Raw genomic sequence first — 72,089 nt, 5'->3', positions numbered from 1 at the left:
AAAGAAATAAAAAGCTAACCATTTCAAACAATAAGGCTTCTCTCTCACTTACCAACTTTACATCTCCCTGTATGGCCCCGGAAGATGACTGGTTAGCCAGAGACGGGTAAGACAGGCACAGTCTTGGACTAACAGTCCATGGCACAGTCGCAGGGGGGCCATCAGGTGAGAAATTGGGGATCAATAGAGGTGAGGCTTAGAACCTCACCCCCCCTGTTCTGAGAGAAATCTTCTGCATACGTGGATGTTTTATTGCCCTCGTCTAGCTTGGATTAACACATAGTCTACAGGCACACACCTGATCATCTACATTTGTTCTCTTACAACACTAAACTATGTTTTCTACCTTTTATCTTGTATCTACCTACCACTTCAGCATTTTATTAAAAATAATAATAATAATAATAAAGAGAGAAATGTGGTATCCACATATAAATCAAGTATAAAAATCAAATGAGTATTCATATTTGAACTGACTGTTTATAGTTCATAATGCATGAGCAAAACCGAAAGTTTCTGTGATGACTGCCCTTGTACTGTTCACCATGTAACTTATTCACTATGTAAGAATTTGTTCTCCATGTAAGAACTTGTTCGTTATGCTTCAGAAGATTGGAGACTGACAAAAATTAGGCTTGGGGTGGATTAATGATTGTGCATTGAGCACTGACTCCCCTATACAGAATTTTATTGTTGTTAACAACCATTTGATCAATAAATATGAGAGATGCCCTCACAAAAAGAACAAAAAAACAAACAAACAAACAAAAAAAAAAGTACACACGTCCAATTGTAAAATAAATAAGTAACTGGGATGTAATGTATAGCATAAGGAATATAGTCAAAATATTATAACAACATGGTATGGTGATAGCTGGTACCTAGATTTATCATGTATATAAATGTTTAATCACTGTGTTGTACACCTGAAACTAATGTAATACTGTGTGTCAACTACCCTTCAATAAAAAATAATTATCTAAAAATAAAAATATTTTCTCAGGCTCACCTTCTGTTCTTGAAATGGGGCCAGAATTAGGGACAGGGGTAGGAAGAGGTGCAGATATTATCACACTGTCCCCCCCTTTTACCCTAAGAAAAAGAATGGTTAATAGACAAACTGATATCTATGAGGTTCCATTCTAAAGATTTACGAAGGATCATGGTGTGTGTACAATGTATCTGTACTTTATTGAGCTCCCTCTATGTGTTAGATGCTTCGCCTTCTTAATTTCAATTCTGCAAACTGTATCCACATTTTATAAATGAGACTGAGAGACCATGTTCTCAAGGTCAGAGTTACCTTTCCCATTTCAATAGCAGAAAAATACACATCTAGTAACCTAAATTAAAGAGTAGCACATGCTCCCCGACTTCAAGTTCTACTACAAAGCCACAGTAATCAAGGCAATTTGGTACTGCAAGAACACACCATAGTCCAATGGAACAGACTAGGGAGCCCAGATATAAACCCAAGAATATATGCTCAATTAATATATGATTAAGAAGCCATGGGCACAGAATGGGGAAATGACAGCCTCTTCAACAACTGGTATTGGCAAAACTGGACAGCTACATGCAAGAGAACTGGATTCTTGTCTATCCCCATACACAAAAGTAGACTCAAAATGGATCAAAGACCTGAATCTAAGTCATGAACCGTAAAACTCTTAGAAGAAAACATACGCAAAAATCTCTTGAATATAAACATGAGCAACTTTTTCCTGAACGCATCTCCTTGGGCAAGGGAAACAAAATAAAAAATGAACAAATGGGACTACATTATGCTAAAAGTCTTCTGTATAGCAAAACACACCATCAGCAGAACAAAAAGGCATCCTATCAAAAATGAACAAATGGGACTGCATTATGCTAAAAAGCTTCTATACAGAAAAAGACACCATCAGCAGAACAAAAAGGCATCCTATAGTATGGGAGAATATATTTGTAAACAACATATCTGAAAAGGGTTTAACATCCAAAATATATAAAGAACTCATATACCTCAACACCCAAAAAGCAAATAACCCTATTAAAAAATGGGTGGAGGATATGAACAGACATTTCTCCAAAGAAAAACTTCAGATGGCCAACAGGCACATGAAAAGATGCTCCACATCCCTAATTATCAGGGAAATGCAAATTAAAACCACAATGAGACATCACCTTGCACGAGTTAGGATGGCCAACATAGAAAAGAATAGGAACAACAAATGCTGGCAAGGATACGGAGAAAGGGGACCCTCCTACACTGCTGGTGGGAATGTAAACGAGTTCAACCATTGGGGAAAGCAGTATGGAGGTTCCTCAAAAAGCTCAAAATAGAATATCGTTTGATCCAGGAATTCCATTCTTAGGAATTTACCCTAAGAATGTAGGATCCCAGTTTCAAAAAGACAGATGCACCCCTATGATTATCGCAGAACTATTTACAATAGCCAAGATATGGAAGCAACCTAAGTGTTCTTCAGTAGATGAATGGATAAAGAAGATGTGGCACATATACACAATGGAATATTATTCAGCCATAAGAAGAAAACAAATCCTACCATTTGCAACAACATGGATGGAGCTAGAGGGTATTATGCTCAGTGAAATAAGCCAGGCAGAGAAAGACAAGGACCAAATGATTTCACACATCTCTGGAGTATAAGAACAACAAAGCAAAAACCGAAGGAACAAAACAGCAGCAGACTCCCAGAACCCAAGAAAGGACTAACAGTTACCAAAGGCTAAGGGAGTGGGGAGGGTGGGTGGAAAGGGAGGTTGAAGGGAAATAAGGGGCATTATGATTGGCACACATTACGTGGGGTGGGGGGCACAGGGAAGGCAGTATAGCACAGAGAAGACAAGTAGTGACTCTATAGCATCTTACTACACTGGTGGACATGTGTAATGGGGTATGTGGTGGGGACTGGATATTGTGGGACTCTAGTAACCACAATATTGCTCATGTGATTTTATATTAATGATACCAAAATAAAAACAAAATTTAAAAACAAATAGAGTAGCACATGAATTCTGTCCTGAAAGGCCTTTAGCTGGATGGATAGATGTGCTCAAGTAAATGGAAAAATCCATCTCCAAAGTTATATACAATCAGAAATGATTATCAAACCTGGCATTGCTGATATAGATAAGTGCAGAGAAAACTTTACTCCCATCTTCACCCATATTTTAGCTGATATAGTTAGCTCCTCTACTTAACAACATTCTAAATGGCATAGAAAACCATCTCTGCCAGCCTTGGGCATAACTAGCCAGGATACACAGCGCATTCTTGGTTTGCTGATGAACTTAGGAAGCCAAAAAGAGTGATACCAGCCTCACCTGGAACTTGCCTCTTACACTGCATTTGTGATTTTTTTTCTTGCATTTTGCAGGTTTCCTAAAACTCTATTATCAGCAACATGAGGGGAAACATCTGTCTCAACTCATCCAGGTTCCAAGTCCTAATCTGATTCTTCCATTCAGGATGATTTTGTTGGTTTAGTTAGAATTATAAAGTGGAGAAAGGAGAAATACCAAACAATCAACCACTGGCCAGGATAGTGAAGGAAGATCCAGCTTGGGATGGTCACACCAAGAATCTGGCAAAATCAGATACAACTGTGAACATCTGTGCGACCCTCTTAGACATAGCAGCCTTCTTACACTGCTAAGCTGGAAAGTAAGCCCAGCAGATCTCTAATTACCTTTGTATTATATTCTAACAGTAGTGAACTTTTCAGATTTCCTCCTCTGGGTAATGTTTATTATATACATTCACATATTACCACATTACAGTCTTCAAAATTTATATTGTATTGTCATAAGATATTCTTAATTCTTTCATTTCTATCTCATTTCTTATTCTTATTAATTTCTAAAAACATTTTCCTCTCGTCATATTTTTTTTGCGAAGCAAATCAGAGTTTTATTTACTTCCTAGATGTTTTCAGAGATCCAAATTTTGGTTATAATTACCCTTCTATTAATTGTATTTTCAACTGTTACATGTATCCTCCTGTTACGACATTTTATGATAATTTATTTGTTGGAATTTCTGCTTTGGCATTTAGCCAGACTTCTATTTGTATCAAGATAAATGATGGACTTTTATAAATACCCTATGGACATAAATAATGTATATTCTCTTTTAAAGAGTACTATCTGCTACATCTTCATCAATTGGGACTTGCTGATTAAATGATTTGAATCCTTACCACGTATGCTTATTTTTTTCCTACTTAAGATATTTCTGAAAAAATGTATATTAACATTTCATGTTACAATTTTTGTCTCCAGACCTATTTGCACTTAAGTATTTGTGTATTTGCTAATTTGCTCCATTGTAAAGTTCATGATGTTTTGATGGATCTTCTCTGTTAATTATGCATCTTGTTATTATATGTCTCAGTTCTTCAGGCCAATCTATGAAATATTAACATTGTACACTCTACTTTCTTTTCATTTTCTGTTAAATAGTATGTGTTTATCTTTGTCCAATTTCAATGTTACTTTGTCTATTTAATGTGTGATTCTTATAAAGAGCATCTTACTCCACTATGCTTTTTTTATTTCCCTAAACAGGGCTGAATTATTTCTCTTTCAGTAAGGTAATTTAGGACGCAGTGGCCTTCTCAGGACCTCATATGGCAAGTATGCAAAGACTCCTCCTGGCAATGGCCTCCAAGCATTCAAAGTATCTGAGATCACTGGATAACAGCTTCCTTTTTGGTTGAGGGTCCGAAGCTCGTGCTGTGCCTCCGGAGGGAGCGAAGCCACAGCTCTCTCCACAGGATAGCTGTGGGGACGCACCCAGCACAGGGTCTGCAGGGCTTTGTGGCTCAGGAAGGAGATCCAGGCTTAGGACAGACACAAGAAACCTCAGATTATGTGTGATGATCAAAGCCATGCGAATAGAGGAAACAATCAAGGTGTGCTATGCGGAGTGCACAGGAAGACAACTCAAGATGGAAGTTTGTTGGACATCAACATTTCTGGACAGCTCAAAGAAGGGGAGTCTGAGAAAGGTGCCCAACGAGGTGACCTAGAGCTCACAGTGGCACCAATGGGATGTGGAATCAGAAGGAAGAGAGGATTACTAGAAGATAATGTTCAGAGCTATCAAATACTACCTAGAAGGCATAAAACAGCTTAAAATTATCTACTGGATTAAGCATCAGGGAGCAGGTTAATCACCCTGGGTAGAGCAGTTTCTGTGAAAAAGGAACAGAGAACAGATGGAAGTGCCCCAAGGTATGGGTGAAAGTGAAGAATTGAGGTAACACTGCTCACCTCTGCCAGTGTGGGACCTGATCTGAACTTGTGGGGCATGAAGTCAGCACTCCTCAGCTCAAGAAAATAAAAAGGCAACCTACTGATTGGAAGAAAAAAATGTGCCAATCATGTATCTCATAAGAGGTAATTATCCAAAATACATAAATAACTCACACAACTCAATAACTAAAACCTGCCAAACAATCCAATTACAAAATAGGCAGATCTGACAGACATTTTTTCAAAGAAGACATACAGATGGCCAGCAGATACATGAAAAGGTGCTCAACAGCGGTAATCATCAGGGGACTGTATCTCAAAACCATAAGGAGGTATCACCTCATACCTCACACCTGTTACAATGGTTATTATCAAAAAGACAAGAAATAACAAGTCTTGTGCACTGCTGGTGGGTGTGTAAATTGTACAGGCATATGGAAAACAGAATGGAGGTTCCTTCAAAAATTAAAAATAGCATTATTATATGATCCAGCAGTTCCACTTCTTGGTATTTATCGAAAAAAATCATTAACACTAGTTTGGAAAGATATTTGTATTCCCATGTTCAATGCAGTATTATTTACAATAACTAAGACAGGGAAACAACCTAACTGTCCATCTACGGATAAACAGATATAGAAGATGTGGTTCATAATACAATGGAATACTATTCAGACATAAAAAGAATGAAATCTTGCCATTTGTGACTACACGGATGAACACTGAGGGCATTATGCTGAGTGAAATGTCAGAGGAAGACAGATACTGCATATATCACTTATATGTGGAATCTACGAAACAAAACAAAACAAATTCACAGATACAGATTGATGGATACCTGTGAAGTTGTTTTGTTTTCACAAGGTGAAATGCATCAGGGGGGTGAAAAAGTACAAACTTTCAATTATAAAATAAATAAGTTATGGGGATATAATGTACAGAATGGTGACTGAGTTAATAATACTGTATTATATATTTCATATTTCAAAGTTGCTAAGAAAATAAGTATTAAAAGTTTCATATACTAAAAATGATTTTATAACTGTGTAGAGGGATGGGTGTTTAGACTTAATGTAGTTATCATTCCCTAGTATATCGAAATATCAAATCATTGAGTTGTACCCCTGAAACTAATATAGTGTTATATATCAGTTATACCTCAATTTGAAAAATTAGATAAAGAAACCTCCCCTTAGGTCACCTTAGGGAGGCCAGCACACTTTCATGAGTTTTACCTGGGGAGTCCTATCAGGGTAAAGGGAGGAGAAAAATGCCATCCTGTTCCCAGCAGGAAGAAGTAAAAAGCTACTCTTTTGAAATGAGCCTAGACCACTCTGTTCTTAAGAACATCCTGACCTGGAGGGAAATTTGTGTATTAAAGCCTAAACCACAGAGGGGAAGGGAAATACTGAATAACTTACCCTCATAGTCTTTCTATCTCCTTGAAGGGAGAGGAAGGAAGTTGCAAAGCACTCGTGAAGGTCACAGCCCAGGAAAAGAGGTTCGCTAAGAGACCATGACGTGATGTAGGAGTAAGGAGTGCTTCATGTATTCCTGCACCTTCCCAGCATGTCAACAGGACACTTGTAGAATAACAGGGGATTGCAGACAGAAGAACTGCAAGCCTCAGATGCTTCTTGAGGAGTCTCCGGGATACCCAAGTGCGAGACGGAGAGAAACTAAAATGACAGTAGGTGCAATTTTAGCCTGTGATACCACCAGGAGGTCGACTTTGTCTCGCAGTCTGGCAGTTTTCGGCAGAGAAGCAGCAAAGATTTGGCAGAGCTGTCCTGTCCACATTTGTGAGGGCATCTGGGCGTTGTCTGGTTTGGCATCCCGGTTTCCAAGCTGCGCCTCAATATACTGCCTCGCGCACAGCTGGGGACCCCAGGCTGAGGCCCAAGGCTGGGGCTCCGCGCCGCCTGAACGAGCGCTAGGGCGCTAGGGCGCTAGTAGCCGCCGCCGCCGCCGCCTCGCCTACTAGGGCCCCGGCGTTTCTACGGCAACGGGACGCGCATCCGGGCCACTGAAGCGGGAGCCAAAGGGAGCGCACGAGGGCGCCCACAGGCAAAGCCGCGAGGGGAGTGAGGGCCCCGCACCCGCCGCTCCTGACGGCCGCCCAGTTCGTCCCCGCGCCAGCCCCGGCGTTTCTACGGCAACGGGACGCGCATCCGCGCCGTCGAAGCGGGAGCCGGCGGGAGTGCGCGAGGGCGCCCGTAGGGCAAAGCCGCGAAGGGAGCGAGGGCCCCGCCGCCGCGCTCACTGCGCGTTCCTGCTGCCCGCTGTATCTATGCCTTATTTTTTTAAACACAACTCTTAGGCTGAGAGTGTGACCACAAAGCGCATTGTTTAAAAACAAGAAAGCCCCAAATGAAGTCTTTTGCCACCCACATCACAACAGCAAAGCAAGACAATTACTTACAACGTATTTCACTGATTCACAATCTGAAATTTCCTGACCAGTGCTAATGAGGTGACCTGCATGATAAAACCCGGTCATTCCTTTTCCACCAAAAACAGGTCCTCGCCTGCAACAAACCGCTCCTTTCTTTTGTTAATACCTTTACATCCCATCGTCCTTCCTATAAACACCTTCCATTTTGTACAACTCCTCAGATCTCCCCTCTACTAGCAAGATGGGCTGCTGCTCAATTCATCAATCACTTAATAAAGCCATTTAAATCTTCAGATTTACTTGGTTGAATTATTTTTTAGCCTTATGTTATTCATATTCTCTTTTGCAATTATCATAGTCTTCCATACTTTGTTGATAGGTTGATTTTGATCATGGAATCTCCAATGAATCTACAGCATGTTTGTTTGTTTGTTTGTTTGCTTTTTAACCACAGGTGCAGGTGGCATGATTCAGTTTTTATGAATACAAATTGTGTGAATACACCTAAGCTTCCAAAAAATCCAGGTTCTAAGAATTAAGAAGATAATTATCTTCTTTCCATTAACTGTTTGGAATCATGTCATTTTAAAATAACATACCATCAATCCTAAAATACACTTCTGAAAAGGGATGCAACTTACAATAGATATCATTTCAAATTCATAAAAATGTGGTAGTTCTCCTCAAATTTTGTACATAAAGGGTACATTATTTCTTACTCTCCAGTTTTACTTACCTTTATTTTTAATTATAAAAAGAAATATAACACATCTCTCATCATATCACCAACAAAACCTAATTCCTCTTATTCATATTGACAATGATTATTTTGGACAGATAGCTTGCTAGGCTGGCTGTCAGCTGTCAGCATTAATTCCTTGGAAGTTCCAAGTATAAACCATACTTGTTTCTAATAACTGTCTCCTTCATTTTTCTTTTTTCTTTTTTTTTCAGTGTGTGATACTTAATTTTCCTGCATACTTCAATGTCTCAAGAAGGTTTTAATTCCTTTCATACTGCATTGATATTTTGGTTAACTTTATAGTTGTAAAATGATTTATACACTGTCTTGTAACATCCTGATGAAATGATAAAACGTCAGATCATCCTTTAAAGAAAAATTGATTTTGATTGACATCTGGGTTTTCAACAGCAACACTGCAGATCAGAAGACAAGACAATAACATGTTTAAAAAATTGAAAGGAAAGAAGTTTTAAGCCTTTACATTCAGCCAAGGTCTTTTAAACATGAGGACACAGAAAAACATGTTATCAGAAAATAAGACCTCAAAAGTATTATCTCACAGAAATCAGTTTGAACATTTTCTTAGAGGAAATATTCCAGTAAGATAAAAAATAAACCTAAAAATATGCCATTAGGTTTGTGAAAATAAGGATTGATGTTAGTGATGTTTGTTGTATAATTTAAAAAATACATGAAAATGTAGCATATCCAAAATAGTTCACAAGTACAGCTTAACAAAATATCCCCTTGAAATAAGGGCCATGATGATGGATAGAGCAAAATCAGAGGAGGTGAGAGGAGGTGAGAGGAGGTAAGAATACTTTCTTGGTTTGCTGGGATGATGCTAAAATTGACACATGTAAGAAACTGTGGAGGAAATTCACATAATAATGATATAAAACCATTACAATACTAAAAGTTTCCAATTCAAACAGAAAAATAGTTGATCTGTAAAAGGGAACATGCAAAAGGTACAGGAAAAAAAGAATAAAGTTTGGAAAATAAAGCATCAAATAAGGTGATAGAAATAAATCATAATAGAACAAGTAAAAGGGAAAGATAGCTGGGCAAGATTTTTAAGTGGTATAAAAAAATCAGATAAAATATATTGAAAATAGAGTTAAGGAAAAAATAAAGAGGTCAAATATACATACAAAAAAGACCTAAGTCCAAATTTTGACAAAAGGTTAAATTCAAGATGAGAACGCCATAAAGGAGGAAATAAATGATCTATAGGCCACAGAAGAAACGGTAGGTGCAGAATGTCCTAATGACTGTGTACATTCATGACAATAAAACCAAATAAACTTGAATGCCATTCCCACCAGAGCTGTAGAAAAACATTATGACCACCGAGCTGGGGATACACATTAAGTCCACATGGAGCATCAAGACACATTCACCATGTGAATCCCTCAGTGACTCCTGACTTACTGCCGCAGAGGGGATGGAGGATGGTATCATAAGGGAACACACAGATGACTCGAAGCTCCCTCTCTCTGTGGTTCAGGTTGGCCTTGAGGCTCCAGTGGTATGGAGGGGAGGGGAAGGAAGCAAGGCTCACCCAGAAAAAAATATGCACACTAGGGATATCTGATGAGGCTGCTCAAGACCTGACTCAGCCCCAGGGTTTGACTCCTAGTCTCATCCTCTGCCCTGCAGACCTTAAGGGTCTGTACTTACTCATTACCCTTAGCTCACCCTCACTCATTCCTGGCTTCTGGGTGTAGCACATGTGCGTGTCTGAAGGTTTGTGTCCTCCCAGGATTCCCAGGTTGAAATTCTAACTCCTCAAGATGTTGAGATGTGGGGCCACAGGCAGGTGATTCTCAGCCCTTATTCAGGGGATGAGTGCCTCATAAAAGAGGCTCCAGGAGGTCCCTAACCCCCTCCCACTGGGAACACAGTGAGGGGCCTTTGGCTGTGAACCAGGAAGAGGGCCGTCACTAGAGATGGCCGTACTGGAGCCTTGATCTTGGACTTCCTGACTCAAAGCTGTGAAAAGTACGTGTCTGTTGTTTTTAATCGATCCAGTCTGTGGCGTGTTAGACAACATGCTTCAAACTTACACGGAAAGTGAGGACTATCTTTTGGCAGAATAAGAATAATAAGACCCATCAAGACAACATAGGAAAAAACATTTCTAAGTAGATAATTATGGATTCTTGGATTTGAAAATACCGGATTGGTTTGTGAAAAGACAAGTTTGTGTGTGTGAGTGTGTGTGTGTGTGTTTACAGCAAGTCTAAGAGTACACAATTTAAAGCTTTATTAACTCCATAATTTTAAATGCTACAAACTTACAAAAATATCATTTCAAGAATTAACTACTTATAATTCTTTCATACATAGATTTATGAATTTTGAATAATTATTTTAATTTTTTGTGTCAGTCCATGTGACTGAAAATGGGACAAAGCACTGTTCATAATTCAAAATCTAAACAAGTGTAAAATGAATTTAAGTTCCGTGCCTTGGTTTGGAGACAAACATTATGGGGGGAAGGTGGACAGAGGAAATCCTGAGTAAAATCCTTGGGAAATAGCTAAAATTCCAGGGTCAACTTTAGAATTTCAAGGTTTATGAAATTGGTGGGCCTCTAGTCAAGATCTCTAACAGACGTGAACCAGATGTCTGGATGAATGGAAAAACCAGCTCCCTGACAAGGTGAATAGGGTTGGAAAGAAGGACCCAGAAGGCCCATTAGGGTGCAGAGCCCTGTGGGACCGCATGGCGGGGGAGGGGCTGTGTTCCCGCCCGCTCCTCCCCTGTCCCCTCCCCCGCCCGCAGGAGCCCTTTGTGACCAGGCCACCCTCTGTGATGCGGGCCTGCTGTGCTGTGCCCAAGCACAGGCCCAGAGGTCAGTTGCCTGAGGGTAGCAGTGCGGATCAGACTATGGAGTATCCTCTCCTATCTCTGAAAAGCATTCTAGATACCTGGCTGAGCTTCAGCTCCACTTCCTGGGGGTCTGCCATCGTCACTGGCATCCTGTGTGGACTGGGGCTCTTCCTCCTGTCACTCCACTTCCACCCAAGTGATCTATACTCACCACCACCTAGAAACATCAGAAAGGTAAGGAGTCTTTGGCCCAGGCCTGACAGAATGTGAGCCTCTCTCTTCTTTGATTACTGCTGCTTTTTGGAGTCGGCTGTAGAGACTCCTGGGATGGGAAAGAATAGAACATTTATTCTCAGGAGAGAATACAAGATCCTCCTTCTAGGCATAAGCCAGGCCAGGCACAAGTTCTGGCAGGAGGATCTTTCTGAAGATCCCAGACAGGAGCCAGGTGGGCTAAAGGGCTCCAGGCTGAAATCCCAAACCTAGATGCCAGCGGCTGTGTACGGGATCCTAAGAAGTTGATGCCTGCGGGAGAACAGGCCCCTGAGCACTGATCCCTGGGCTGCCTTCCTGGGGCAGGGGTCTGGGGCGGGGCTTCGTCCAGGCCAACGTGAGGGCAGTGCTGAGCCCACAGCACCTCTGAGCAGGGGCTGCAGTGGGGCACAGGCCTCGGGAGGCAGCGTGCAGCCTGACGGAGCTCAGAGGGGCCTATGGGTCTGAGCACGTGTGTGTTTCCTGGGCAGAGAAATATACTGATGCAAGTAATCCAAGGCAGGTCTCACATAGAAAATCCTTTTTTACGTTCTCAAGGAAGGAAAACTGAAAATATTTTATCTACTTTAAAAGAGTACAAGAAAGGAAATCCCAAGACCCATTAGTTATATGTAGACAGTAATGCTCATGGACTCTGAGATCTGCAGCTCATCTAGTTGAGTGGGACTTGGCCCCACCCCGTCGTGATTTTGGGTTTTTGGTCCCTCAGCGTCACCTGCAGCCGAGGGAGAAGAACAGGAGGTGGAAGAGAGGGGCAGCTCTGAGAGGTGAGCGCCTGCCTGCTGGCCCTCTGCCCACTGCAGGCAGCCTCCCTCGCTCCCATCCGAGGGCCCAGGTCCACGACACCCCTGAGGGTGCCTATGGCAGGGCCTGTCCATCAGGAAACGGAGCCCGTGGGGAGGCTGCTGGGCAGGAGATCTGAGCCTGGAAGCTCCCCAGATTCTGGGCTGGAACAAAGCTGGGAGGGGCCAGAAGTGGGTGTCACCCAGCACGGACGGGGTGGGCTGGAGTGGCCCAAGAGTGCCCGGATTGGGACGGGGGACTCCAGGTCCACGTGTGGACGATGTGTTAAACTTCCCTCAGGAGCCTGTCGAAGTGGCCCTTGCCCTGTCCCCCACAAAGGATGGTCATGAGGGTGGCTGTGAGGGCCGCAGAGGGTAATGGATGTGGAAGCCCCTTCCAAATGAGAAAGCGTTCCCCGTCATGAGTCTTGCTATTGCCATCAGGGGTCCTGTGGCCTTGGGCACCGAGGCTTGAGCTCCAGACTCTAAGCTCCCCAAAGTCTCCCCTAAAGTGGCATGGCACTCAGGCTCCTGTTAGACCCCTAGGTCCCGGCTTTCACTACCATGATCCTGTCTTCCACTTCCCAGCTTGCAGAGGTCGCCTGCAAGAACAGGAGGTGGCAAGCAGCCTGCTATCACACGTAGAATGGTAATGAAGCTCACCCTTCTCTCTCGGGTTCTTCCTCCCAGACCCTGTAATGGGACTCCAGGGCTGCCGCAGCCTGGGGCTGACCTGGGAGGGGCAGCCATGGGGACAGGGGTAGGTACAGTCCTGGGGGGTAGGACAGCAGGAGCACCATGAAGTCAGTGTGGGGGCTGCGGAGGGCCATGGGCCCCAGATGCACACCCCTGCCTGGCCTCCTTGGCGCTCTTAGCCCCGGCTGCTCCTGGCTGCAGCTTGGGCCTTCTGTCTTCTTCAGCCACCTGAGCAAGACCCCTGACAGGAGCGGCGATCATCGGTCACGTCAGGACCCCCCTGGTGAGGTATGCAAAGCACAGACTACTGGAGCCCATTTGCCATGCAGGGAGCTTGTAGGCAGTGTTCCTCCCACCATGAACCCTTCAGCCTGCAGACCCCCCTGCTGAAGCAACCTCTGCCCCTGGCCTCCACTGCTTCACCAGGCCCACCAGGCTCCACATGTTCTGTTCATCCACACCCCTCCCTCAGTGCCTCTCCACCATCAGAGCTCTTCCTTCCCCTGGACAGCCTTTCACCCCAGCCCCTTGCTTCTTCCCCTGCACCCTCATGTCCCTCTGATTTGGAATCTCACCCTCCATCTCTGACAGCCTCCTCTGCCCCACCCAACAACCAGACACCTCCCTGATGCTTCCTCAGTGGGACCCGATGGCACACCCACTGGGCGCTGTCCCACAGAGCCCGTCCCCACACACCCCTGGAGCAGCTTCTCCTGCCACAGCCACCTTGGACCTTCATCACCCCATTTTGGCCCTGTCCTGGTGGCAGGTGGCTGCCAAAGCCTGAAGCCCCTCCACCTCCTCACAGGGTGGGTCCCAGACAGTGGCCTCATTCTGGGGAGACCCAGGCATACAGGTAGTGGCTGGTACCCCCTCTTTGCTAAGATGTGATGACCAGAATCTCCTGGAAATAGAAATTACAAAGAGAGTCAAGATCAAGATCTGCAAGGAGAAAGAAAAAGACATGTCACATCCAAAACAAATGGGCTCAGCCTACAACCTGAATTCTTTGGGGAGCACATTGAAACCACTGGGTGCTGAGCATGACACCACAGCCCCCAGCTCTCCTGAAGCACAAAAGGCCAATCAGAACAGCTGCCTGGTCCTCAGTAGCTCTCAGGTCCCAAAGTCGTGGAGGGCCACCTACAGCACACATCTAACCAGGTTTTCTGGGGTCTCCCTTCCCTATATAGTGAATGCCTTGGGGCCACTGCCTGGACCTCTGAGAGCCCTTCAGCATTACAGTCTCCATCTTTTTTATTCAATGTAATCTCAAAACGTTACCCAGTTCAAATGCAGGCTAAAATTTCTCCACCGTCTTTCCAGTCCCAGCCTCTGTCCCAACTGGAGTTCCAGTCTCAACACTTGATTCCAAGCTAACCTCAATTTGAGCCACCAGTTCTGGTTCATGTCCATATCCCAGCCTATCTCCAATCCCCTCTCCCAAACATACCACCTTGTCCACACCACATTAGGGCCTGTCGAGTAACTTGTTCTACTTTGCAGAATAAGCCACAATCTCTCATCCGGACTGAGATTCGACACCCAGAATGGCCCACATTGCAGAAGCAACTAGAAAGACAGCGGGCTCTATCCTCTGGAGTCAAAAGGCCTCAGGAAGTCTGCAGTGTCCCTATTTCCACCCATCCTGAGGACAGCAGGGTGGCTGCTATGCTTCCTGAGAATTTTCCCATCAGTTCTGAGATGCGGAAGGTACTGGAGCAGCACCTCCAAGAGCGGTTCATTCACCCCCTGTGGGAGCTGCCTGGCAAGATCCGGAAGACTCTGGAACGAGTGCGGCTCCAGGGTGAGTTACCAGCCAAAAGTCAGACACAGAAGCCTCACCGACCCTCACGGACCATCAGGTTCCCCCATGAAAGCAGCCCAGATGCCCAGAAGGTGGAACTGTGGTGCAGCCAACACCTGGGCAGGGGCCCAAGGGGCTTCATGGGGCGTGTCCCAGAAGATCTCTCCAGGGGCTCAGGAAGCCCCCTAATGAGGTTGCAAGCGGTGAGCTCAGAGGAGTCAGAAAGAAACTTGAGGCTGCCGCGTCACAATTTACTAGGGGAATTAGATAAGAGTGTAGAAAACATCCCAAAAAGACACCCAAGAAGGACACCGAGGAAGACCGGTGAAGGTCTGAGCTCGGTGAGTGAGCACACATCCCGGCTTGCTGACAGCTTTGCATTTCCGAAGTTGGACACCCACCCAGAAACCGGGAATCGAGGAGACTTAAAGGGCTGGAAACCCCGTGTGAACACCTGCCACGGGACCCCCTTCCTTGAGCTGGACACGCGAGAGATGCTGGAAGCACATACTACAAGGTTCTGGGCGAAGCACAGGTGGCGGGCACTCTTTAAGGTCCTGAAGGCCGTAAATATCTTCAACCTCAAAAAGGCTCTACCCCTGCCCATTCTGCACTTGACCTCACCACCCCCAGTCACCTGTGTGTCTGGCATCCCTGCGATAGTCAAGTTTCCTGACTATGTAGGAAAACCCCTTCAGGCCTTTCCCGGAGAGACGGTGGAAACAGAGGAGTCATCTTCCACTGTGGGGAGGCCTCCCCTCGCTCCCCCACTTGTGTGTGCGGACAAGGTCTGGGGAGGAAGCCCATTCAGTGATGACCACAGGCGGCCCAAATCCTGTCCGACTGGGCAGGAGGGCAGGCAGCCTATTCATCACCCCACGCTCAACACCACTGGCAGAACCTGGCAGAATGGGACTGGGGAGCAGGACCAGAGGGGCGCCCCGGAGCTGGGTCCCTGTTCAGCAAAGGCCAGGGATGAGCTGAGAAAGGACGGTGGGGGCCGGGCCTCACAGGACCCCTGCAGGAAGGTGACAGCGCTGGAGGTGTGCTCAACATCACGGTCTTTGAGGGCCACAAAGGCTTCGGAGGCCACGGGATTCCCAGCTCTCCAGCCACCGTCTACAGTCAGCTTGCAAACAAAACCGCAGACCTTAAACGTGCAAACAAGTATTTCAGAAGCTCCAGGGACCAGACAAAGTCCCCCACTCCATAGAAAGTCTGTTACCCTGCGCCCAGGACAACCATTTCCCAACACAGAGGCTGTGAGTGAGCTGAAGCCCAAGGTGAAGGTACAGTCGGGGAACTATCCCCCAGACTGTCCCGCACACACGCGGATCATCAGAGGCCACGTGGCTTCTCGGGCGCCCCCGTGCCATCCCCAGAGAGGGCCTACAGGAAAGCACGGAGAGGGGTCTAGAGCACTGGGCCCACGTCAGGCTGTGACTACAGGCCAGCCTGCCCAGGACTGGGGAGCAGTACACTCTGCTGGGAAGAGATGCCCCCAGTGCCCATCAGGGGAGGAACGGAGGCCCCCAGAAAGCTCCTTCGGAGGAAGGTTGAGGCTCTTCTTCCATAAGAAGTTTCACCATAAAAACAATGAACATCAGGATACTCTGCCCAAATCTAAACTCTCATCAGCCACCGCCCGGAGCCAGGGATCACTCCCAAGATCAATTTTGAAGAACGCGGATCCTGAGGCTAAGGCGCTGATGAGAGCTGTAGGACAGACTTTAGAGGAGAAAAGGGCAGTTCTCCGGGGACTTCACTCCACAAAGTTAAGTAAACATCAACAGGAATGTCAAGCCCCAGTACGTGGGTGTTACCACTCCCATGGGCAATTCCAAGCCCCAGTATGTGGGTGTTGTCACTGCCATGGGCAATTCCAAGCCCGAATCTGTGGGTTTTGCTACTCCTGTGGGCAATTTCAAGCCCCAGTCTGTGCGTGTTGCCACTCCCATGGGCAATTCTAAGCCCCAGTACGTGGGTGTTGCCACTACCATGGGCAATGCCAAGCTCCAGTACATAGGTATTACTACTTCCATGGATAGCCTGGCCACCGAGAGCCACGAAAATGAGTCATACACCCTGTGGTCACCAAGCCACAAAGTAAGACCAGACTTGTTCTGTTAAGGGAAGTCAATTCAAACACCAAGAGTCCTTGAAAAGAGTCAGATTCAACAAGCAGCTGGACCTGAGGAGCTCTGCATCCTTGTCCCACAAGAAGACTCTGCCTTCTCCAGTCAGTCACTGCCAGGGTGGATCGGCTGTGCCACACATCCCAGGCTAACAGCCACACTGCCTGCGGCACTGTCCTCTTCCCAGAGGTGTCTAGTCTGGGCAACCACAAGGTGCTCTAACCTTTCCTCATTCATGTCTCCCAGAAAAAATGCAAACCTTTATCTCATTAGCACATCCAACATATTTAAGCTCCCCAATAAACATGTTTTTTTCCCTCATAAAAGGATAGTGTATTGGCTCCTGTGCTCATGAGGTGCTTTGGCTTCCAGAAGGGAGGGCAGGGAGGGAGGGGTGTGTGGTTCTGCAGGAACCCCAAGTTTCTTCCTTGCCCATGTTTTCATACCACTGTTATTACACAAACAACAAGTAACTGAAAATGAGGAAACTACCCTATGAAGGTCTCATTCTCTGCAGGGTCTATTTCACTGTGTTTCTTCTGCTTCCATGCCACTTTGAACTCCAGGCGGCTGTGGAGAGCAGGTGTGCGGAGGTATTACAGAGCTGGGCATCCCTCTCAGGCTCCGGGAAGTATTAGAGCCACAAGAGTGCACGTCTGGAAGGGGGTGCTGGGTCCTGAGGTCAGAAGTAGGAGAAATCTGGCACCTGGATCTCTTGGATGGAACAGATGACACCAGCCCCCTGGAGCCCCTTTTCTCTCTGATGAAGCCTGGATTGGGAGGGGCCCTGTGAACCCGACTTGGCATAGCCTTAAAGAAATGGACGTGCACCCTACCCCACCTCTCTTTCCCACACTTTGGAGCAGCCACAGCAAGGATGGCACCGTCAGCTGGTGCACGTTGGGGGCTGGGGCATCAGGAAGGCTGCAGGGCCCTGGTCACCCCTGTACCAAATGAACAAACGGCCATGCTCAGGGGTCACCCACCTTCCCTTGTTAGTCCTAGAGAAGGAGTTCTGGAATGAATTAAAGAGGGCCTTGAGTGTGGTGTGGGGTAAAATTGCAGTATTTCAAGAATCTCTCCCCTGGCCTTAGTCTCTTTACATACACCGCTGCAGCTTCTCCAGACTCTGGGGGAAGGCATGGAGAGAGGCTGTTCTCTCCTCCTGTTGTGTAATTGGTCTGGCACCTGTCAGTTGCTTGGGATCTGTCCTCAGAGTTTCTCCTGAAAGGGGAGGGTAGGGAGGAGAGCCCACCGAGGAGGAGAGTGAGAGCGGCAGCCCGAGGGGACAAATGAAACCGGCCTCACTGTGAGCGATAAACGGGTTTCTCCAGTTGACGCTGAGATTCTAGCCTTTCATTCACACTGGTTTATTCAACCCGGTTCAAGAACACTGTCCCCCCACAGCTTCACCATGTAGTGATTATCTGACAGCTGTACACTGTGAATCTCTGGGAGTGAAGATTTGAAAAGGTGGGATTCGAGGAAGGAGGTGCCCATGAATGTGCAGAGAACAAGGAGCCCCCTGGGGTCCTACCACCATCTGCAGAAGGAAAAGTTAAGAGCTCAGTGGCTCATCCCGGCCCCATCCTGGGGTCTCCACCCTGCTCCAGCTCTGAGATCACAGGCCTACCTAAGCCACCATTAGCTCACAGGCAGAGGACCAAACTTCCAGGAGGAAAGCAAATCAGAGCAATTTCATCCCTTCACAAAGTATTCCAAGCCTGCCCATCAATTCTTGAATTCTCTTGATTCTAGAAAAGATGAGTTACACATAGTTGGGGGCACTTCACATGGATCCAGGAGGGAGATGTAGCACAGATGGTGATGCTGATAGAGCAGCAACAGGAAGGGGAAGCACCTTTGCCCTCTCAGCTCAGGCTTCCACACCATGCGGTACAGCCAGAAGTGGAGAGGCGGGATGCACACAGGGACTGCACAGACCACTCAGAGACAGTTCTCCACAGAGACCTCTCACACAGACACCTTCCACAGAGGCCATGTGTCTCCCAGAGACCTTAAACCTCACACAGGGCCCTCACGGTGCATCACAGATCCTTAGACAGAAACCTCATGCAGATTTCCCACAGAGATCTGTCAGCAAACCTCTCAAACCTTCTCAGAAGGGCTTCAGTAACACCTCATCCAGAGAGCTCCCCCAGATACCTCACATGGCTTCACAGAAACCTCATCCAGGGGTGGAATACAGAGATGCACTATCGCACAGAAACTCAGAACACAATGTGCATGGAGACTTGCGTCCATTATTTGGAATCCACTGCCAAGACCTGCTTCATAAATGGGAACCTCCCCAGCAAACTGCAGATCCCTGAGATGCTCCGTCGTCAGCACGGCACTCAGCATGGCTCTCTGCTTGGGAGAAATGGCTGGGAATTTCTGTTCTTCTGTAATGTCATTGCATCTGAACAAAACTGCAGATTCCACATGTAGATTTGCAAAATGAATTGTTTCATAGGTCTTCATTCACTTGCAAAGCACAACTTTTAAACACAACTAAAACACTCAGTTGCCAATGAGAAAAATTATCTTGTCCAGTTTTAGTTATTCTGCCCAATGGCAACACTGTCACATTTTTCATTTTTGGGGGGTCAGGGCTTGAGACACATTTATTATATTAGTTACTAATATAAAATTGTTTACTTTGGAAGCTTAAAAAAGATGCACAACTAATGGACTCTAAGAATGAAATGAACCAGGAAAGAAGCATCTGGACTCACACTGGCCTCCCAGAGGCTACATAACTATCATGTTGTTCAGCTCAGAACACCTGGCATCAGACTTGTGGGGTTTATTTTGGAACAAGTGAACAATTGTGAGGATTTTTCATGATTAAGACAAATTCCTGATAATATTCCTATTGGATCATTTGGCAAAATTATATTATTATTATTCCTTAAAATGTAGTCATGAGTGCAAATGACACTACCATCCATATTTCCAGGATATGACACAGTCCTAATGCTCAACTAACATACGTAAAGTGGCAGGCTGGTAAGAAGGGTTCATTTTTTAATCACTCTATGAAATGTACGTTTTCTAACAAAAGCAGTCATCCCTTTTATGTTATTACATGGCTATTAAGGACACACTGTTTTAAAATAGTTTTGAAATAGTACAAAACATATCAGTTAATATATGCTTGAGATATTAATATGGCCTAATAAAATTATTGAGGAAGGGATATCATATTATCTTAATTGAAGACAGCAGACATTTAATCAACGTATGTGTTATAATAATGAATGTATGGCCCCACTTCTATGTCTGGCACTTTCCAAAGGGTGCACTTTGACAAAACTACATATTTCTCACTGCTCATCAGCAGCCTGCTATCCTTGCCATCATAAAATCTCCACTAATGATGACTGGCCGTCAAACCTGGGTCACACATAGGTCTCTCAGGTTACCCACTGGTATGACAGCATCACAGTCCTTTCCCTAAGAAAAACAGTGCTAACTGAGCTCTTTTGGCCTATTCAACAATAAATTCAATTTTTCTATTTCCCCATCACTTAAAAAAATTATAACTATTCATTTTACTACTTTACTGTTTTATGATTCCGTGACATCATAAGGGAATAAAAGTATGGTCATGGATCCATCTAATATTCTACCAGATGTTTTCTTTAGAGTGCTACTAATGCAGGTAGACTGATCAGAACAAAAAGGAAAAAGGAAAAAGTTCATGCAGAAATATCCTTTGCAAGGTGAGTATTTTAACAGGATTTTAAAAAATGATTCTTCTTCAGTCTTTTGAGGTAAAGTCACTTAAGGTGGCCAGAAAGTCTGGAAACATGAAAATGTCCATAATTAACTTATTGCTATACCACATTGAATGTGCTGTTCCTCACTAGCAAGTGATACTTCCGTAAGCAGTGCAAAACTACACTGAACCGTGTGCATTAAAGCAGTATTCCCATCAGTTGTAACACATTCGTCAGTCATACATTGCCTCAGATGATTTGTGCATTTAATTTTTATGGAATAAGCTTGCACCTTTAGAGGGATCAATCTATTAAAAAGATACTACTAATATTTCCAGACTCTGTGGGCATCTGTATTTTATTCTTAGTAAAATTCACAAGTGCAAATCTTATAAATATTTTTACCATTTATATATACTCAGACAAAATGCATATCAAAAGCTAGATCTCTCTCATCTTAAAAAATGTTTACATCAAAATATTTTGCTGAAAAGGAAATGATTTTTAATCTATAGATAAAATACTCTCTACATGATATTTGGGATATATAACAAATTTGTATTTAAAGTAGATTTTTACTTAAAACAGGTCTCACGCTGATTTTAACAAACTAGGGGCTCTGGAACCCAGTCCGGAGGGGATGATGCAGTTACTTTCTAGCATGGAAGTTGTCCAACACTATATTTGAGGACAAAATATGTATCTGGAAGAATTTTCACAGAAGAGCAGTAATGGGAGGAAAATGATGCCTCTGGGCCTGGCTAATAATACTCTTCCTTCACAACTTTGTTGTGGGCACCCAGGCCTTGTGGCTGTTCCTAGGTCCCCAGGCTGTGGCCTTTGGTGTCAGGCTCAGGGCAGCCAGGAGGGACCTTGAAAGGAAACTCTAACATCTAAGCTCCCCGTGTAGCAAATATGTACTGTGTTGTTCTCATGACAATAAATATGGCAAATAGCTTATATATGGAATTATTGTGAAGGTAGGTAGGCTTATTTATTTAAAAGTTACATAACCTTAAAAATGTGTAGAATCTAAAAAGTAAACATTTGTCTACTTTCATTCTCTTTACACAGATGTGAATCTTCATTTTATGATCTTCTAGCTAACAGGTGACAGTGACTTGGTGATGCTGGACCGTGATCTATGTAGAGTGACATCAAATTGCGCAATAAAGAACACTGTCTTCCCAAAAGATTCTGAGGTCAAAGAGCTTTGACAAACTTTGGGTTAAGCCGAATAAATAACATCTTATTCACCTTTGCTAGCTAGGCATCGTCGGAGGCTTCATGATATATAAGATGGACATATGTGTCATAATACTCCTTAATCCTGTTTGAATCACAAGACCTTGTTTTGCTTTATGTAGAAACTGTGAAACTTTTCGGAAACGCCTTTTTTGAGCTTCACGGTCCTGGCACAGGCTTTCTCCTGGCTGTCTGGGAGGGCAGCTCAGTGCTAAGGACTGGCTCACGTGTATATTCTCTGTTTCTGGCCACACCGTTCTCCTCCCTGGCTTCTAGGATCACTTTACTGTTCAGCGGAGAGCCCGCAGGGAGAGTGAGTGCAGGCCCAGCTCCAGGGTAGACCGTGCCCTGGTCACACGGTCCTCAGCAGGCACCTGAGGCCAAGACAGTCATGTGTTCCCTGACTCCCCTGGGAGAGGGATTTTTTCTATTTTTTCTAGTTCACCCTACAGGGAGGAAGCCTGAAGTAGCTTCTGAATGGCTAGGGGCTATGCTGCAGGTCAGGGTCAAGTCTCTCTCCCATGGGCCTTCAAGCCAGGGAGGCAGCCTGCCACAAGGGCCAGGGACCCTGCCCCTGGAGTCCTGGAGTTGAGGGCTGGAGGGAGGGCTGCAGCTCTGGCTCAGGGGAATTCAAGGCCAGCAGACCCCAGCTTCTCCAAGGGTCTTTGGTAATCTTCTGCAATGGATGCCAGTTAAAACAGTATTTCTTTACCCTATTCATTCATTCTTGTCATTTCTCATTTTACTTCATGACCTGATTATTATTTTTGATGATTATGGAAATCCAATGCTTTCAAATATTCACCCTCAAGCACTGTCCCATTAACATTTTCCATGAACAGAAATGCTGTCTGTTCCAATCTTTGTCCTCCATCATTTCCTGTTCTTCTCCAGGTCTTGACCTTGCTGCCTGGGACACTGTCAGGGATGTTTCCAAGAGTGTGTGACTATTTGACTCACGGGTTCTTCTGAATGAAGTATAATCTCTGATGTCTTTTTCTGTTCAAATAATTTAGGAACAAAATGAAAATATAGGCAATATAAAATCAAACTATATTTTAATTTCCCATTCTATTAACACTCCATTTATATTTCCACAGAGCTAAATTAGTGTTCCCTGATGACTACATGTTGCTTTTATGGGTAAGGTACAAGAGTAAATCACCTTAAGAAAAATGCTCATGTATTTCTCTAGTGTGAGGGAACAATCTTCCATCCTTCCATTGCCAAGGACAGTTCACAGGGAGCACGACAAAGGAATTTCTCACCATATACTTGTTCTTATGCATAATCAAGGAATGATGCTATCACAGGGATCCAGTGTAGCTTCACTATAAAAGAGCACAGCCACCAGGATACAGCACTCAGCCAGGATACAGGAGGGAGGGAGATGGAGCACTATTACAGAGATCACCTCAGTATAATCATCTCTCAAATTAAAACTACACTAGGCTAAGAGCTCTGTGTTCATTTCTGGATTCTCACCAACTAGTCCAATTTCTGGCTTATGAAAGCCCTTTAGTAAATATTTTCTTACTTACTAAATTGAATGGGTGATAATCTAATGATTCTGACAATAACCTCACGATTCCAGTGTATTATATTTTTACTAATATCATGAAGTAAATATTGAGGAATCTGAAAGGCTTGGAGTTCTTTAAAAGAACCAAACAACGGTCTCTGTGACAAGATTGGTATGAAATTACAAATCAATTACAAAAATACCTGAAAATTTACAAATATTTGGAAATTAAACAATTATAAACAACTAGTGGGACAAAAAAATTAAAAGAAAATTAAAAAATACCTTGGAGAAAATTTAAATGGAAACACAACATACGAAAATTTGTGAAATGCAGCAAAAGCAGTTCTATGAGGGAAGTTCATAAACACCTACATTAAGAAAAAAGAAAGATTGCAAATAAGAGATCTAACTGTATATGTTAAGGAACTAGATAAACTGAGACTGTTGGCTAGTCTAATACTAAGCTAGATGGTATATACAGAGGGTATATCAACCCAATGTACTTAATCTATTTAGTTTGTTCATTACTTTAAATCGTAGAATAATTTTTGGGAGTAAGAAAGCTTTTCAAGTCTGTCTCCTTTTCTTGAAAGTGAAATTTATATTACTGAAAAATTAAAATAGCAGGTCACCAGATAAAGGTCTGAGTTTTCAGAAACACATCTGATGAAAAGAGCTGGGATTCTTTTGTCTGTAAATGGAAAAGACACAAATCAAACCTGCTTTCACTCATATAATGGAAATGATCAAGCACAGGTGTCAGTCACAGCTGAACCCCGGGAACAAACCATAGCTCTGGGATGGGTCTGTGGGTAAAATTGTAACATTTCCAGAATATCTCGCTTGGCTTTGATATTTTGCATATCCTCAGGGGTGGAGAGAAGTTCATCTCCAGGTCAATGGGAAATAACCAGGGCAACTGAGAGTATTTACCCTGAGAGGTTAAGGGGAAGGGCTTGCTTGCTTGCTTGCTTCTTCTGGAGTAGGGGAGAGAGATGCGCTGGACTGCAGTTTGTAAGCAATAAATGGGTTTTAAACTTTATTCCTCCCTTTGACTGTTTTTAGAGGTATTTTGCCACAGGATTTCCTGTCCCCAGACTTACAGGTCTTATCCCTTCCATCCCTGCCTCCTCTGGCTTGGTTCCATTTTGTTTGTTTCTTACAGTGATTCACATCTTCTGATAAAAGGAAGGAATCCTGGTGGACACTGACTTGTGCAGAAACACTCAGGGGGCTCTATCCCTAGAGATCGCCTCTGGGTATGGGTTTGCCCCTCTAGACACTGAGAATCACATATTCCCAAAGCATTTTTGTTTCTGAATCTCATCAAAGATGGTCCATTTTTTTCTGATCCGAGTTGTTGCTCAATGAAGAGTTACAGAAACATACAGGGTCTGGTGGTATAATTGAAAAAGATTTTCTATGGTGTCCATATTTTCTACGCGATAGTACAGGCATTAGTCAATGTTCCTCCATTCACCTACCTACAGAGTGGAGATACCCTAATTTTTAAAGACTGTGGTTTACTTCTTTCTCACATAATAGACATTTTTACTGCTTGCAAAAGATGAGTATCGTAGCCATGTTGCATCCACCCAGCTGTTCAAAGAAAATAGTGACTTTAAAAAAATGTTTCATATAAAACAACTGCACTAAATTCCAAATGTATATGGGAGACCATTAGAGTTTCTGAAGGAGCTGGGGTAGGCCCGTCTCAGACGGCAAGGTGGCACGGCTCCCATGGGCTCCATGCCTGGGCGGCGCGGGTGCTGGAAGCGCTGTCCAGCACCCTCCGCTCCCCTCAGTCCGATCCTGGGAAGGACCACCGCCCGGGGAGGTGAATTCTCTCTGGATATGGAGACTGTCCAAACACTGGGAGCTCATTTCTGCTGGGCGGGAACACGCGGGTAAGTCTCCCATCCTTTACGGACTCTCTGTGAATGAAGCTGTACGTACATCTCCTAGGACAGGAAGTGATGCAGAAGAGCCAATTTCCCAGTGTGCGGTACTGGTGGCAGAGAACCTCTTCGTTCTTCAGAGCACTTTCTAAACTATTTTGTGATAGTTGTGTGGGTGGTGCTGACAGAAAATGATTTCTGTAACTAGGTGTAATTCTGGGGAGAGGAAATCCCAGGGCAAAATAACTCTGAAAACTGAAATCAGTCAAAGGGAGAAATAAAGTTAAAATCCATTTATTGTTTACAAATTGCAGTCCAGTGCTGTCTCTCTCTCCTGCTCCAGAAGAAGCAACCAAGCATGTCCCTCCCCTTAATTCTCAGGTTCAGACATGCCCTTAGTTGCCCAAGTAATTACGCATTGACATGTAGATGAACTTCTCTCCACCCCTGAGGATATGCAAATGCACCAACCAAAACCAGGAGAGATATTCTGGAAATACTGCAATTTTACCCACAGGGCACCCCTCCAGAAATCTCACCTTATAATCTACTTGTTCCCCTTTTTCTGCAATAGTCCCTGGGCAAGAAAACTGGAGCACTGTGACCAGACTAATGACACAACAATAGCAACAGCAATAAAATCCTGACAGTCCTCAAGCTGGAGGATTCAGCTAGGTTCAAAGTCTTATGCAGATTCAGTCCATAGCTGGTCCATTCCATAGGCAGGCAGTAGCCGAGGGTTCAGAGCAATCATCATGCAGCAGCTGCACAGGGGAAACCATTCAGGCCAAGAGGACTATAGGAGAAAATAACATTAAGGGTGATAAGATACATGTTTTAATGACACCAGCATAGGCAAATCCTGTCCATCAGGTAGGATACATGCAAGAGAGTGGTCTTGTGATAAAACAGTGGCAGGAATGGGATCTCGTCCTGGTCTAGTATATGACACGTTCACTCCCCTCTCTGTGGGAGTTACAGATGGGTCGATATATAGGGCTAGTGGAGGTACATGCGCTGGCCATAAAGATAAAACTTCCCCGCAAGATGCTCTTACCTCCTGGATGTTTGGGTACACTACCGTGACCTTTGGGGCCATTCAGCTGTTATTCCAGGAATACACAGGAGGCCAGCTTCCAGGCCTTTCCCCCAAGGTGCCAGAAGGGCCAGCCATCACTGCTCCATGTGTGGAAATGTCCAGGGCCAGGTCCATTCAACAGTGTCTAGAGGACTTAATGAAGTTGGGGCTGGCAACAGGATGTTGCTCCGCTGGCAATATCTTGGTTTCAATAACTTCTTTGGTTTGGACGTACAATTGTATAGGAGAGGCAGCAAGGTGTGTGAGCATATCCACAGGGCTCAAAGTTCCTCTACGTGGCTTCTCATTCAAACGCTGCGGCACTGTCCATAGGCGAACTGACCAACCCCGAAGGCTATTGCTGTCTGACTTCAGGCCAGATTTCAACAAACCATTGTACCTCTCGATCGCCTGCCCCGGCAAGATTATATGGTACATGAAATTTCCACTTTATTACTAATTGCTGCAACCATTCTTGTAATGCATGTCCAGCAAAATGGGTGCCCTGATCAATTTCAATCAACTCCGTCTGGCCATTGGCTGCAAAGAGAAGCTCTAGACCTCTCTTGGTGGTTTGCTGATATGCACAATGTGCAGGAAAAGCAACCAATAGTCTAGTAGTCATGTCCACACAACATATGGCATACTGATATCCTTCTGATATGGGCAGAGGCCCAATATAGTCTATTTGCCACCTGACAAGGGATATTGGCCCCCTTACTATTGCCCCATGTTGTTGTGGGACTTGGTGTAAGTCCCTCTCAGAGCACACAAGGCACTCCTTCCGGGCACTGCTGACTTCTTCAAAGGTCAGTGGCAAATCCCACTGATGGGCTACAGCCCACATTGTCTTTTGCCCCGCGTACAACAAACGCTGGTGTAGCCATTGGGCCACATTAGATGGAGGCTTTCCTTCTAGCCAGAGAGCTGGCCAGAGGCTAGAGTTCCAAATCTTGTAAACAATGGTAGTATTAGAGTACCCCTAACAACAGCCTTTATTTCTTTACCCAAATTGATACTCACTGTTCCTGGCTTACACTCTTTGTTCCTGGCTCACATCTTTTACTGCAAAGTAGAATGGAACCAAAGGGAATTAAATTTATTGGACCTTAGATTTATTCAAAGTCTGTACAAAACAGCGATTAAGAACACGGGGATTGCAGTCAGATATATCAGGGTGTAAATTCCTGCTTAGCACTTAACTGCTGCAGTTTGGTAAATAACTTAATCTCACTGTCCTCTTCTGCAAAGTGGGGGTAATAATACCACCTTTCAATTTTTCTGACAATTAAATAACAAATCTTAATGTCTGGAACAGACTAAGAAGGAAGTTTATACAGTAGTTAATATTATCAAGTCTCTTCCCATTTCCTGGGGCCAAGTGCTTTACACACTTATCAACCCTACACAATGGATTTAGGACTGAAAAATGTAGTCAGTGTACAATAGCAGAAATTTATGTAGCAGTGGGAGTGTGTTCATAGCAGTATATTTCCCAACAATAATGTGAGACACAATTTTCTTGGTTGAAATTTGATAAAAGCTAGGTAGGAATTTAAAAGAAAATTCCACACAACAGGCTCTGATGAGCACCTTAAGCTGATACTCCTCGTTTCTGGATGAGGGAGGAGCACACCTCAGCATACGGTTTGGCCCAGGAGCCCCTTTGGCAGGACGCTGGCGCCTTTCTGGGACACTTGGCTGGGAAGGGCCATCCCACCTGCTGGAGCTGGAGGGCTGAGGACCCTTTATTGGCTGCTGCCCTCTTGCTGAACTCCGTGCAGTAAGCACCGCATACGTTCGTAGGTACTTTAGCGGATCACCCGTGGCGCCTCTGTACGAGAGGAAAGCGGGTTCCCACGCACAGGTGCTACTGTCAGTCCAACCTGATACCTCACATTCTCGTTCAGCTTTGTAGGTAACGCTGGACCCGAGGACACAACATCCGGTAAGGGGAGGTGCCTCCCTCTGGGGATTCTTGCAGAACCGAAGCCATTCCACAGCCTTGGAGGACTGCTTTCTCCTGCCTTTGCTGGACAGCCAATAGATACCTTGCCAGGTAAGGGCCGCCGGGGCCTGGGAACCTGCAGCTCAAGCCACAGGGCCTGGAGGAGAGAGAGGGGGAGGGGAGCGGGGGCCGGTGCCCTGTGTGCTGTGTTGGGGTGGCTCCGGGGGGCTCCGGGGGCGGGACCTAGAGCGACCGAGAGGCCCGGGGGGTGGAGCTGGGCGAGCGCGCGGTGGCGCGCACGAGACGAGGGCGGGGCAATAACCGCAGGCTCAGCCCGTAAACAGAGAACGTGGCGGCGAGTGCCGCCGTTCCTTGGTAGCCGCTTTTCTGTGCGCGGCTCGGCCCCGGGTGGAGGCTGCCGGGCTCCTGGACGAGTCCGCGCGCGATGTGGGCCCGGCGCTGTGCGCCTGCGGCCAGGGGTTGGCGGCTCCGCGGGGGAGCTACAGCCCTGAGGTGAAGACCGCAGACGAGCTGCGGGTGCAGCACCTGGAGGAGACCCGAAGTGAGGGACACGGCGCTGGCGGCCGCCAGTCCTAGGAAGGGGTCGCGAGGTCGAGTGTCGGGCTGCCGTCAGTGTCCGCCCGGCTGCCAGGTGGAGGCTGCTCCCCTCCCCTAGTCGCGTCGCGCCCGTGTAGCGCTTTCTGTGCCTAAAGGGGTGCTACTGGGCAGCCCGCCTGCCTGCCGGTGCGGCCTCACTCCGCGCCGTGGACAGAAATGCGCTTTACGCCCTCACCTCTAGACGGCCAAGGTCAGTCAACCGGTGTGTGATATTTGCTTCCAGACTTTGTTCTTCCTGTCATTGTTTTCTGTCAACTCGTATCAGGGCGAGAGTTTTAGAAGCCGCAGAGAGAATGCACTTTATGATTCCGTACAATCGTACACTGAAAGCTGTTCAGCTTGTTTAACGGGAAGAAGTTTTTCCCTTGTTCATTTTATATTAGAAAGTTAGTTTTGGGAGAATATTCCACTTATTAAAAAATTTCGAAACTTTTTTTCTGTTTGAGTTTCCTCTCTGAGCCCTGAAGATGTTATTGTTGATATTGATCTTGCCTTTGAGCAACCTACATTGGGAGAGACCGATGAATTAGCAACACAATACAGGAGAAAAACATGGGAGGGAGGGTGCTTGCCCTTTGGGAAAGATCATTGACGTTCATTCCTTTTCACTTGCAGTGTTGGGAAAAGCTAAAGGGATCTTGAAAGGAGAAGTAGCATTTTGCCGTTAGACCAGTCATTTAAGTTTGACATGCAGTTAATTGAGCACCTAGGATCTGTTAGGCAGAAGGGCGAAATGCGTTACGTCATGATTGCTGTCCTTAAGCAGCTGTGAGTATAGTGAAGCATATAATGGTCATCAAAAGGCTATGCTAACTTTAAAGATTCGTTGAGAGCACGTGGTCATTTATATTTGGGGAGATTGGAAGAGGAAAGGAGATGCTGAGGGTCAGGTTAGGGTTTTGCCAGATGAAATGGGTTCCAAGGCACTGCTTACTTAGGCACTGGAATTTGACATCAGTGAGGGTTTTTAAACTAGTTTTGCCTCACTTTCTCATGTGTAAAATAGGAAAAATATCACCAACTTTGTATGGTTGCTGTGACGATTAGATGAGAACATTACTATGAATTGCTCTCTAAGTATTTAGATCATAGTGGGTACTCCAGAGTATGTTACTTCATTTTTTATTTGTTTATTTCAGACAGAGACCAGAGCATGGTCAAAGGCATGGGATGTGAACATGAGTAGTGTTTTTGTAAAATAACATAAGGCAAGTGTAGCTGTAGTGCGGCATGACAGGCAGAATAGTGAGAAATGCAGGCAGAAAGCAGGTGGGCACTGGGGTGATTACAGATGTGAATGCCATCCTCTTGGCTAAGCTTGGTCTTGCTGGGATTTCAATTATATTAGGTGTATCAACAGTACATTAGATGCAAAGGGAACGCAAGTACAGTTGGTAATGTGCACATACTCAATTTTGTTGTCGTTATGATCTAAGTACAGATTGAAAGAAAATTTTCAAAAATATCTGGAAAGTCCTTAAGTTAGGGTCCAAATGGAAAGAGAAGAAATCAGAGCATACAAAACAGTTTAATTAAATTCAGATGTTTTCAGTTACCTGAAATGTAAAAATCAGCTATTAGGACATCCTCCATTTCATAAGGAAATTGACCCAGCTTCCTCTGAGGATCATCAAGAATGACAGCTGAGGCTTGGCTAACATTATGAATGTGCTCTGCTTTGTTATCTAACCAGCAGTAAGCAGTGCAAAGAAAAACATGAGGTGTCAAGGAAACCGCAGGTGGAGGCGTCTCCCTGAGCCTTTGCTTCTCACACAGGCGAGTCCAAACTTCAGTGCTCTCAGCAGCCTGCTGAGAAGATGAGAACTCTCCCGGGTCAGAGGAGCCCCAAACTGCCCTCTGCTCCCTAGGCCTCTTTAGGCTGGTGGATGTAGGTGAGTGCAGAACACATCAGCCCTCATCCACTGCCTGGGTTCCATATTTGTAATTTGTTGTGGAGGCAACAAAGTAATTTAGTTATATAATCACTAAAGTTTATTTAGTGGTTATTCTTGCAGTGTTACCCAGCCTAGTTGGAGTTTCATGGCCACAGTCCTGGGCATGGTTTAAAGGTTTTTCCTGGTGTCCTACAGTGAATGAGTGGCCTCCTTGATAGGTCAACTGCTCTCTGATCACTGTCCTTCCTGCTTTAATCTTCACGCAGTGCTGGGGTTACCTTTTTTCAAGGCCTAGACTTCCCTGCTCTGTGGAAAACCTCTAGTGGCTCCCTGTTTCCTGTAAGCCTCCCGTACAGCTGGCAGGCCTTCACAGTCTGTCCGTCTTCCTGCAGTCGCACCTCTCCCTTCCCTACCAACCTTCTCCCAAGTCTGGTAAGATTCTACCCATAATTGTGACCCACTGCAAAGATCATCTTTGTGAACCAGGTCAGAAGACCAGGCAGAAATAGAACACAGAAGCAAATGCATAGTAGGGCAGATCATCCTCGATACCTGCTGCTTCTTAGCATTCACATCTAGATTAGTAAGTCTTCCTGAGTGTCTCTGAAATCGTTTAACTCTCCTTCATTTTCTTTACCAGCACCACTCTTGTCCAAGCCAGCATCATGTCTAAAGTGGGCTGCTGTAGAGGCCTACTCGCTGGACTTACTACATATCCTCGCTTTTCTTTTTGGGCAGGTTGATTTCTTTCATTTTTTTTCCCTCATGTTTTAAAAATAAATTTTCATATATTTTATGGCAGTGAATTATATCTTGATAAAGATATGTTTATTGAGATAGATATATTTATTTTTAAATCGTTATTGAGGTATCATCCACATACCCTAAAATACAAAATGTACAGTTGTTTTTAGCATATTTGCAAAGTTGTGCAACCGTCACCACACTCCAATTTTAGAGCATTTTTATCAATCCACTCTTTAGCAGTGACTTCCCATTCTCACACTTTCCCTTCGTTCAAAATAAGACCGATTTTTCTACTTAATAGATTTGTATACTGTGGACGTTTCATATAAAGAAATCATATAGTGGCATTTGTGACTTCCTTCACTTAGCATGATGTTTTCAGGATTAATCTATATTGTAGCATGTATCAGTACTTCATTTCTTTTATGGCTGAATCATTCCATTGTATGGATATTCCACATTTTGTTTATCTGTTCATTGTTGTTTCCACAACATTTGGGTTGTTTCCATTTTTTGGATACTGTGAACAGTGCTGCTTAGAACATTCCTGTGTAAATTTTTGTGGACATCTCTTTGCATTTCCACTTAGTAGTGGGATTGCTGGATGATATGGTAATTCTGTGATTTAACATTTTGAGCAACTACCAAACTTTCCCAAAGTGGCTTTAGCATTTTACATTCCCACCAGCAAGGTATTGAGGACTTCAGTGACTTAACATCCTGACCTGTATTTGGGATGGTGTTTCTGATTATAGTCATCCTGGTGCATGTGAAATGGTAACTCACTGTGGCTTTGATTTGGATTTCCGGAATGGTTAATAATGTCGAATATATTTTCATGTACTTATTGGTCATGTGTGTATCTTTTCTAGAGAAATGTGTTTTCAGCACCTTATCCATTTCTGAATTGGGTGTCTTTTTATTGTTGAATTGCAAGAGTTCTTTACTTATTCCAGATACAACTCCCTTGTGAGGTACATGATTTGAATGTATTTTCTGCTATTCTCTGGGTTGTGTTTTCTTTCTTAGTGGTGTATTTGGAAGAGCCTAGGTTTTTAATTTTGAAGTAGTCCAGTGTATCTGTATGTTTCTTTTGTTGCGGTGCTTTTGGATCATATCTAAGTACTGTTGACTAGTCCCAATATCACACAGATTTATACCTGTTTTCTCCTAAGAGCTTTAGGGTTTTAGCTCTTCATTTGTGTCTGTGATCCATTTTGACTTAGTTTGTGTACACAGTGTGTGTGAAGATACTAACCTTCATTCTTTTGCTTGTGGCAACCCACAAGTTGAAAACTAATTGGTCATAAACATAGAAGTTCTGGACTTTGAGTTCTGTTCCATTTATCTACATGTCTCTCTTTATGTCAGGGCCATGCTATTTGATCACTGGAGCTTTGTAGTAAAATGTGATTTGGATAGTGTGAGTCTTCCAATTTCTGTCCTTTTTTAGGAGTGTTTTGTCTATTCTGGACTCTTGCATTACCACATGAGTTTTAGGATCAATTTTTTTTTTTGGTAAGAAAAAAACAATATGAAATACCAGCTGTCAATGACCAGTTTCTCAGATGAGAACAAAATCTACTTGTGAATGAAGACATAATTATTCTGTTTGTGGATAACATATAGCTTGTGACTAACAAGAAAGTTATCTGAGATTTGTCTGAGATATGACAGGGATTGCACCGAATAGGTAGATCAGTTTGGGGAGTATTGCCATTTTAACTGTTAAGTTTTACAGTCTGTGAACATGTAATATTTTTCTATTGAACAATGTTTTGTAGTTTTCACTGTACCAGTCTTGTGGGAGTTTTTATTATTGTTGTTAAATTTATTCCTATTTCATTCTTTTTAGATGCTATTGTTTTCTTAGTTTCATTTTTAGATTGTTCATTGCTAATGTATCGTAATACCTTGTTCTTGTATACTAATCTTATAGCTTGCAACTTTGCCCAAGTTCGTCATTTCCTCTTAATAACCTTTCAGTGGGTTTCTTATTATTTTCTATGTACAAGATCATAGCATCTGCAAACAGTGGTAATTTTACTTCTTTTTCAGTCTGGATGCCTCTCCTTTCTTTCTCTTGCCTAATCTCCCTGGTTGGAGCCTCCAGTACAGTGTCAGGAGGAAAACATGGCAGGTTTTGGGACTTTAACATCAGCCCCTAGACAGCTATGTTCTGCTATCTTCAACAAATAAGGCTAGTTTTTCTCAAATCATCGTCTACCACCACACCCATTCGCATGACAATTATCAAAAATAAGCAACAAAAAACAGAATAAGAAGTGTTGTAAGGATGTAGAGAGATTTAAAAACTTGTGCAGTGTTGGTGGGAATGTAAAATGGTACAGCCACTATGGAAAATAGTATGGCAGTTCCTCAAAAAATTAAACATAGAATTACCATATGATCCAGCAATTTCACGTCTGGGTATATACCCAAAGGAAGTGAAAGCAGGTACCCAACAGGTATGTACACACCAGTGCTTGTAACAGTGCTATTCAAACTAGCCAAAAGGTGCGAGAAACCCAAGGGTCCATTGAGGGATGAATGGATATAAATAAAAATGTGGTCAATAAAACAATGGAGTATTATTCAGCCTTTAAAAGGAAGGAAATTCTGACACATGCTGCAACATGAATGAACCCTAGAAACATTATGGCTAAATGAAGTAAGCCAGTCACAAAGGACAGATGTCATGTGATTCCAATTACACAAGGCACAGAGAGCAGTCAGACTCCCAGAGACAGAAGGTAGAATGGTGGTGGCAGGGGCTGGAGAGGGAGAATGTGGCGTTGGTGTTTAAAGGGAACAGAGTTTCCGTTGTATAAGATGAAAAAAATTCTAGAGATGGATAGTGGTGATGGTTGCACAACAATGTGAATGTACTAAATGCCACTCAACTGTACACTAAAAAATGGTTACGATGGCAAATTTTGTGTTATGCCTATTTTGACCAAGATTTAAAGAAAGAAAACAAAAACATGGAGGGAGAGCAGAACCTAGGTGATAAGCCTGATTAAAAGGCTGAAATATCCCAAGGTCATGTGAGCAAACTCCCTTTGCTCTTTGATTTTCTGATGGTGGGGAATACATGTCACAGATAACTCAAAACTAAGTGCAGTGGAACTAATGAGCTCTCAGGAAGGGAGAGATGAGGGGGCAGAAACACAAGGAAACCACTCCGATTTTTAATTTGGAGAAAGGTTGCCTCCGTGGCCTTAAAGTTGATTGTGGGGCACGTGGACTGCATTAAAGAGGAGAAAAAAGCAAACTTCTTGACCAGCGAACAATCTGAGAAGGAACACAGTAAACTGTGGAAGCTATTTATTTGTTCAGATACGTATATTCTTAAAAAGTCCATGTTCCTCAAAATACATCCCACAAGTTTGAAAGATCCAAAGAAATACAAAAGAAGGTATAAAAGAGAAAAGAGGAGTTATCCTGAGATTTTTGCAAAACAATATTTAAAAGATTATAGCAGATGGAATCAGTCATGGCAATTAAACATTATGAAAAAATGATTAAACCATTATTAAAATGGACCTTATTCTCTCTATATATAATATATATGTATCTGAAAGGAAATACATTCTCAGAAGTATCAGAAATTGTCTTTAGGAGTTAAGATTATAGAAATTATTTCCTGGTTCTACATACACACTCTTCCTCCTCGTATTGCTTGAGTTTCTAGTACTGATAATGCATTACTTTCAAAATCGGGAAAGCTGTAATGTTACTTCAAAGAAAGGAGAAAAGGCTCCCCACCGCGGTGCTTTCCTAGGAAAGCCGCGGAGAAAAATGATATTCACAAACGGCACACCTGCCTCCCGGGCGCGGCGATGAGCGCAGCCCTGGCAGGAGTCCCGCGCGCCCCGGGCCCTTCCCGCCGCCGGGCCACGACAGCGGTGCCGCCGCAGGTTTACAAGCGGGGCGCCGGTCGCGGGACGCTGACTCGTCACGGTGAGGGGTGAGCCAGCCCTGGGGACCGGGTGGCTGTGCGCCCCCTCCCGGGTCGGGCTTCCAAGACCCGGCAGCCGGCGGGGCGGCGGCGACGGGGTCGGTGCAAGGGGAGGACCGGGAGGCGCGGGGCGCTCGGGGAAGAGCCGCCGGGGCTGCGGGGCCGCTGTGCGGCGGCGCGAAGCTGACGTCGCGCAGCGCAGCGGCTGCGCTTGCGGGTGGTCCGCGAGACCTGCCAGGTCGCCTGAGTTCAGCCGCAGGTTGACCCGCGTGCTCTGTGGGATCAAGGTGGTCAGCGCCGGGGAGCGGCTGCCTGGGTTTCCCGGAAGCTCCTGGTTTGGCGACGCTGCTGACCCTGAGAACTTCTTTGCTGCAAAGCGTGGGCTTTATTTGTCCTCAGCCCTGGGCTGAGCCCGCGGAGATTTCTGGGCGTACAGGCCGGGCCGAGGGGCAGTCGGCAGGCATTTCTAAGCAAAGGCTCAGCACACGCCCAGGGGCCTCTCCCCAGAGGGCCGTTTCTTGTGGCTGAGGCAGCGGGGGACTCGGACCCTGCGCGGCCACCAGGTAATGTTTATCACAGATGGAAGTTACGGAAGTTTACGCTGTACTTAGGAGATTTCTTTGCCCCTTTACTAGACCTTAAGCCCCAAGGGGCGTGACTGTGCCTCTGCTTGCCTTTCACACCCAGCATCAACAGAGTTGGTCCTCAAAAAGAGGTGCGGAATGAAATTTGCACAAGGCACTAAGCAAGACTCTTTGCCTAAAAGTATTTTTTTTTATCTGAAATATCATTGAACCTTTTTTCTTTTGTTTTAATTCATTTTATTACCATTAATCTACAATTACATGAAGAGCATTATGGTTACTAGACTCCCCCCGTCACCAAGTCCCCCCCAACAAACCCCATTACAGTCATTGTCCGTCAGCGTAGTAAGATGCTGTAGACTCACTACTTGTATTCTCTGTGTTGCACATCCCTCCCTATGCCCCCCCCCCCCACATTATACATGCTAATCGTAAGGCCCCCATTCTTTTTCCCTGCCCTTATCCCTCCCTTCCCACCCCTCCTGCCCAGTCCCTTTCCCTTTGGTAACCGTTAGTCCATTCTTGGGTTCTGTGATTCGGCTGCTGTTTTGTTCCTACAGTTTTCCTTTGTTCTTATACTCCACATATGAGTGAAATCACTTGGTACTTGTCTTTCTCCTTCTGGCTTATTTCACTGAGCATAATACCCTCTAGCTCCATCCATGTTGTTGCAAATGGTAGGATCTGTTTTTGTCTTATGGCTGAGTAATATTCCATTGTGTATATGTACCACATCTTCTTTATCCATTCATCTACTAATGGACATTTAGGTTGCTTCCATATCTTGGCTATTGTAAATAGCCAAGCGATAAACATAGGGGTGCATCTGCTTTTTCAAACTAGAGTGCCGCATTCTTAGGGTAAATTCCTAGAAGTGGAATTCCTGGGTCAAATGGTATTTCTATTTTGATCATTCTAAGGAACCTCCACACTGCTTTCCATAATGGTTGAACTAATTTACATTCCCACCAGCAGTGTAGGAGGGTTCCCCTTTCTCCATAACCTGGCCAACATTTGTTGTTGTTTGTCTTTTGGATGGTAGCGATCCTTACTGGTGTGAGGTGATATTTCATTGTGGTTTTAATTTGCATTTCTCTGATGACTAGCGATGTGGAGCATCTTTTCATGTGTCTGTTGGCCATCTGAATTTCTTCTTTGGAGAACTGTCTGTTCAGCTCCTTTGCCCAATTTTTAATTGGATTATTTGCTTTTTGTTTGTTGAGGTGTGTGAGCTCTTTATATATTTTGGATGTCAACCCTTTATTGGATCTGTCTGTAGGGTACCTTTTTGTTTTACTGATGCTGTCCTTTGCTGTACAGAAGCTTTTCAGATTGATATAGTCCCACTTGTTCATTTTTGCTTTTGTTTCTCTTGCCTGGGGAGATATCTTCATGAAGAAGTTGCTCATGTTTATGTCCAAGAGATTTTTGCCTATGTTTTTTTCTAAGAGTTATATGGTTTCATGACTTACATTCCGGTATTTGATCCATTTTGAATTTAATTTGTGTATGGGGTTAGACAGTGATCCAGTTTCATTCTCTTACATGTAGCTGTCCAGTTTTACCAGCACCATCTGTTGAAGAGACTCATTTCCCCATAGTATGTCCATGGCTCCTTTATCATATATTAATTGACCATATATGTTTGGGTTAATGTCTGGGTTCTCTATTCTGTTCCACTGGTCTGTGGCTCTGTTCTTGTGCCACTACCAAACTGTCTTGATTACTGTGGCTTTGTAGTAGAGCTTGAAGTTAGGGAGCGAGATCTCCCCCACTTTATTCTTCCTTCTCAGGATTGCTTTGCCTATTTGGGGTCTTTGGTGTTTCCATATGAATTTTTGAACTATTTGTTCCAGTTCATTGAAGAAAGCTGTTGGTAATTTGATAGGGATTGCATCAAATCTGTATATTGCTTTGGGCAGGATGGCCATTTTGATGGTATTAATTCTTCCTAGCCAAGAGCATGGGATGAGTTTCCATTTGTTAGTGTCCTCTTTAATTTCTCTTAAGAGTCTTGTAGTTTTCAGTGTATAGGTCTTTCACTTCCTTGGTAAGGCTTATTCCTAAGTATTTTATTCTTTTTGATGCAATTGTGAATGGAATTGTTTTCCTGATTTCTCTATTAGTTCATTGTTAGTGTATAGGAAAGCCACAGATTTCTGTGTGTTAATTTTGTATCCTGCAACTTTGCTGTATTCCTATATCAGTTCTAGTAGTTTTGGAGTGGAGTCTTTAGGGTTTTTAATGTACAATATCATGTCATCTGCAAATAGTGACAGTTTAACTTCTTCTTTACCTATTTGGATTCCTTGTATTTCTTTGTTTTGTCTAATTGCCATAGCTAGGACCTGCAATACTATGTTGAATAATAGTGGGGAGAGTGGGCATCCCTGTCTTGTTCCCAATCTCAGAGGAAAAGCTTTCTTCCTTGGTCAGTCTTGGAAGGTTGTATTTTTCTAGGAAGTTGTCCATTTCTTCTAGGTTTTCCAGCTTGTTGGCATATAGATTTTCATAGTATTCTCTGATAATTCTTTGTATTTCTGTGGGGTCTGTCATGATGTTTCCTTTCTCGTTTTTGATTCTGTTGATGTGTGCTGATTCTCTTTTTCTCTTAATAAGTCTGGCTAGAGGCTTATCTATTTTGTTTATTTTCTCAAAGAACCAGCTCTTGGTTTCCTTGATTTTTTTCTAGTGTTCTATTCTTCTCAATTTTGTTTATTTCTTCTCTGATCTTTATTTTGTCCCTCTTTCTGCTGACTTTAGGCCTCATTTGTTCTTCTTTTTCCAATTTTGATAATTGTGTCGTTAGACTATTCATTTGGGTTTGTTCTTCCTTCTTTGAATATGCCTGGATTGCTATATACTTTCCTCCTAAGACTGCTTTCACTGCGTCCCACAGAAGTTGGGGCTTTGTGTTGTTGTTGTCATTTATTTCTATATATTGCTGGATCTCCATTTTAATTTGGTTGATCCATTGACTATTTAGGAGCTTGTAGTTAAGCCTCCATGTGTTTGTGAGCCTTTTTGCTTTCTTTGTAGAATTTATTTCTAGTTTTATACCTTTGTGGTCTGGAAAGTTGGTTGGTAGAATTTCAATCTTTTTGAATTTACTGAGGCTCTTTTTGTGGCCTAGTATGTGGTCTATTCTGGAGAATGTTCCATATGCACTTGAGAAGAATGTGCATCCTGCTGCTTTTGGATATTGAGTTCTATAGATGTCTATTAGGTCCATCTGTTCTAGTGTGTTGTTCAGTGCCTCTGTGTCCTTACTTATTTTCTGTCTGGTGACTCTGTCCTTTGGAGTGAATGGTGTGTTGAAGTCTCCTAAAATGAATGCATTGCATTCTGTTTCCTCCTTTAGTTCTGTTAGGATTTGTTTCACATATGCTGGTGCTCCTGTGTTGGGTGCATATATATTTATAATGGTTATATCCTCTTGTTGGACTGAGCCCTTTATCATTGTGTAATGTACTTCTTTATCTCTTATTACTTTCTTTGTTTTGAAGTCTATTTTGTCTGATACTAGTACTGCAACCTGCTTTTTTCTCCCTATTGTTTGCATGAAATATCTTTTCCTTCCCTTGACTTTTAGTCTGTGCATGTCTTTGGGTTTGAGGTGAGTCTCTTGTAAGCAGCATATAGATGGGTCTTGTTTTTTTATCCATTCAGTGACTCTGTGTCTTTTGATTGGTGCATTCAGTCCATTTACATTTAGGGTGATGATCAATAGGTATGTATTTATTGCCATTTCAGGCTTTAGATTTGTGGTTACCTAAGGTTCCAGGTTACTTTCCTTACTATCTAAGAGTCTAACTTAACTCACTTAGTATGCTGTTACAAACACAATCTAAAGGTTCTTTTCTATTTCTCCTCCTTTTTCTTCTTCCTTCATTCTTTATATATTAGGTATCAAATCCTGTACTTTTTGTCTATCCCTTGATTGACTGTGGGGATAGTTAATTTAATTTTGCATTTGCTTCATAATTAGCTGTTCTACTTTCTTTACTGTGGTTTTATTACCTTTGGTGACAGCTATTCAACCTTAGAAACACTTCCCTCTATAGCAGTCCCTCCAAAATAGACTGTAGAGATGGTTCGTGGGAGGTAAATTCTCTCAGCTATTGCTTATCTGGAAATTGTTTAATCCCTCAAACTTAAATGATAATCTTGCTGGATAAAGTAATCTTCGTTCCAGGCCCTTCTGCTTCATGGCATTAAATACATCATGCCACTCCCTTCTGGCCTGTAAGGTTTCTGCTGAGAAGTCTGATGTTAGTTAGCCTGATGAGCTTTCCTTTGTATGCGATCTTATGTCTGTCTCTGGCTGCTTTTAACAGTCTGTCCTTATCCTTGATCTTTCCCATTTTAATTACTATGTGTCTTGCTGTTGTCTTCCTTGGGTCCCTTGTGTTGGGAGATCTGTGGATCTCCAGGGCCTGAGAGACTATCTCCTTCCCCAGATTGGGGAAGTTTTCAGCAACTACCTCCTCAAAGACACTCTCTATCCCTTTCTCTCTCTTCTTCTTCTTCTGGTATCCCTATAATGTGAATATTGTTCCATTTGGATTGGTCACACAGTTCTCTCAATATTCTTTCATTCTTAGAGATCCTTTTTTCCCTCTGTGCCTCAGCTTCTTTGTATTCCTCTTCTCTAGTTTCTATTTCATTTATTGTCTCCTCCACCGTATCCAACCTACTTTTAATACCCTCCATCATGCTCTTCAATGATTGGATCTCCGACCTGAATTCATTCCTGAGTTCTTGGATGTCTTTCCATACCTTCATTAGAATGTTGATGATTTTTATTTTGAACTCACTTTCAGGAAGAGTCACGAGGTCCATATCATTTAAATCTTTCTCGGGAGTTGTATTAATAATTTTACTCTGTACAAGGTTCCTTTGGCGTTTCATATTTGTATATGGTGCCCTCTATTGTCCAGAAGCTCTATTCTGGAGCTGCTGAGCCCCTGAAGTAATGTCGGGGGTCACAGGGGAGCGGTGCTGGTGCCTGGGGGGAGGAAAAAGCTGTTCCCCACCTCCCAGCTGCTGTGCCTGTCTCCACTGCCTGAGCCAGTGGGCCGAGCACACAGGCATGTTTTTGTCCCAGAGCAGCCGGATATGGATCCCTGCTTTCCACAAGCGGCTGGAATCCCAGTCTCCCCAGGAACTCTGCCTGTATTAACTTTCCAACACGGTATTCATGCGAGTCTCACAAAAGCACCATGAAATGTAGGTTTGTGCTCCCAGCGCAGATCTCCGGAGCTAGGTATTCAGCAGTCCCAAGCCTTCCACTCCCTCCCTGCTCCGTTTGTCTTCCTCCCGCTGGTGAGCTGGGGTGGGGGAAGGGCTCAGGTTCCGTGGAGCCACAGCTCCGGTACGTTACCCCGTTCACTGAGGTCTGCTCTTTTCTCCAGGTGTGTGCAGTCTGACGCGTCCTCTTTCCTGTTGCTCTCTCAGTATTAGTTGCGCCAACTATATTTTCTAATTGTATCCAGTTTTAGGAGGAAGCCTCTGGCTCTCCTCTCACACCACTATCTTTAATCTCAAAAGTATTTTTTTTTAAAGGCCACAGAGTTTCTTCTTCACTAGACCCCAATCTCCGTGAGAAAAAGGATCTTCACCTTTGTCTACTGATGACGCACAATACCAAGGGCAGTGGGTCACAGAGTCAACATGCCCAGGATCATGCCTTTTAATGGGGCAGCTGGCTTTTCAAGCCTGCCTGGGAGTGTTGATTTGGCCCAGGGAACTATATTAGAGATAACCCCAAATGCATTTATGGCAGTCTGTCCTAGGAACATCACTGTGTGGGACTCCCACAATAGCAACAATCAATGGAAATTTTGAAATATTTCTCAGGAAATTGCCTCTGGCAAGGGAACTCCAATTCAGGAGCTTTACCCAACTTTTCTAAGCACAGATGAATTTTACATTTCTACTATCAAATGTGGGAGCAGCTTAGAGTTATGAGGTCTGACTTGCTTTAGTTGTTTTCTTTGCCTTTTTTATAATGCTAAGGAACAAAACCAGCCAACTATTCTGGCAATGGAACAAATCTCTATGTTTCAAAACAAAAAACATACATACTTATTTTTTGCCAGATGGAGTGAGCTTGTCCATCCTTGCCTAAAGACTGCCTCCCAGCAAACAGCCCTGCCCTGCTTTCCTCTTTATGGAGTGGGTGTTAGAGATCCTGAGAGATTGGAAAAGCATCCTTGCCAAGTTGAAATGCATGTTTCCAACAACAAGCTGAATCGTTGGTGTGGAGTAGAGTTTCCTGAGTTAGACGAGGGTTTTAGGGAGGGAAGAGCTGCTGCCCCAGCATCCAGTGTGTCCCTGATGTCACACTGAAGTTACTACAGACCTCGGAGATTTGGGATGAGGCTAACTGAACCCACTCACACATTGGGTCCAGGTGCCTGTCCTTGGTCAACACCGACATCCTGGGAATACAGTACAAATTAAGATGCCAGGAACCATTGCAAATTATCCCTGAACACTCAAACATGGCTCTCCTACCAAAACAACCAATATAATGCCAGGCATCTCCAGGAGGGTTTTATTTTATTTTATTTTTAAGAAAAATGCAGACTGAATTAGCCCACAATTGTACAGAAACCATTGCACATCTGCCCTTGGATAGAACAAGATAATGCATGTAAAACACTTTTCAGTGCCAAGCGCTATATAATCTTAGTTATGATTATGATCAGCAGAATTCTGGTCTTTAGGCATAAGAACTGCATTTCATTCTTTTATTCTACAGAATAAACACTTACCACATACCAGACAGTGTTGCCAGCCCCACACATAGAACAGTGAACAGAGACAAAATTCCTAACCTCTTGGATCTTCTAATGAGAGAGCAAGAGACTAGTAAGGTGAACAGGAAAAAAGCATTTCGTATTAGGTGGTAAGACGTTGAAGGAGAAAAATAAAGCCCAAAAGAGGAGCCAACAGTATGGGAGGACTGGAATTTTAGGTAGGGTAGCAGAGAAGGCCTTCCACAGGCAATGACAGCTGAGTAAAGTGGAGGGGCCAGTGTAGTGCAACCGTCTAAGTGTGCGTGTTCTGTGAGAGTGGGAGGGCAACAGGTCAAATTAGGTAAGGATATGGCTATAGATGATCTTTTAAGGGCTTTGGCCTTTATTCTTACTAGGATGGGCAATCACTGCAGGATTCTGAACAGAAGAATGGCATGAATTTTAGGTTTCTCACTTTGTCTGCTGTTTGGAGCCCTTTCTTGGCCTGAGTTGTCGTGAAAAGAGAAAGCCAGTTAATGTGATAGTGTGCCTATCTCATGCCAGGCCTACCAGCGCAGCATCCCGCTTAATTCTGGCAATGGATTTTATGATCTGTTTTATTCTAGAGACCAACAAGAATAAACAACTTGTCCACAGAGTCCTGTAGAAAGTAAACTGGTGGAGGGTTGAACCCACCTTTGATCTAATAACCATACCACCTTTCACAAAATAAATGAGTCTTTCAGAGGATGATCCAATCATGGGGATCTAGGTACACAAAACTAGTCACTGGAGCCCTCATAAAAACAGCAGATCACATTTATATAGTGCACACAGTTTGCAAAGGGTTTCCACATCCCCTAACATCATTTGATAAGCACAACAGTAGTGAAAGCAGTAGAGAACTCAGAAGACTGACTTGCTAAAATATAGAATGCCAAATTTCAGATCACCATTACTCTTTATTCTTTATAACCTTTACAAATCTAAGTGTTGATACAGTAAGGGACAAGTAAAGGACTCAGGGACAAAGATCAGGAGACGGAAGTACAGGAAACCCTGCTCCAATATTACTGTCAACTTAAGAATTGGAAATACAAGTCCCACAGGTGGGCTTATGAGCCTCTCTGGGTGACAGCTGAGAAAAAATCTCTGGCAGATCCAACGTGGGTCCCAGATGCATCCTCCCAGCTTTACCACGCTTTGCTTGATTAGCTGACTTCTATGTCAAATTTGGTTTCCTTTCAGCTCATCTTTCGTTCAGTCCTTCCACAGTCCACCCACACCCTATGTCCCCAGCTTGCCCCAGCATGAGTAACTTGGGCTTCCTCCACCGTGGGGGTCAACTCCTCTGTAAGCTGCCTCTGCACTTGGCCTGGGATGTCATTGGCCAGAGCCTGCTGGGTGTTCCCTTTCCACTCGCCGGCCTCTGCCCTTTACTCCCTCTGGTGGCAAGGGGTACATCTCCCCCAGCTGGGCCTGGCAGGGCCCCAAGCAGACCTGCTGAGTCAGACTTCCTAGCACCTAAGGTGGATCAGAATCAGCTGTGGGGCTTGTTAAACTGTAGATGGCCAACCTCACCCCCAGAGTTTTTGTGGCAAGCAGTCGGGGGTGCCACCTGAACATCTGCCTTTCTAACAAGTTTCCGGATGCAGCCACTGCTGGGTAGAGACCACGCTTTGAAAACACCCACTGACAGAAAGGGTCTGTGGTGGGAATATTTAAGAGTATGAGGGTGGAGACTAAAGTCTCATTTCCCTGAGACATTGATTAAGTAGCCTAGGATTCTCTAAAGGTTAAGCTAAAGGCAGCTGTTTGTTTAATATAGTTACTATGTACATAATGCTAGGTGCCGCCCAGCAGCCACCAGGGATTGTGACCAACCCTCTTGGACCCACAGTCAGCGTGTGTTACAGTCATTAAGTAGGCAACTCCAACATGCTGAACTGTGCTGTAGGAAATAGAGCCACTGGGGGTGGCAACTGACCCAAACCTGGGGAGTCAGGGGTGGTCTTCTGCAGGAATTCATTTCTAGGTTAAGATCTGAAGCAGGGAATTCTCCATGAGGCTCTCTCAGGATGTCGGGATTGTGGAAACTCTTTGACAGCTGTTTTATATATATACATACATATATGTATATATATATGTTTCCAGACAGTATGCAAGGTAACACAATATAGAGTAGTTGACTAAAGAAAGAATTTTTGTCTTACAAAAACACTTTTTGAAAAAGTAGTTGTCTTATAAAAAAAAAACGAGCCAAGTTTAGGCAGAATTAGAACTCTAAGCCCCAGAATGGTTCTTCTGAGGGACTGGGCCCCTCCAGGATTAAATTGTGTTTCTTTGAAAAGTCCTCACAGTGACAGTGCACTTGCAAGGCCACCACAAAAACACTTTGGTAATTTAAAAGGAGTCGTCCTCGTCATAGCTAACATTTTCAGACTACTGACCGTGTTCCAGGTGCTTTCGACATGTCGATTCATTTATCCCACACACCAGCTATGGAAGTTGATTGTATTATTTTCCCTCATTTTACAGATGTTAAAACAGAAACAGAAGGGTCAGGATAATACAAGAAGAAGTGCAGAAACCAGGATTCAAACCCTGGCAATCTGGGTCTCACAGTCATTCACACAATGATTATGATATATATAAAAACTAAAATATGTCTTTCTGTTAAAAAGTTAATGTAAACAAGGGCATAAAATATGAAGTATGAAAAAAAAGAACAAAAACTTTTTCACAAAATTCAGCCGTATCCCCAACCCCCAGAGAGATACTATCACTTTTTGGAATATTACATGGTACCCAATTGAGATATACAAAATTATTACAGTATGCATTTTATGTAATGATGCTTAGAAATAGAATATGTAGATATGATTGTATAGAATGCATGTTCATTGAAAAACTGACATAAAACATAGGAAGAAGTGAAAATCTTTCAGTACTTCGAGATTATAAACTCTATGCCCCAAGATTATAGGAAGCTGAGAGCATCTGTAGATATGCAAGGGGAAGAGGGACACTGTTCACACTGTGCTTTCTTGGATTCCCTCCTTCATATTGAAATTTTTGTATTTTGTGGTTTTATATTATCATTGAAGATGTGCTTTCAGACATTTTACTTAGAATTTCAATGGATTTGGTGTTGATAGAGACACTTTAAGATGCTCCAGCTTACATCACCTGATAATATTCTACTTTTCTTCTTAACTCAGGACAAAAAGATACAAAGGTTTTGTGATATTAGAGGAAGGATTTAATGGAAAATTGATAGACATATGGATTAAGTTCTCTGGAGGATCACAAGGGAAAGAGATATTCTAAGTGAGTTTTTCACACAAGTACCGCGAGGCTTTCTTATATGTCTTGCATTGACTGTTTCACTTGGAGATGTTATCTAATTTCTTGAAACATTAACTCAGAGAAACATTTTTACATTGGTATTTATTTGTGTTTACGGTCATCCATTCTAACAGTGTTTCCCAGAGAATAATCCTTGGACATTTGTCCTTCATTATGTTCCATGAAAGAAAGAGCTGTGGTTTTGGGGAAACACTGAAAAATTCTCCTTTGGATTGTTGCTACTTTTGCTGAGAACTTATACAGAGGAAAAAAATAGAATCACCGGTATAATATTTTGTGATCATTTTGAATATCCCAATTCGTTTTCATTCCATTTAGAGATAGTTTTTATATCTGTCATACACATGCCATGCACTTGGGAGATTTTAAATTATATCCACGGCAAATCAGCCATGAACACTGAAATTTGCATGTCACACCCACTGGAGGGCTGCAGGACCACGTACAGTGGGTCATTGGCCTTAGTTTGCCACGGCCTTAACAAAACACTTTAGTCCCTCTCTTCTCCACTTCTTCAGTGCACTGGAGCCTCAAAGCACACCAGGATGTCTGCCAAAACTTAAAGGAAGCCAGGAGAGTCTCAAAACTACAGGCTTCCCCTCATCCAGGGGAAGGTTATTCTTGGAAATGGAACTGACTTTTACGAAGGATAAGCACCTAGGCAAAGAAAATACTCTGTGAGCTTCCTTTTCACAGTGGGAAAGCCAGGCCGCAGCAAATCCAAGGAAAACCAGGGTGAACGGCAGGACCTGTAGGGGCCGTCCTACGGCCGAGGCTGAGTCCCACTATGGCTGAACACCGCCCTTCCACTCTAGTTGACCAATGCCCTAAGGTGGCGCACGCTTCCTGGGCGCCACCCTGCCTGGTTTGGTGGCATTAGCATAAGGAAGTTGCTCCTATAGGCTTGCATGATCTTGATCACCATAGGCCAGCTTCCTTTATATAAGGCATAAGCAGGAAAGAGAAGCACTCTCTCACTCACTCACTCTCTCACTCATTCACTCATTCACTCATTCACTCATTCACTCATTCTCTCTCAATCTCTCAATCTCTCAATCTCTCAATCTCTCAATCTCTCAATCTCTGTCTCTCTCTCCTCTCATTCTTCCTCTCATTCGCTCCCCCCGGCTGTTGCTTCTTCTCACTCACCTTCTCCCGGCCTTCCGAGCAACAATAAACAACTGAAGTGAACCAGGTCTGTGTACGTATCGCTGTCGTCACCGCCACAAGGGGCGAACGCGGTAAGGACCGAGACGGACACAGAAGTCCGGCTGTTGCAATCAAGCCCACTTAGATTTTACTGCATTTTAAACCTCAAATCCATTTCGTAAGGCGGCCTAATCATCTAAGAGAAACAGTTTTGTGAAGGAACAGGACACTGTGTCTGATTGGTTTGTAAAAGCGTCAGGTTACTGAAGTTTTAGCTGGTGCTCTGGAAAAATACCCTCTTCTTACTCCCCTTTTCCTTCATGTCAATACAAAACCATTGCCACAGCCAAAATATGCCTTCAAAATCCCATGCCCTGCATGAGAGCAAATCCTTTGCTTTTGAAGGGCTTTCTCCAGAGCCTGAAGTTGGTTACCACCAGCAGTTGCTCTGTGGCTTTGTTCAAACAGACTTGGACCTCTTGGCTCCCGGCACTGGCCGTGACTGAAAGAAGACACCAGCCCCCTCACCCCCATGCTCTCCATTAGCTGGTCTCCACAAGATGCATGCGTTTCCTCCCTGATCATGGTTTTACTGTGCCACAGTTTTCTTTGGCCCAATATGAGTGTGTTAATCATTCATAATCATCACTTTTGTTTTTGTTTAGCTATTTTGCTTTTTTATTTTTCAACAAATATTTACATAATATTGCTACATACATAATGACATATAAACATGCCAACATAATGTATATGTTATATCTAGTTATTTATAGCAGAAACATACACAGTCATAAATATGTACTTAGGAAATTCCAGTGAATTTAAAATTTTCAAACAATGTAAATATGTGGTCTCCTTAAGATTTTTCTCTTATTAATTTTGAGTGAACAATATTTATGCAAACACAACAAAAACTAAAAAAATTACAACTAATTCTAATAATGAAGAAGAATCTGTTTTTGCTTTGTAAAGATGTATTTTCACTAGAAATATTACTCTGAGCTGACAAGGGTTTTAGGGAAGAGCATTTTCAGAGAAGGCAAATGCAGAGCAAGGTAGAAAAGAATGACTTAGGAAATGATGTGGCATCTGCAAGTTTTCCTGAATTTTTTCTAACTACTTCCCATAAGGAATTTCTTCCTCCTTTGGAAGGAATACTTGCCTTGACATTCAGTATAGTTATGACTGGAATAGTACTTTTTCTCCAGTATATGTATGAAATAGTCTCAGTGGTAGGGAAATTTTTCAGGTATCAATTAATTAAGTACCAAACTGTTGTTTTCCTTGCTTTAGACAAAGTACTGCTGAGTGCTTAGCCAGAAGTTTCTTGGCTTATGGCACTAATGATAATTAGAAGTAACTGACCTGTTGCTGTCACATTGTGCATTGATGAGGTTCGGTCGTTGAAACCCTCAGAATGGTTTGAATATAGCACTGATGTGGATTTCCCATACATCATGCTCTGTACCAACCGGTGCAGGGACAAGCTCCCATGACCTCAGTGAAGGCATAGGCACAGCATTAGCATTTCCTTTCTCAGAAGAGGACATCAACACAGAGGACGTCACAACTAGTAAAAATGGTGTAATGATTCAGACCGCGGTGGTTTATCTCCTGGTCAGCTAAAAATTTCCTTCAACACTATAGGTCTTCTTTCCAAGTGCAAATGTTCATCAATTTAATCTGAATATATATGGGGCTCTCTTTTAAGAACATTCAGAGCAAAGATAAGCAATTAAATTATGTATTCACTTACTTTTGACATTGAGAAATCGACCTTTCTTTAGACAGAACAATTGTACTTGGATTTGAGTAGATGTAAAATTGCTGACAATTGAATTTAAAGTCCTAGGAAAAATACTGTATCAGATTGAAGCATTTCCTAAGAAAGTTGGCAATCACATGCTTATATTCATTTAGTCATTTATTATCTACTCAGTCGCTGCATATTTAGTGTTATTTAATCTATGAATAATGTAGTTACTCAATTGATAGCAATTTACCAATACCTATCATTTTCAGACATGCTACTTTCAACTGATTCTATCTAGTACAGCACTTCTAAAAGTAAAAAAATGCAAAAGGAAAGAAGACATTTCACCTTTTTCTGGAGTAGATGATGTAATACAAGAATGACTCTAGTCACAGCAATTACCTTATGGTACCTGGAATTGTCCTTGGTAAAACTTAGCGCCAATGGCTTAAATGGCTTCTACCTTTAATACATATGCAGTGTTCAACCACTCTTCACCATTTCTGAAATCAAGCCCTTGACTCTGAACTGGAATCCTGGTCCACGCCAACATCTTGCCTCACCTGGGTTTTGGCAATAGCTTCTGAAACTGTCTCCTAGATTGCCACCCCATCCATGATATTCTCAACATGGCAGCCAGTGGGACCCCTAGAAAATGTAACTCAAGTCATTCCTTTTCTCAAAAACCTGCTCTTATCTCACCCAAAGGACCTACTATGGCTGTGAGTCAGTGGGTGGTCTGGTTCCCTGTTAACATCTCTGACTCTGTCTCCTCCCATTCCCCACCTTGCTTATTCCACTCTGACCCATGGGCTTCTTGTTGCTGCTAAATATGCAGGGTTACTTCACCACCCCCTACCCCTGTACATAAGTCCCCTTTAGCCTGCTGTTGTTTCCATAGAATTTTAACATCCAACATCCTATATAATTGATGCATTTTATTATTTCTCGTTAATCATTTATTATCTTTTGTTTATTATCTACCTGATTAGAATGTAAGGTCTCAGCAAGCAGAGATTATTGTCTGCTTTGTTTTTAACAAAATAGAACAGTGCCTGGCAAATTGTAGGCACTGAATAAATATATATTGAATGAACGAATGAGTGAATGAATGACTTAAGCTAACAGCCAGCTCATGCTTCTGTGGTACAACAGGAACATTCAGTTCAGTCAATATTTGTGCAAAGCATATTGATCTAAAGGCAGACGACGACCATAGACAATGAGCTGGCCTTTAGAGTCAGCATTGGTGGCCTTAAAGAAGGTGTGATGGTAGAAATGGGCCCTGGCTCTGAAGGTGGCTAAACCTTAGTTGGAACCCCTGTTCCACTATTTACTGGCCAAGGACCTCAGGCAAGTCATTGAACATTCTAACCCTGGGTTCTCTCACAGGGAAACAGGGACTGCTGGGGAGCTCACTTCAGAGGGTTGCCATGAAGATTAATGTGTTCATAAAATGCTAAATATAAATTATTCACTTAAATAATAACTGTTAGTGGCAGTAAGAATAAACATAACTTTTTAAATATAGAGTGCCTCAGTACTATCTGAAAGAAGAAACATCCCACTCTTAGTTATTACAAATAATTAGTTTTTAATTAATGATGCCTGATGAATAGAAGCTTTAAAAACACGAGCAAGAACTGGTCTTTGGTCTTTTAAAAGCTCAGGGGTGGAAGTTGCATAACTGCTGCTGTGTCTCTAATGCTTAGCCTGACAGCCTTCATCAGTGCTCCTCAAAACGTTTGGTCTCAGAACTGCTTTACACTGTTAAAAATTACTGGGGACTCCAAAGAGAGAACCGTATCTTTATGTAGGTTGTATCTGTTGGTATTTTCTGTATTCAAAATAAAAAAAAAACTTCATATAATGAATTCATTAAAGATATCAATAAGAAATGCATTACATATTAAAATAAAAAGCATTTTTATTTAAAAAGCTATATTTTTAACTAAAAACTTTAGTGATAAGAGCAGTATTGTTTCACAGTTTTGTCTCTTTAATGTCTTGCTTAATAGAAGATGGCTGGATTCTTGTTTCTGTTTTTGCATTAATCTGTTGAAAACTGAAAAACTCCATCATACTCAGGAGAATATGAGAGTGAAAAAGACAGACAACATCTTAGTACTATTTTGAAAACTATGTTTACATGTGGACTTCCAAAGAGATTTCAGAGGACATCCCCCAGCCCCACCCCCTAATTTCCCTGGAATGCCCTTTGAAGACCACTAGACTAGATTATGGAGATTTTCCTCTTGAGGGTTAATAAAAAGAAAGTATTACATAACATTCAACTACTCTCTCTAATTTTTTGTTGCTTTGACAGCCAGTCTAACAGAAAAACTGAAAGATGTAATTTAGGCCGTTTATCCATTCCTTTTACTCTTCACCTGAAAAAAACCAAGTGTTACAACAAAGGTTAGAATTAGTCTTTGTAATGAGCAGAAGTCTCTCTACCGCACATCAGTTGTTCAGGATTCAGCCCTAGCCTCAACAATCTGTAATATTATTGTAGGAAGGCCTGAGGGTTCTTTGAAAATACATTTTAAAAAAATTGAGAACAGTAGATTTTTCTCTCAGTTATCATTTAAAAAAAAACTCTAGGAAACAAAAGGAAAAGATGGCAACCAATTTCAACCAATATACCCATGGAAACAAATAGGAGAAGCCCTGCACCAGTTATTAGAAATTAAGGATAATAGTCAACATATACAAAAAATTGGAGGTCATTTTACTAAATAAATCACCAATTGGATCAGATTTTAGAACATAAATAATGGACAACGCGTACTTTGCTCCTGAGTCAAAGCCATGTAACCTGGACATGGGGCCTGACTCACCACTGGTCCCGGCCTCAGTTCCTGCCTGTGTCTCAGCATCAGCCCCTGGGGCTTAGTGTTATAAAACCCTGCCGTAAATATACATGCAGCAAACGTTTTAAAAAACAAAATTTGTGGAGCACCCTTAAAACAGAAAGAGCTGAGGCAATCTGAGAACTAAGCAGTGGGTCTAAAGAGAAGCCAGGGTGTAGATCACTGGAGCTCAACTAACAGGAGGTAGAAGGTGGGGGTGGGAGGTGAGTGGGGAAAGGATCCCGGAAAATCCTGTAAAGCTCACCTTTGCCTTTGTTCACATGGAGGCGGGAGGTAGGAGTGTGCAGAAGTTAGGCTCTCGTTATCCAACCTGGCTATAGCCTGGATAATGTGTTCCCTGCCTTGTCTCTCTGAACCACAGTCCAACTGCAGTGAGCTCCGTCTTTTCTCTGCTTAGGCCTGAGTGGACCTGTCTGCATGCCTTAAAGGAGCCTTTGACATTTGATTAATACTTGTCAGGGCCTCAGCCACACCTGAGTGGTCTGTAAGGGAGCTAAAGAGACTCCCTGTATGGTGCCTGTTTTAAAAAGGGGTCTGGAAGAGTTTCTCTCCATTCTAGTACAAATAAACATAAATAATCAACAAGCAGGTCTAGACCAGCCTGGTATTCCTAATAGTGTCCTTGCTGCCCATGCCAGGGCTGCCTGCCCTGTATGGAAAGTCACTATTGACAAACCTTGGCTCAGGAGCTGTCCAGGCCCCACCTCCCACTCCTTGCTACTCTTTCATCTGGTTTCTGTCCCATGGGCTCACAATCAGATACTCCTCCATCTTCATCCATGTATGAGTGAGCAATTTCCTCATCTGCTTCTCACGTTTGCTCCCAAATGGCTTCTTTAGCTTGATGCACTAATGTCTGTAAACAAGAGGGGCTCCATCCCAGGAACGCTCACTGACTCCTGTCAGCATTCAGCCCCACACCCGAGCTGTAGACCGCAATTAGTGGGAAGGCAGGGGCAGAATAATGCTCAGAGAGAGAAGGAGAACATCTTCAGAACTTGGAGGGAAAACTCCCTCAAATAGGTTTGCTGTAGGAAACAGAAGAATGTTTTAAATTATATTTGTTCTATACTCTTAAGAAAGACAAATTTGAACTGAGATAAGAAGAGATTGCACAGATATCAGAATCACAAGAACCAAATTTGAATGTTTGTTGGAGAGAGAGAATAGCAAATTTGATATAGCAATCGGTCAGATGTTGATATAGAGAAGAAATGTGAGAAGTGATCCCAGAATATAGAGTGAAAGAATGAAATGATAACAGAGAAAGATATCAGAAGGAAAATAACATTCATACATATGCAAATGAACAGTCTTCCCAAAGGAGAAAGCTGGACAAAAGGAACAGAAGAAATAATTCAGGGGAAAATAAAGAAAAGCTGTGTACAAGAAGAGTCTTTCTCCAGTAGTAAAAACAAATCTGAGGCAAGATTTAAAAAGTAAAATTGCCACATTATGCATGGATGAAGACATCAGTCTAGACGATTCCCGCACTTCTTGTCCTCCTCCCAACATACCTCCCACCAACACACAAACCCAAGTTACAAAGCCTGATTCAAATCTACCTCTGCCGTGAAGTAATCTCTTGACTTTCTTACCAGTTACAACTGTCTTTTAAACTCCAGTGACATTTTAATATTCTGCCGTGTTGATTATAATAATGGAACTTCATTGTGTTTGTCCAGATCCTCTAGGAAGCAGGTGCGAGAAAGGGATTAAATATGCAATAAATGGAATTATGGAGAAACACCTGTGAGAGAAATTAGGGAAGGGTCAGGGCAGCTGGGACTGCGGGCAGACTATGATGCAAGTCTCACTCCCAGTGAAAGAGCAAGGGAAAGAGGGCTTTATAAGGCTACTGGCTAGTAGAGGGGTCCTGCATCCCTCAGGAGCCAGCCTGCCTTAGAATCCTTGCTGCACTATGTCATGGGCTGGAAGTGGTACACAGGAGGTATGCTTCCATGTAAACTCAACAATGAATTTCAGAGCACAGCAGCTAAAGGCCTTGGGTCAATTATGTACTCAATAAATATGAATTCTACAATCAAATACCAAGCCACTGGACACCAAGTACCAGGCTCACAGCACATAAAAACATGCACATGCACAGAAGGCAACATGGTGAAGACTGCACCCTTACTCCTGCAGAGCTCAACATTTAATGGGGAAGAAAACATGGAAATACACAATTACTATACACTTACTATACAACTAATTGTTTATTATTATACAATTTACTGCACAAGTGTTAGTGCGGCTTGTCCCCGTGCTCCAGGAACACAGAGCAATGAAACAACTCTGCCTGCAAAGTTGGCAGTACAACAGCAGAGGAAGTAAAGGTTAAGAAATGTGAAGAATGCCTAGGGAGTGCCGGGCAGGAAACCGGCGAGAAGGAGATCGCCGAGGTGTGACAGGCTGTGAGGATCCATCTCAAATATTTGCCACCCCATCTCATTGGTAGACGTGGCTACGTGGAGTGTGAGCAGAAATGGCCCACGGCGCTCATGGGGAAGCTTTGGTAGCCGGCCTCTGGTCTGCCATGCTTCCTGTTTTCTCTGACTAGAAAGGACCCAGAGGGGCACCCATCAGCCTGCAGTCCCGAGGGAAGGCAATGTGGATAGGAGCAGCAGCTGGCCCCTAAGGGACATGCGGCATGAGTGGGAAATAAACCTCTGTTTTCACAAGCCACCACAATTCCTGACCACAGCAGAAGCTAGCACCCCAGCCCACTCTGACTGACACCATGTGGACCGAAGGCACGGGGACAAGAAACAGCATCCGGCTTTCAGAGAATCCCCCCAGCCCCTCAGCCCATTGGCTGGAGTGTGCAGGCTCTATGATGGGTGTGATGGAGGTAGAATGAATTGTATAGAAGAGTCTTTCTTACATGTTACAGATACGCTGAGAAATCCACAGGCAATGGAGTCCCACTGAGGGCTTTTTAACAAGGGAAGACAGAAGCAGATCTGTTTTATTAAGTGTGCTGAGGCTGCCCATTGCGGATGCCCTTCGAGTTATCCAGAGAAGAGTCTCAGGGCTAATTCAGCGAGCAGCAGTGGGCACAGAGGAAAGCAGTGGATTTCAGGGGCCTCCAGAAGGTAGATCTTTGGTGGGAAAGGAAGAGTTAGGAAGGAGTGAGGGTGGCGGGCCAGTGCCCAGAGAGAGCCGCTCTCAGGACAGCTGAGGGTGTTTGATTTGGGGAGCATTAAACTTGAAGTTCCTTCAGGACATCCATGTGGCAACATGCAGTAGGTTCTTGGAAATACGTGTTTGGAGTTTAGACAACACTGCATTGAGTTACTTCCATAGCTGACTTTTAAGAGACTTTTAATCTTTTCCTTTTCTCAATATGGTCACTGTAAGTTTGGCCCATAAAAGAAATGGGAAGGGAAGTGAATTGATACACCTCTAGCATAGGGCCCCAGTAATTTGTACAGGCTTTCTCTACATTTATTGGCCTCATTTATGAACTTTTTGTTAGCTTTTTCCCCGTTAATAGGGGTGCAAATGGGTGAGTTAGCCTTAGTCCACATTGTCATGATTGCCCCTTCAAAGTCCCCTTTTGTTTTGTTTAAAATTTTTCTTTCATATCCATTCTCCACTTCCAGCTCCCACTTTACCCACAGTCAACCTTTCTAATGTGTTTACTATGTACATTTTGTTCGATATGTTCTTAAAAATGTGCATTTGGTAGCAGGGGAGTAGTTCATGATTCTTTATCTAGGTAAGCAGTATTGTTGTATGTCATCGTGTTTCACGCTCCATTCTCTATGGCACAGGGACAGCTTTCCTATCCGCTTTTTGGTGATGTCACCCAGGGTGACTCCTTACTTCTCATCACAGTGATGCTGCAGTGAACATCCACCTACATTTGTCTTGTACCCTTTTGCAGTAACTTCTTTGAAATGTATACATAGAAGAGTAAAATAGGGAATATACATATTCTTCATCTGACTTAACAGAGGACTCCCCAATGGTTGGTTGCCCAGCTTACCCCTCCATTCACTTATACATGAAATTCCTAAATCCCCCATCTCTGCCAACATGTGGCATTTCAAAGCTTTTTAATATTTGCCAATCTAGGAAGCATTAAATGATACCTAATTTTTTTTTAGTTTCTATTTTAATGATCACTGATGAGTTTGAGACTCTTTCCATCTGCTTGGTCGACTTTGTTTTCCTCCTCATCCATTTCTAGTTCCTGGAATGTATTGGTTTCTTAAAAATAAAGATTAATGTTTTATTACTGTTGCTTTTACTGATTGGCAGGATTTTCTTTTGTATTCTGGATAGCTGTTGTATGTCACATTTACACCTTTTGTCCCACAGTTCTGGAATATTCTGGGTATATTTTTCCTCTGATTTTGAGCTTTGGAAGTTTCTGTTGCACTGATTTTCCCCAGACATGTCCAGTCTCCTGAGGAGCCCGGCAACAGCATTCTTCATTTCTGCTACAGTGTTTTTGACTCCAAAATTTCCTTCTGATTCTTCCTGAAAGTTTCCATCTCTCTCCTTATATTACTCACCTATTCTCACGTGCAGACCTTTTTTTTCCACTAGAGCTCTTAGCATATTAATCAGTCATTTTAAATTCTCAGTCTGATAATTCTAAAATCCCTGCCATATCTGAATCTGGTTCTGATGTTTGCTTTGTCTCTTTGAGATAGGGTAGGTAGACAGCCAGATATAAGCAGGGAGAGGAGCAGGGACCCTGGCTGGTGGTTTACATTCTACACATTCCATGTAAGCTATTCTGTCAGGGTGGGGGAGAGTGAGAATGGAGGGAACAGTCCAGCTGACACCAGCTGGTTCCAACATGGAGATATTGACCCAAACGTCACCCCCAAGTACATCACGCACTCTTTAACTTAGAAAAATCACACCCCTCCACCATTAACATAGTGAAGGTCACGCCTCTGTGCTATGACACTTCCAGGGAGAACCAAACAGTCAAAAACTCCTCTGCCCAGAGTGAGTGTGGAGTAAGCCCAAACTCCAAGAAGACTCCACCTGTTCCCTTGGAAATCTATTCCCACTTAGTAAATATTGTCTTCCTTTACATAAAAAAGCTCCTTATTTTGTCCTCAGGAAAACTCACGTGTCTGCCTCTGCTCAACTCTCAATGTGTAATTCTCTTTTCTTTAAACTCCTGTTCTCCAATAAACTCCTAAAACTCAACCACTTTTGTGTCTGTCCTTGAATTCTTTCTTGTGATGAAACCTAGAACCCATCTCTGGTAACATTAGACTGTGTTTCTTGCCTTTTGGCATGGTGTGTAATGTTTTGTTGAAAGCCGGACATGAAAAAGCTGGGTAGATAGGTCTGTAGTGTGAGGTTTTGTATTTTCTGGGAAAGGAGTTAGTCTGTATTTAATGTTTGCTGTAGCTGTAGAGATCAGAGGTAAAATTTCCTCTAGTGCTTTTGTTTTTATCTCCTCTGTTGTCTTTGGTTTTTCCTAGCTAGATGCTCCTCCTGAAGTAGAGTCAGAGCCCTGTGTGGTGGTTTCAGTTTTAATCCGCTGTCATTACACAGAAGTCCTATTGATGTGGCAGCGTGGTGGAGGGGAGGAGAAGCACTCTGTAATACTATTGTTTGGTCTCGGTCTTTCAGTGAACCTGTGCTCCTGGGCTGTGACCTTCACCAACGCTTCTCAGCTTCCCTTCCCCTTCCTACCTGTGAAACCTTAGGTGAGACAGGAAAGCGAGAAGGAGATGGAGTTGGGTTTTTCCTTCCCTGCACATTGCTTAGGCTCTGATAGAATCCAAGTTGTGGCTCTCTAAAAAAGTTTTCCTTGAGGTGTGCTTTGTTAAAAAGAACAGAATGTTCTGACTGTGTTTTACAATGGTAATTTTTCCCTTGCCCCTACCAGAAGCATGACAGGGATTTTTCTCCGGTCTTCACTGTGAGAACCTGGTGGGGCTTCTGGAGGTAAAGTAAGGCTGGGTCCCCAGGAGTTCTTACCTGTCAGGCTGCCCCATGCTCAAGCTCTGGGCTACCAGTTGCTGGCTGTGGCAGCAGCGTCTGTCCCCCATGAGCTGTGAGTCTCTGTGTCTGCCTGGCTGTCTCTTCAGTTTGGGGGATACTCGTTTGCACTGCGACCTCAGTTCTCTGAGCGATCTAAGAAAAGTTGTTGATTCTTAGTTTCTTCTGCAGTTTTTCTTCTTCTGAAGAGAGTAGTTATGATTTCCAACATCTTTATATGTTGGATCAGAGACCAGAAGTTGCACGTCACACGTAGGTATCGTCAATACCTTTTCTCATGCGATCGTCTTTCAATTACCAGTAATTACCCTTCATTGAACAGAAATCCTTAATCTGTGTCAAAACATCACCACTATTTTTCCCTTTGGCTTTATCCTCTTAAAATTTTTTTCAAGAAGATTTTCCTGTCCTCAGTTGAAAAGATATTCTTCCATATTTTTTTCTATTGGTTTTGTAATTTTAACTTTACCACTTAGGTCTCAATTCATGTGGAATCCACCTCCTCGAATGTTGTTGAGGAATTACTCAGTTTTGTTTTTCTCCATACAGGGAGCCAGTTTTCCCAGTGGAATCTATGAAACAATCCATTTTTTTAATCTGTTTGATTCATGGTATATTAAGTTCCTATTCACACAGCTTCCATTTCCCAGACCTGTTTTCAATTCTTCCTGTGCCGGTAGTGCAGTGTTCTGATACTATGTCAATATCTAGTAGGACAAATAAATCCCTTTTCTTTCTTCTTTTTTAAACTGCAAGTGTTCTTTAGAAATGTATTCTTGAGTAAATTTCTTCTGGGTTCACCTTTGTGCCTTCTTTCTTCCATCTTTAATTCAAAAGAAACACAAAGATTCCTTTAGGTAGGGTTCCGGACAGCGAGCGCGCCCTTTCCTCTGCGCTTAGGGACACAGCTATTCCGGTGTGCTGGGACCTGTGCTGCAGGCTGTTTTTGAGGCAGGCCCATTCCCAGCCTGTTGCCCCCTTCCTCTGGCCTGCCTCATAACTGGGGTGCTCACCTGTGACAGCCGACTGAGGTGACGATGGTGACAAGCTGAGGACTGCACCATTCTTTACAAAAAGCTAGCCAATCTAAAAAGACTACTCTTGGAGGCTATCTAGTACAATCAGCTTATTTCTAGATGAAAGTACTGAGGCCAGAGTGAGGTGAGGTGAGGTTATTCACCAAGATCTCGCAGCTTCCTCTTTGTGGACCATGAATCAGGCCTTCTCCTTGACTCTTAGTCCACTGCTTCATGCGTTTGGTGTCCCGTATGGCTTCCCGCAGCAAACAGGTCAGACAGGCTCAGAGAGGTAACTCAGAGAGATCCCAAAATAACTGTGCTGTTCATTTTAATGTATGTCTGATGGATCGCTGGGAATGTGACACATTTTTTGAGTGAGTCATCAAACATGAATTAAGATCTTGCAGACAGCAGCTGGAATTTCTTTTCTTGATTACTGACAACTTCAGGCATCTTGGGTTTCAGTAATTAAGTAAAAGAAGGTAGATTTCAAGGTCTACTGCAAATATTTTGAGGACAGCAAAGGTCTGACAGCAGGAAAGGGACAGAATTAGAAGCTGCAATGACCTAATTGCCCTACTATTGACAGTGGCTGAATGATTCTGTGTACACAGCTGCTTGAACCAGAGCATGGAGATAAGGTAGGCCTGTGTTGTTAGTGTAAACCTTGTAGCATTAAAAGTTAATATGTGGTTTCCTTTAAACTAAGAGGCTACTCCGTGCCTCCAACTGGCAGTTGCAACAGAGAAAAAGAAGGTATATATTTTTCTTAACATGTATTAAGAAAGAAAATTAATTTACCAACAATTAACAGTACATCACAATAATGTATATTGTACTTATTACAAGGAATATTGTTAGAGTATTTTAATATCTTATGATCCTTCTGCCTCAAGAAAATAGCCACTCATATTTTTCAGTTTTCCCTTGTTTGAAAGAATACATATTTTACACATTATCATATGATATTACTGGTAAATATATTGCCCCATGGCTTAAGTTTAGAATTTTTGTGTGTGTTTGAATGTTACTTATATTTTGGTGAGATAATTTTTTTGCCACCATACTAGAACTGTCCATTACCAAAGATGGGACTGCCAAACTCATGCCCACCTGGGCAAAGAAGTCTCAGCCCTGGGCAACCTTCTTTTCCAGGCAGATAGCTTTTCAAGTAAGTCCACATGAAATCAGTGCATGGATGCTTCACCTTCTTGGTTCAGGTGAAGTAAAACTAAGCAGGGAAGCTGTGACGTGATGTTTGCTGTGGTACAGAGCAGGCTCGGGATTCCTCCCGTCTAAAGTTGGTAGATGAGAAAAGCCTTCACATTTAAATCCTGATATTAAGGAGTTGGCAACGTCCGTGAATCAAGGTCTTCATTACAGTGTATTTATAATAATGAATAATTTGCATCAAATATCCTACCATACAAAATATATTATTATTCATTAATACATTTTAAGCAGCTACATCAAAGGTCATTTTTAAATACAAATAATGACATAAGGAAATTTTTATTTTGAAATAAAGACATTTGAATGTAAAACTCCATAACAGATTTGACATATAGTAAAATTTAATTGAAGAGGAGGTGGCCAGTGTGTTTATGCTTTGTGTACACATATGTATATGTACATAAAAATAGTCCCCAGAAGAAATGTCTAAACTTTCACATTATCTGGGTTGTGAATTTATGGGCCAGTTTAACCCATTTCCCTATATATACATTCCTAAAATTCAAAATTGACTATAATTGACTACAATTATTTTTATAAGCAGGAAAATAAAAAAGTATTTTTTAAATGCCTTCCACCCTTTTCTGCTAAAGGTGAGCAGGGCCAGTAAGGTCCAGTAAACTGGTTTTTGTATTAAGCAGGGTCCAATTTCACTAGAGAGCCTCACTGTGAGGACAGGGTCCATCAGACCTGGTTGCTGCTCAGTATGATCATTACAGCGGACCGTCTAAGGGAGTAACATGTAACGTACCTTAGGACTTGGATCGCGTATAACCAGGCCTAGGGCAGAAGTGCAAAGGGAGGCCACATAGCATGTCTCTAAATGTTTTGAAGTGATAAATCAAGCTAACTATTTAATAAGATATGTTCCAGTCTCCTGTGTGGAGAGGTGTGCCTCCACAATTACCTGAAGGCCAGGATAGAATTTAGAATCTGAGGATTCCTCAGGAATCTGGGACTCCATGGGACTCAGCAGCAGAGGCAGAAGCATATGCCCTGGTCCATGGCCTGTCCTCATCTTCCCTGGCCCCTGGCCCCTGGCCCAAACTCATAAACAGGCCTTGCGGTCATTGTGGGGACACAGGTCTGCAGTTCCAAGCTCTGTGCCTGCTGCATTCATGGCCACCCTCAGCCAGCCCTGGTGGGTAGATTGAGGGAAACGCCTGTGATAGACCTGTCCATACCCTGGAATTGGTGTCCTGGGTACTCAGGGCCCTGGATTCTCAACAATAGTCTGGTGGATGGTATGACCCCCTAGTCCTGCCAACCCTTTCCCCCAGTTTAGAGATTTGCTTTGGAAGGAAAAATGCCCCCATCAGTCATAACAGAAAGTCCATCCATCTCTAATTACCCAACTCAGTGACTACTAGATCATATCTGAAGTATCGCCCAACCAGCATCGTAGTGTTCACAGGCCTTCCACATGCCCTGTCAAGCCTAGTTACCTGCCTTCCTTCACAGTAACTCCCCTGCCTTTTGCCCCATCTCCCTGTCCCCATGCATGCTTGGTGAAACTATTCTCTCTAGCACATTCCCCCAAAGTATTACCTTTCAACAAACAGATTTTTCTTTTCATGATTTCAAATTCTTAAGCAAATTTATTTATTATCTTTCAAAGCAAAAGATTAGGTACAGGCCAGTTCCAGAGTTTTGGAAACTATCTAATCAGTGAGCATGGACCCAGGCAGCTGGAGGCATCTTATAAAGAGATGATTGCATCCAGAGAAGCAAAGGGAATTTCTTTTGTGTGTACCTCTTTGTATTTTTAAGAATGTGTTTCCTTTGTTTTATTTAGTATTCACTTTTTAAAATTTATACACAATAAAGTCACTATTTCTAGTGTACATTTCTATGAGTTTGCACAAAAGCATGGTCATGTGATCACTATCAAAGTCAAGATACAGAAATAGTTGCATTATCCCAAAAACTTCCTTCATACTGCACCTTTGTAAGTGACCTCAAGCTCAGCTCCTGGCAACCCACCAATCTATTTTCTGTTCCTATGATCTTAAGTTCACTCAAATGTCATATAAATGAAATCCTGCTCTGCAGCCTTGTAAGTCTGACTTCTTGTACTTTCCAGAAACTATTTGAGCTTTGTATATGTGTTGTGTGTAGCAATGGTTTGTTCCTTTTGTCTTTTGTTTCTTTGGTGAATAGTATTCTATTGTAATGATAAAAAAGTTTGTTCATCCAACCGTTTTAGTTTGATTCTATGATCTATTTTGAGTTAATTTTTAAATAAGGTTGAAGTTCATTTCTTTTTGTCTATGGATTGTTCTAGTTTAACTTATTGTAAAGAATATCATTTTTCCATTAAATTGTCTTTGTACTTTTGCCAAGCTGATTGACTCTGTCCCATTGATGTGTGTGTATCCCCTTTTGTCAATAGTACCCTGTCTTGGTTATTGTAGTTTATAGTAATCCCCCAGATCGGTTTCATTTTTCAAACTGTGTTCTTTTTCAAAATTATTTTGCCTATTTGGTTCCTTTGCCATGCCAAATAAATTTCAGAACCAGCCTGTCAATAGCAACAAAAAATTCCTGTTATGATTTTGACTATGGTGGAGTTGAGTCAATAGGTGAGTTTGAGAACTGACATCAGAAAAACATTGATTCTTCCAAGCTATAACCATGGCACATCTCTCCATTTATTTAGGTCAGTCTTCTTTGGTTTATTTCATCAGTGTTTTATACTATTTAACATACAGCTCCTGCACAGGTTTTGTTATATTTGCTACTTAGTATTTAAGCATTTCTGTTGCTATTTTAAATGATGCTTTTTAAAAATATCAATTTCCAGTTGTTCATTGTCAGTTATGGTGGCTTTAAAATATCCCCACAAATTCTCTGACATTCATCACTTCAAGAACTGGAGACTAATTTCTCTCCCTTCGAATGTGAGCTGCACTTAGTGATTCATTTCTAGTGAGCAGAAGAAAGTGAAAATGAGAACATGTAACTGCAGAGAGCAGACCATAAAAAGTAATACGGAGTTCTCTCTGTGTCTCTCCTTCTCCCTCATGTCACTCACTCTAGGATAAACCAGATGCTATGCCATGAGGAACTGAGGAACTAGAGCCTCTGGCCAGTGGCCAAAGAGGAACCGGGACCTCCTGCCAAAACCATGTGACTGAGTCTAGAAGCGGACCCTCCAGTCCCCATGAAGGCAACATCTTGACTGTGACCTCACAAGAAGCCCTGAGCCAGAGCCAATAAACTATGCTGCACCTTTTAGCCTATAAAAACTGAGAGATAATGAAAGTTTGTTATTTTAAGATACAATATTTTGGATAATTTGTCACACAGCAGTAGGTAAGTAATACACAAATATCTATAAATGCTGTTGATGTTTGCGTATTGATGCTACAACCTTGCTAAATCATTTATTAATTCTAGGAGCGTTTTTATTTTTTGTGGGTTCTCCAGATTGCCTTCAGAGACATTCATGTAATCTGTAAATAGAAACAGTTTTAGTTCTTCCTTTCCAGTTGCCAGTATGCCTTCTATTTATTTTTCTTGCTTTGACTAGAGCTTTCAGTACAGTGTTAAATAAGAGTATTGAGAGTGGACATTGCTATCTGTTCCCGATCTTAAGGAGAAACATTCAGTATTTGTCGATGCCCATTATCAGGTTCCCTTTTTATCCTAGTTAACTGAGAGTTTTAGCATCATCATTTACCATTAATTAATTTTGTCAGGTATCTGTCCTGCATGTGATGAAATAATCACGTAATTCTTTCTTCATCAGTCTCCTGATATGACAAGTTGTATTAATTGATTTTTGAATTTTAAACTAGGCTTGCATTCCTGGGATAAACTTCACTTGTTCAAGATATGTTATCTGTTTTATATACTGCTAAATTTGAATTGTTACTATTTTCTCTAGAAATTTTGCATCTATGTTAATCACATATTTGGAAGAGCTGTTTTTAGGAGAATTCATTTTTGGGATTGTTATATATTCTTGGTGAATTAAGTATTTATCATTCTGTAATATCTCTCTTTATCACTGTTCACAGTCCTTGCTCAGAAGTCTGCTTTGTCTGATTTTGTATAGCCATTCCCACTTTCCAGCTTTTTTTAAAAAAATTATTTGTATAGTATATCTTTACAAAACTTTAACTGTTATCCTAACCTTATGTTTACACTTAAAGTGGCTTTCATCTAATGCAGCATAGAAACTAACACGGAGAGTCAAGCCACTTGAAGAAAGAGAGAATATGTTCCAAAGAAAGAACAATATAAACTGTAAGAAAAACACTTTAATGAAATGGAAATAAGTAATTTTTCTGATAAAAAATTCAAAGTAATGGTCATAAAGATGTTCATGAGACTTGGGAGAAGAATGGATGAGCACAGTAGGAAAAGCACCAAACAGAAGTCACAGGGTGAAAAGTACAAAACCTGAACCGAAAAATACACTAGAGGGGTTCAACAGCAGAGCAGATGAAGCAGAAGAAAGTATAAGTGAACTAAAGGACAGGGTAGAGGAACTTAATCTAGAATAGCAAAAAGAAAAAAGAATGAAAAACAGTGAAGATAGCTTAAGGAATTTATGCGACAACATGTAGGGGGTTAATATTTGCATTATGGGAGTCCCAGAAGAAGAGAAAGAGAAAGGTGTAGAAAGCTTATTTGAAGATATAATGGCCAAAAACTCCCCTCGCAGGCATGCAGGTCCAGGAAGCTGAGAGAGTTCTCAAATAGCTGAACCCAAAGAGACTCACACCAAGGTACATCATAATTAAAGTGTCAAAAGTTAAAGATAAGGAGTGAATCTTAAAAGGAGCAACAAACTATTACATACAAAAGAAGCCCCCTAAGACTATCAGCACATTATTCAGCAGTAACTTTGTAGGCCAAAGGCAAGTGGCACGATATATTCACAGTGCTGAAAAAAAAAAGAAAAATCCTAATCAAGAATACTCTGCCTGGAACAATCATCATCCACAATTGAAGAAGAGAGAGTTTTCCAGAAAAGCCATTGCATAATGATAAAGGGGTCAATCCAACAAGAGGATATAACATTTGTAAATATTTATGCACCCAAAATAGGAGCACCTAAATATACAAAGCAAATAATAATAGACATAAAAGGAGAAATGCACAGCAGTGCAGTAATAGTAGGGGACTTTAATACCCCCACTTACATCAGTGGGTGGACCATCCAGACAGAATGTCAATAAGGAAGGATTTGCCTTAAACAGCACATTATACCACATGGACTTAACAGATATATATAGAACATTCCATCCAAAGACAACAAAATACCCATTATTCTCAATGCACATGGAACATTCTCAGAATAGATCATATGTTTGGCCACAAAACAAGTCTTAACAAATTAAAGTACATTTACATATAAAACAACTTTCCTACCGCAGTGGTTGAAACTAGAAATCAGTCACAAGAAGAAAACTGGAAAATTCACAAGTATGTAGAGATTAAACAACATGTTCCTGAACAACCAGTAGGTCAACAAAGAAACCAAAAGAGAAAAAAATATCTTGAGAGAAGTGAAAATGGAAATACAAGTGTAGATAAAGAACCAGGCCACCTCCTAGAACTAAGACTCCTTTGTTTTAAAAATCTTGGTTGGTTTCAATAACTGACCATTTGGAAGGCTTTTTTTTTTCCTTACTTGAGGTTCAAACTCCTGCTCTTATGTTTTGAATTCACCAATAAAGAGCAAGTCCACAAAACCCTATGTCCCCACTCTCAACCCTAAGAGAATCAGTAACCCAGGCCTATGTGCTCTCTCTTTCTACCTGTGACTTTGCTGTGTGGACCCAGGTATGCAGTGTAGTTTCTGGGTCTCGTAAATAATAACGCTCTTGTTTTCAGTTTCTTGATGGTTGTTGCTAAAGGGCATCTTGCCATCATAATACGAACCACAAGACTTCGTCCAGTTGTAACGTTGGTATGGAAAGGGGAGACATCTGGGAAGCTCACTTGGGCTCAGGTGCTGCCCCCATGCATAGCTGATAGCAGTACTCTCAATGGGCTGAGATTAATATAGAACAGTTGGCATAGCTGGCCTGAGTGCATGATTGTCCTCACAATTAGCCCAGGGAACACCCTTTAGCTGCACCTGGCTTACTAATTCAGGTGGTAACACCACTGGGACAAGGAGAACCACTTGCTGGGGTCTGTCCTGCTGCTGTGCTTTCTCAGATCACCTCTGTCATGTTGTCTGCAGTATCCCACCCACATGTCCCAGCTCCCATAATGACCCAATGGTCTCCCCAGAGTGCTGAGATCAAGGCCACCTGACCTACAGACACAACTACATCGCTAACTGTAAGGGTCTTAACTGTCTATTAATATGCATGAGGGCCCACTGTGCCTCCAGGCCAAGGAGAGCTAAGAAGACTGGATTGGATCATGAGGCTATTGTCACGCACTAAGGAGAGGCTGTGGACTAAAGGTGTGAGGAAAAGATTCTCCTAGACAGGAGAACAGGAGACCTCTGCCTGAGACCACTGAGTTGGTGGGTTGTCCTAATGTGTCCTAACGTAGAAGAGTGAAATTGCCTTCCAGTTGGAAACCAGTGGCACCATGAAAGGGGCATGCATCAGAGGCCTACAGTCTCTGTGCCACCACTTCACTCCCTGCCATCACTCTTTGTCCCCTGATTTGATAGTATATCACAGGCCCAATTCTTGGTGTGATGTTACTAAAAAAGTTAATGGACAAATATAACTATCCCGAACATCTAGGTCGTGCCTGCTAAAAACCTGAGCAGGTATCCCAACTCCTTGATGAGTGTGAAGCCGCAGTGAAGCTTCCTGTGTCCTGCTAAGTTCTGCAGCCCAGCAACATGCCAGGGTCTGGGAGTGTGCTGCAGAGGCCCAGGAGCTTTCCCAGAGAACCTGTGTGGGTCACCCTAGCGGAGGCGAGTCCCCCTGCCAGAGAGGTGGGTCGGCACACCTTGGGGAGAAGAGCGGCTGCCTACAAAGGGTGCTCACAGGGATATCATCCACAAATTTTTCCAGCAACAATATGTAAGATTAGGTAATGGGGGAAAATCAAGGATCATAACACAGAAATCAGAAACTGTACCTTAACTAAAATTCAAACGTTTCTTAAAAATTTTATGCAACAGGAAGAGAGGGGACCAGACTGGCTATTGCAGGTTTTGGGAATGGGCTCTGAATTGTCATTCGTGGTGGCCAAAATGTGTCAAATCACTGTATCCCTACAGACCCTAAAATGCATTATCTTCTTAAATAACCTGGGCTACATGCTCGTTTTCTCTGAGAAAATATATAAAGAATTCACAGGCCTCCAGATCCAAAAAGCAAATAACCCGATTAAAAAATGGGTGGAGGATATGAACAGTTTTTCAAAGAAGAAATTCAGATGGCCAACAGACACATGAAAAGATGCTCCACATCGCTAATCATCAGGGAAATGCAAATTAAAACCACAATGAGATATCACCTCACACCAGTAAGGATGGCCAGCATCAAAAAGAGTAAGAACAACAAATGCTGGCGAGGATGCAGAGAAAGGGGAACCCTCCTACACTGCTGGTGGGAATGTAACCTAGTTCAACCATTGTGGAAAGCAGTATGGAGGTTCCTCAAAAAACTAAAAATAGAAATACCATTTGACCCAGAAATCCCACTTCTTGGAATTTATGCAAAGAATACAAGTTCTCAAATTCAAAAAGACATATGCACCCCCATGTTTATCGTAGCACTATTTACAGTAGCCAAGATATGGAAGCAACATTAAGTGTCCATCAGTAGATGAATGGATAAAGAAGATGTGGTATATATCCACAATAGAATACCATTCAGCCATAAGAAAGAAACAAATCCTACCACTTGCAACAACAGGGATGGAGCTGGAGGATATTATGCTTAGTGAAATAAGCCAGGTGAAGAAAGACAAGTGCCAAATGATTTCGCTCATTTGTGGAGTATAACAACAAAACAAAACTGAAGGAACAAAACAGAGGCAGACTCACAGACTCCAAGAAGGAACTAGCAGTCAACAAAGTGGAGGGGTTGGGGGGGATGGGTGGGGAGGGCTGGAGAAGGAGATTGAGGGGTATTATGTTTAGTACACATGGTGTGAGGGGTCATGGGGAAGAGAGTGTTGCACAGAGAAGGCAAATAGTCCATCTGTGGTATCTTACTACACTAAGGGGTAGTGACTGTAATGGGGTATGTGGGGGACTTGATAATATGAGTAAATGTAGTAACCACATTCTTTTATCATGTGAAATCTTCATAAGAGTGTATATCAATAATACCTTAGTAAAATTTTTAAAAATTAAATTAAATTAAAATGGCATGGCCATGGACCTACCAAAGCAGGTGATGGATTGGATCTGGACTTTTTAGTTTGTATGTTGCTCACATGTACTAATGGTATCTGGCCTTGTATTTGTGTATGTGGTGAGAAAAACATATAAACTTTTTCAAACAATTGTCATAAGATAATTATTTTTTAAAAATAACCCTTTTCTGTCATGCCATAGTTATCATATAGTGGTTAATATCAGTTTCCATGCTATCCATGTGGTTCCATTAATCCTTCTGCTCATGCCTTATAAATACCTAGAGAACTGTACCATGTTTAATTATGTTTATCCTTAAACTGTGTTTTTTGTCTGAAAGGTGAACTATGCCCTTCTTGTTCTTGCTTTTTACATATATGCCTGCTTATCTTTCTGATGCATTTTTGCAGACGCACTTTAGGGTTTTTTAAATTTTCAAAACATAATTTTTTCACTGGTATTTGTGCCAGAACTTCATTAAAACTTTATATTAGTAAGGAAGAAAAAACACATTTTTCTGATATTAGGTCTTCTCATCCAAGACGCTTCTCATTATTTAAGCTTTCTTCAGTGTTAAGTCCCGTTTCATATTTTTCTTCTAAGTAGCCCACACACTTTGTAGCTTCTCACTAAAGAGTTGTGGCAAAGAACCCCAATGCCCACATTTTTCCTCCTCCTGTTCACAGAGGAAGATGACCTTTCCCAGGTTCCATCAGTGTAAAGTGGGACTATGAGTCTGGCTTCTGGTCAGCAGAAAGTGGATCCAAGTAAAATATAATCTCCAGTTCTCCTGTTGTCTCTGAATGGATGCAGAAGACCCCATGGAAGACTAAGGCCAAAACGATGGCAAAGCTACCGGAGGGAGGGAATTTTGGTCACCATATACTGTTACGAGGAAAACTGCCTGTTAAAAGTCATTTGTATTGTGATGTGAGAGAGAAAACTTTCTGTCTTCAACAACTGAGGTACTATTTTTCTTCTAATAGTTATTCTCTGATTAATACAGTATTCTTTATTTTTATCCCAATTTTTGTGAGTTGTTATTTTGTCTTATATTTCTATACATAGGAAAGGAAAACTATTGATGTTTGTTTTTAGATAGCTAATCTTGTAAATTAACTAATTTCTATTATAAGTGTTGTTTTCACTCCATTCTCTTGTGATTGCCAGTTGGATATGAACCAAATAAGGTTCTGTGTATGTTTCTTTTGGAATAATTACAACTCATATTTCTGTTTCCTAATTTATTGAATTCCAGAAACTCTGCAATAATTATAAGAAAATGGAGATGAAGACCATCTCTGACCTGATCCTGACTTTATTGAAAAAGACATAGTGTTTTCTACTATTCAGTGTTCTAATATAAAGATCTATATTATTTGTCATGATAATTTTATACTTTTTTTTTCAAGAATGGGTATTGAATATGAGAATATGATATACATTGTTTTTCTCTGACCTATTCAATAAACTGTATACATTGATTTTCTAACATTAAACTATTCTCCTATTCCCTAGTTGGTTTTACTAATTCAATTCTTGGAAAATAATGTCTTCCATTTACTGACTGAGGAACTTATGTATCTACTTTTATGGAATTTATACATCTGTAATTTAGTTAAAATTTGAGCTTCAGGTTGGGTTGTATATATTAAATTTTGCTGTCCATATTGTTTTGAGTTTCACTGAATTCCAGAGTTTTTCACTGATTATCTAGTTTGGAGTTAAAGTTGTTCCCTTGTTGTGGCCCAGTGATAGTGAATAGTTGAATATTATGAAGTAACATAAATAAGCGTTAACAGATTTGTCTCCATTCTGCATAAGAATTTGACCTCCAGTAAAGCTTCTAGATCTGAGTCCCTGAGACATGATAGAAGAATGTCATCAAGCCCCAGCTGCACTGCTCATTGTGACACTCAGCTGTAAACGTGCATCTGAGCTAGGAGAATTATAAATGCTGAGTCACACACTTGGCCTTCCCTGAGTGCGCTGACTCCTATCATTGCAATCTCCCTTGCAGACACCCTAGAGATATGCCTAGCAGATATTACGAGAGATTTTGGCTCCTGTGCATCCTGAGGCTTTCAAGTCAAGGGTTCACCCAAATCAACCAATGAGTTTCTCATCTCTTTGCTCCTGGGGACAAAAATCTATTTGTGGACTACTGCAGGGATTACCACAGAAGGGAATGGACGGCATGTTGTGCTTCTCATCCTGTATCTTCCTGAGGGATTGTGTGCCAAGATGGGCCAATGGTAATCTGATGTTGAACTGAGCTTCAGAAGAAGACCCTTTGATGGATGTTGGACACTGTCCTGAAGCACAGTGTCCTTCCTCCCCAGGGCCCTAATGTAGCTCATGGATGGAATCACTAGAGACCACACTGATGATTCTGTGACGCAGCACTTCCGTGCCTTGCTGCCTCGGTCCACAGTCAGTATGCGACGGAGGCTGATCACTGTGTTGGGGGATGGTCACTCCACCTCCCATTTCCGCTTCTTGTGGTACAGCTTTCACTTCCTCCTGTCTGGAGTACTTGTAGCTGCCTTGAGGAATGCCCCTCACTCCACACTGACAAGAAATTAGCCGTGGTTACTGTAAAGCCTTTATTTGATAAGTTCAATGTCTAAATTACTTGTGGCTTTATTTTCATTATCTGATATTATTTTGGTTATCAGTTATTTGATCTTGTTTTCAGACATGCCTGGTGATTTTGTTGGAGTGTCTGAATTTTCAATTTAAATGACTATTTTACATTTCTTGAAGTTCTATTGGCTATTTTGCAAATCTGTCTTTTTCTTTGATTATAATGTCTATTTCTTCTTTTACATTTATGGTTAATTAAAAATAATTCATATTTTAAAATAATATACTTAGTTGGCTTCTTTGAAGTTCTTTAAATATCATATTTCAGATTTTTAGCACTCCCTAACAATGGATAATCTGGTATAGTTTATTAACTATCATATGCTAAATCAATCCATGCAGGCAAAAAAATTCCAAATATAAATGTTTTTTTGTTTTTTTTTTTCTTTTGAGAGGGCATCTCTCATATTTATTGATCAAATGGTTGTTAACAACAATAAGATTCTGTATAGGGGACTCAATCATTAATCAACCCCAAGCCTAATTCTCAACAGTCTCCAGTCTTCTGAAGCATAACGAACAAGTTCTTACATGGTGAACAAGGTCTTACATAGTGAATAAGTTCTTACATGGTGAACAGTGCAAGGGCAGTCATCACAGAAACTTTCAGTTTTGATCACGCATCATGAACTATAAACAATCAAGTCAGATATGATTATTCGTTTGATTTTTATACTTGATTTATATGTGAATCCCACATTTCCCCCATATTATTATTATTATTTTTTTAAATAAAATACTGAAGTGGTAGGTAGATGCAAGATAAAGGTAGAAAACATAGTTTAGTGCTGTAAGAGGGCAAATGTAGATGATCAGGTCTGTGCCTATAGACTTAGTATTAATCCAAGCTAGACAAGGGCAACCAAACATCC

The 72,089-nt window shown here is 42.5% G+C and overlaps 1 long non-coding RNA gene across 1 annotated transcript; it reads left to right on the top strand.

The window, feature by feature from the left end:
- The first annotated feature begins 28,706 nt into the window (after nt 1-28,706).
- On the top strand, nt 28,707-71,461 carry LOC118924986 (uncharacterized). The gene is made up of 4 exons (XR_008998752.1): nt 28,707-29,160; nt 30,747-30,862; nt 69,258-69,536; nt 69,830-71,461. It is a non-coding gene; the product is annotated as an uncharacterized LOC118924986 (long non-coding RNA).
- Nucleotides 71,462-72,089: the final 628 nt, after the last annotated feature.

The sequence above is a fragment of the Manis pentadactyla genome, chromosome 7, assembly GCF_030020395.1.
Source record: "Manis pentadactyla isolate mManPen7 chromosome 7, mManPen7.hap1, whole genome shotgun sequence".
Classification (NCBI taxonomy): domain Eukaryota; kingdom Metazoa; phylum Chordata; class Mammalia; order Pholidota; family Manidae; genus Manis; species Manis pentadactyla.
Note: the sequence above shows the minus strand (reverse complement) of the source record. Positions and strands in the feature narration are given on the sequence as shown.